Source organism: Panicum virgatum, chromosome 4K, assembly GCF_016808335.1.
Source record: "Panicum virgatum strain AP13 chromosome 4K, P.virgatum_v5, whole genome shotgun sequence".
In the NCBI taxonomy this organism is placed as follows: Eukaryota; Viridiplantae; Streptophyta; class Magnoliopsida; order Poales; family Poaceae; genus Panicum; species Panicum virgatum.
The window spans coordinates 31,659,007-31,731,095 of record NC_053139.1 but is presented as its reverse complement, the minus strand read 5'-3'; the positions used below and the strand labels follow the sequence as shown (position 1 = coordinate 31,731,095).

General features: G+C 46.1%; 2 protein-coding genes across 2 annotated transcripts; one reads left to right on the top strand and one right to left on the bottom strand.

Annotated features, from left to right (window-relative positions):
* Positions 1 to 8,510: 8,510 nt before the first annotated feature.
* Positions 8,511 to 11,591, bottom strand: LOC120703653 (calmodulin-binding receptor kinase CaMRLK-like). Its single transcript, XM_039987800.1, has 2 exons — positions 10,059 to 11,591; positions 8,511 to 9,748 (listed from the first exon to the last, which is right to left on the bottom strand). Exons 1-2 carry the CDS (start codon positions 11,446 to 11,448, stop codon positions 9,087 to 9,089), a joined length of 2,052 nt encoding a protein of 683 aa, XP_039843734.1. The 5' UTR covers positions 11,449 to 11,591; the 3' UTR covers positions 8,511 to 9,086.
* Positions 11,592 to 44,612: 33,021 nt separating this feature from the next.
* Positions 44,613 to 46,419, top strand: LOC120703651 (CBL-interacting protein kinase 25-like). The gene has a single exon (XM_039987799.1). The coding sequence runs from the start codon at positions 44,689 to 44,691 to the stop codon at positions 46,141 to 46,143; it is 1,455 nt and encodes a 484-aa protein (XP_039843733.1). The 5' UTR covers positions 44,613 to 44,688; the 3' UTR covers positions 46,144 to 46,419.
* The last annotated feature ends 25,670 nt before the right edge of the window (positions 46,420 to 72,089 follow it).

Sequence of the window (72,089 nt, the reverse complement as noted above, 5' to 3'; positions counted from 1 at the left end):
GAAATCTACAAAAGTAAATTTCAAAGACCCTAAGGCACCGGTTTTCGTTCCCCACTCCCACCCGGTACCTAAGGCTGCCTTAGGTACCGGGTGACTTTATCACCCGTTGCCAAAGGCTTCCACCATATAATTACCGACCCTATCCATCGTCTTCCTCCACTCGCTGCCACCCTCCGCCGCCTCGACCTCCGCCGCCGCCGCGCCGCCGCCCCACGTCGACGCTCCTCGCTCTGCAGCTCTGCGCCACCGAGCACCGCTCCCGTGCGCCGCCGCCGTCGACGCTCCTCGCTCTGCAGCTCTGCGCCGCTGCCACCGAGCACCGCTCCTGTGCGCCGCCGCCGTCGATCCGCCGCCCCGCCGTGCCTCTTCGCCGCCCGTTCGTCACCGGAGCTAGGTGAGGTGGTGAGGAAGCCCGGCCCATACCACATTTCCCCTCTCTCTTTGTCGCTCTATCTCGCCGGCGATTCCTCACCGAAGCCGCGGCTCCCCCCTCTCACCGCCGAGCGGCCACCTCCGGCCACCGCCGCACCTTCTGGACCCCCTACCCGCGTTCCCCGTCGCCCCCTCTCCCTCCCCGGCCTAACCCCGCCACGAAACGAGCCCCGGAGCATCGTTTTCGGTGTACTCCGGCGGTTCGCCGCCGCCTCTACTCGCCGCAGGCGCAATGCGCCGCCCGCCCGAGCCGCCAACTCCGCCTTGCGCCAAGCCGCGCCATCGCCCGAGCAGAGCCGAGCCGCAGCTGAGCCAAGCCTGTTTCAGCCATTAGATCGAGATCCAACGGATCAGATCTGTTAGATCCGAGCCGAACCAGAGCCGCTCCGGCGCTTTTGCTAAAGAGACCCTGAGTTTCTTCAAAATTAACCCGCAGTCCTTCCTAGTTAAAATAAATTCCAGAAAGGCCCTTTATAGATTTTTCTTGCAAATAAGTCCCTAGAATCTTGTTTTAGCCATATCTTTCACATTTTGACTCCGGTTTTAGCGATTCTTGCACTCTCGCGATCCTTGCATCGTGCATTTGTTAGATCCGAACCGAACCAGAGCCGAGCATGCGCTTTTGCTAAAGAGACCCTGAGTTTCTTCAAAATTAACCCGTAGTCCTTCCTAGTTCAAAAGAAATTCCAGAGAGGCCCTTTATAGATTTTTCTTGCAAATAAGTCCCTAGAATCTTGTTTTAGTCATATCTTTCACATTTTGACTCCGATTTTAGCGATTCTTGCGCTCACGCGATCCTTGCATCGTGCATCTGTTAGATCCGAGCCGAACCAGAGCCGCCCCTGTGCTTTTTCTAAAGAGACCCTGAGTTTCTTCAAAATTAACCCGCAGTCCTTCCTAGTTCAAAAGAAATTCCAGAGACGCCCTTTCTAGATTTTTCTTGCAAATAAGTCCCTACAATCTTGTTTTAGCCATATCTTTCACATTTTGACTCCGATTTTAGCGATTCTTGCGCTCACGCAATCCTTACATCGTGCATCGTGCATGTAACTCATGTATTTATCATGTAACTCGTGTATTTCTGTAACTCATGTGTTTATCATGTAACTCATGTATTTATCATGTAACTTGTGTATTTCTGTAACTCATGCATGTATTTATGTATTATGAATTCTTCATTCTTAATTATGAAATCAGACACGACACTCTCTCCTTCTTAACAACTTCTTAACGACGATCGGTCTCTCGCTAACTCTCGTTGTCTCCTTGTCCCCGACGCTCTCTCGCTGTCTCCCCACCGACGCTCTCTCGTTGTCTCCTCATCGATGCTCGGTCTCTCGCTCACACACACGCACACACACACACACTGACACACACACACACTCACTCACACACTCACTCACACACACTCACATTGACTCACACACACACACTAACTCTCTCTCTCTCTTTCTGTGTCCCACTAACACACAAACACACACACACACACTGACTCACACACACTCACTAACTCTCTCTCTCTTTCTCTGTCCCACTCACACACACACACACACACTATCTCTCTCTCTCTCCCTCTAACATACATACACTTTCTCTCTCTCACACACACACACTCTCTCTCTCTCTTTCAAACACGCATATTCATTCAAAGAATAGAATTCTCCTGCTTCATTTAAGGATGGGCACATAATCTAACACATTTTTACGGTTTCAGTTAAGGATGGACCCCTTCGGTGATGACGAGGTCGCCAAGCAATACATGTTGGACGCAATAAACGAATATATGAGGGCCAACACCACCCAGCCAATCGCTGAAGAAGATGCTCGGACAGCTGATTTGTTCCTAAATATGTCTGGAGATGCCGATGAAGAAGATGATGACTTTGCGCCGCCGCCCAATCAACAGCAGCATGTTCCAGTACAAATCTTAAAACTATATGCATGGTGACTTCAGTAGATTAGTTTTGCGATTAACATATCTTTTCTATAATTTAGTCGACCTCCGCATCGACTTCGTTGAGCCAGTCAAAAGGGAGACGCCGGCCAACCAAGAAAATGGAGGGAAGACATGTCGTCACAGAAGTGGACGCAGAGGGCTGTCCAAGTGCTCCAGAGGCTGCTAGCACAAAATTTGTCAACCAATGTGGGGTTATTGTTCGAGCAAGAATTCCGATCACCACAAGACTATGGAAAACGAGCAAACCCGAAGAACAGCAACACGCCGTGACTGCACATCAGAAGGAAATGCTATGGGAAGAACTCAAGGATATGTTCACTCTTCTTGAAGGAGTTGACCAACAACTTGTGAAGAAATGTGCCTTGAAAAAGATGGCCCTTGCCTTTGCAACTTTCAAGAAGAAGTTGTACATCAATTACATCAAGAAGGATAAGGAGCCGAACTGGGACGATCTTCCTCAGGTTAAACCATACTGGGAGGAGTTCAAACAATACAAACTATCAGAGGAAGCCCAAGAAAAATCCGAACAGATCAAGGTGAATGCAGCAAATAAGAAGTACATCCACCACCTTGGGGCTGCCGGGTACAAGAAGTCAATAAAAATGGCAGAAGATGGAGCAGGACCATATGGATAGAGGCATCAGGCCGACGACTTGGGATTGGCCGGATAGATCCAAGTGGTGGTTATTTGCTAATGGCGTGACACTAAAACAGTTGGATGGAAATTTGGTCGTGCCCGAGCATATGCAAGAAGTGTCCCGCGATCTAGTCGTTGCAATAGATGAGACCCAACAAGGAACATTCCATCCTCAAAGGGAGAATGATGAGCTGACAAGGGCATTAAAGAATTCGGAACACCCTGGACGAGCCCGCGGCATCGGCGTGGTCCCATGGAAAGTTGCTTGGGCCGGAGATTCCTCTTACAAGACTTACCGAAAGAGCAAAGCCGAACAGGAAGAGAAACTTCGTGCCATGCAAGAAGAGATGACAAGGAAGGTTGCGTCCTTGGAATCTCAGATGGACGCCAGGGTCAATAAGGCAGTGCAGCTAGCTCTGAGCCAAAGGGGCACTGCTGGGTCACACCCGGATGTTGTGATAAGCCCGGTCTCTCAGGGACGCAGCAGCTATGCATCCACAGCGGCACCCGACGTACAAGCGGAACAGCAACCCTAGATTGAGCCAATGGCGGTAGATGACCAGAGGTATCCAGTGGACGATGTCACCATGCCGACACTGTGCGAGCTTCATGTGCGAGAAAGAAATATATCCATTCATGTCGCATACGGGTCAGCCCTGCCCCTGAATCCTTCTACTACAATTCATGGAAGCCTGATACCCCCTGGCTACACCTCCGTCACAGTCGAGCAGATAGTTGGAAACAATGAGGATCTTGAGCTCGACTTCGTTGGAGGGGATGGAGAGAAGACATTGGGAGACGCACTGCATGGGGTCGTTCTATAGCGCAAGGCCGACATCAAACTTACTGCAAGCACAACGGCTCCCGTGCAGACCGATCGCCCGTCTCCACGGTCTCCCTCACTGCCATCCCCACAACCACCTCCTTCACCACCGTATCCGTCGGCGCAAAGGGCCACGAGTACTCCAACTCCTCCTGACCCAGAAAAAGGAAAGAAAAAGACAGCATCCGGCCTCCCAGCGGCTGGACCCTCAAAGAAGAAGAAGAAAACGATCGAAAGAAAATTAACCTACGAGAAAACTGCTGAGGAGTTGGAAGAGAAGACTACTCGATATATAAAAGAACAATTGAAGCCTAAAGTCCCCCCGCCGAGGGAAAAGGTACCTCTAGAACTAGGGAAAAAGCTTCTCGCAAACCTAGACAACCCACCAAAACCGAAAAGCTTACCCTCGGACTACGATCGTACTCTGACAAAAGCACACAAGGTGAGAAATCTGAAGAAAAAATGTGGCAAGACCATTCCTCAGCTTGGCACACAACAAAAAGGACTCGAGCCCCTCCGGGTGCCAGGGTTGCCACTCTTACACCCGACGGACGTACAACTCCAGGCGGACCTACAGGCCGCGATATTTCTTTCTGAAACTGAATTAACGCTAGAGGAGGCAACGGGGCAAGTGGAGGTGGAAATCCCTGTCACTCCCGTTCTTACTCCATTCTAGCATGGAAAACCTTTTGTCACTGAGGAAGAGGAGAAAAGTCTAGGCACGCAGATGTTCAATTTGCATAGATGATACCTGCGAATGTCGAAGGACCATGGGAAAATGTTTGGAGTCAAGTATCGTGACCATGATTTCTTCCGCAGGGAGGAGGACTTCTGGGTGTACTTCGAAAATTTATATCACATTGACCATCGACAAGCCCTCGACGCCTCTATCATCACCATTTGGGTTTTGTAAGTATCACTTACCTCTATATTAAATTAATACTTTTTGTTAATAACAACGTAATTATCTGTGTGCGTTATATAATTTCTATTGTATCGTTTAGACAGGAGATTCAAAGAAGCCGAAAAGAAGGATGGCACCATCAGATCGGCTTCATGTCTCCTTTGCTAGTCAACCACAAAGTGCTCAACGAAAATTACAAGAAAACGTGCCAAAACATGTATGATTCGTTGACTAGGCAAAATTACAAATCCTATATATTCATACCATACAACTTTAGGTAAGCCTTGGTCGACTCAATCCTCTGTTATATTACTAAATAAATACTAAGTCGTATAATGCATGTATGTATATATCCTATCTATATCCGCAGTTATCATTGAATTTTACTCATACTTTCCGTAGAGACCGGCAGTCTTATAGTCTTTGACTCAATGAGAAATCCAAAGTCTGCAATCCAACATATCATAGACCCCTTGAATAGGTAAGTTCAGTTTACACAATCAAATCTTTTTTCTGTTAATAACAATTTCTGAATATCAAACTTAACTTTGAGCGCAGGGTTTGGAAAAAATTTGTGAAAAATAACAAAGGACGTGGTCAATGGAGGCCCGAACTGAACATTAACATGGATTATCCGGTATGTTGATTCATAAAGATTTGTCTAGTTAAGTATATAATCCCAAATTGTTCTAAATTGAGTAATTTATTTGTTTCTCCTTAAGTGTGCGAGACAACAATAAAGAACTGATTGGTGCGGGTACTACGTATGCGATTACTTGCACATCATGACTCCATGCGGGAAGGTTACTGATGAAGACACGAGAGTACATCCAAACTGTTCACTAGTATATTTTCATAATTGTACTAACGCACATGATGTTAATCTTTTTTTTCTAAATGATAGATGTCTCAAATGGGGGATGAATGTTACTCTACTGATCGGATCAACGCCGTGTGCGAGCAGCTCGCCGGATTCATTTTGAACGAGATCTTGGATCCTAGAGGCGAGTTCTACCACGACGGTCACATCCATAGAGGACTTCAATCGACCTCCTAAGGGGACCAGTAGTTGGACTACAAACATGACTTGTACATTTGTAAATATTTTTAAACATTATGTCTTGATGTTTGTAAATTTGTAAATATATTAGTTCATCTAATTAGCTTAATTATATGCTCACATTTCACTTTTAGTTAGTTTCAAATATTCTTTGAAAACGAACACGAACGACCAATGAACGTATAGTACTGTAGAGCTTGACTGCGTTTAGCAATTATAAAAGAATAAATAGTAATAAATATAACAAACAAAACTGGATTCGGGGAAAAAAGGGAAAATGTCATTGGTACCGGTTGGAAAGACCAACCGGTACCAAAAGGGCTGCCACCTTGCGTCAGCGTGACAGCCTTTTTGGTACCGGTTGGTGTTTCCAACCGGTACAAATGGAAGTCTAAGGCACAGGTTGAAAAACCGGGTGTCTTAAGGTGAGGCCATTGGTCGCGGTTGCGGGGCACCAGTTGAAAACCGGTTCCTTTGGCCCTTCTCAGCCAGTGCTGAAAGCCTGTTTTCTAGTAGTGGGAGCTTGTTACTCTTGGTGTTTGACGGCACCTAGCCGGTCTCGGTGATCGGGAGGTTCTTGGTGAGCTCTTGGAGTTTTTGGGAGCCTCAATACAAAAAGCTTGTACATGGTGGGAAGCTCGCCGTTCCGGAGATGGAGAAGGAGTATTCTGAGTGATCACTTGCTCCTTGGTGGAGTGATACCCTTGTGTGGGTGCTCCAACGTGGATTAGGGGGGAGCGTCAACTCCTCGATACCACGGGAAAAAATCCAGTTGTCTCGTGTCCTTCGCATTTACATTCAAGCATTAAATTTCCTTTATTGTGATCTTACTCTTCTTTGCTTGTTTGTTTGACTAGGACAATGGCATGATAGTTTGATCTCTTGACTAGAACTTGTTCTTGCTAGTGTGGTTTTTCCTAGGAAAGATGATCATGTTAGTATGTTCTCCTACCTAATGACCCTTTGCTAGTGTGCTCTAGTCATTAGGGCAATACTAGTTTAGTTAAGGACTCTCTAGAAACTTAAAAAAGTCCCAATTCAACCCCCTTCTTGGGCCTCGATCCTTTCACATCCAACGGCTGTTATGTTTCTTTTTTTCTTCCTCAATGCATAACAAGTCAGCTCAGCTTTGTTTTCAGCCCAAATAAGATGCGGTTTAGAAGCAGAAAGAAGTGCACGCTGCTTGACACTCTGCACCGAACGTGTGGTAAGAAGGTGCATGCATGCCAGTTTTGGAAATGCGCGGATCGGAGTGCCAGGCATGTACACCGAACTGGGGTTTGTCCCGTGCGGCTCGTGACCTTCTTAACTTCTGAACAGTGACCCGCCAACAATGCATCAGATCAACACAAAGTTTTCACCAAGACTATTACGTATAGGATTTCATCACCAAGTGGAACATCGTGGTCCAATCAAGCTGGAGTCGTCTCATCTGGATCCTAGTATTCGAAATGCCTCCTAGGTTGACTCCATCTAACAAATGTAACCATGCAAATTTATCCGAGTAAGTTTCACAGATCCACCTCATTCGTCTTTGTCTAACAGCTTAGTACACTTGTTTTACCGGCTAGTAACACTCCTGATCTAGTGGCTTATGCAGGTGATTATCGTCAAGGAGTCCTGTTTCTATGCATAAAGCTAGCATCTGCCGGACAAAAGTGCCAACACACTGTATATTGACATTGACCCTCTCCATGAGAAGTATAAACGTTAGAACACTTTCTTCGTGCAGTAGTACACAACCTAGCCAGCTTCATCGATCAATCAGTAGTTGTTCGACTGAACAGAACAGCCGTCGCTGCTTGCCCCCATCGAGTGGGGAGAGGACGTACCGTGTGGGCTAGCTGCCACTCTGGCCGCCGGTACCAGCATGCCAGCAGCGTCGCATGCCGCTGCTAGCTACACACCAGGAAGCAGGGCAGCGGGCCTCGTTGGCTGACCCCCAACGCCTCCCCTTCCCTCGGCTGGCTGTCTCCCCTCTCTCCTTCCCCACAAGCACGACGCTTTGGCACAACGGGACAAGAGCCTTTTTTTGACTCTTGCTTGCGTGTGGCTTCCTAGTCCCAAAACCAACCCAAAAGACAGGCGCCAAAAGGTGCCCCCCGCCCACAGTCCACCAACTAACCCCAGCGTGTGACAAGAGGTCGATCGAGAGCGAGATGAGATGAGATCTCGGCTGACTCGCGCAGGCAGCCTTGCGCAACCACCTCACATTCCCCTCCACTAACCCCTGCTTCCTCGCTCTTTTCACTACTTTAGCAATATCCTCCTCACCTGCCTACTGCAGCTCCATGCTTGGAAAGCAAGTCTGGATCAACGCCACTCCGCAGTTGCTTCCACATTTCTTTCTGAAGCTCATGAGAACGCCACTAGCTCTCTTTGTGATGCAGCGGTTCAGCGACCCCGCACGCTCGCACGCCTCGTCGCGCCGAAGTCGTCGAGTTCACCAAGGCTTCAAGTTCACTGAAAGATGTGCAAGAACCAAGAAGGTTCTATGTCTGTTCAGTGTCAACTCAATATGAACAACTTGGCACATCTTTCAGTTTCTGACTGAAAGGTGTGCACCAAGGTTCTATGTCTTTTCATTGACAACAAGCTCACAGGCAGAGCTTGCGCAAGTAATGGTAGTTTTAGAGGACGGAAATTTTGGTAGGCTCCCGCAAAATTCACCGAGAAGGTCCCCAACCCAATAGACCGAAACAAAATTTGAAAACCTTGGATTCTCTGCTCATAGCTAACGCCCAAATCAGTTGTTTCCGCGTGCTTTGTCCACCACATTTCGGTGGCCAAAAGCCTGCGCTACTCATTACTGTGCACTCTGCCTGCCCAGGCAGCAGCCAGCAGCTAGCGAGCGGCGGTCATCCACTCATCAGCGCTTGCTCGTGCTGCTTGCGGCGACAGTGTCACCCATCGTCTGGCTATGGCCCCTTGCAAATTAACTAGGGGTGGTAAAGGGCAAACATTTTAAATTAGAAAATCTAAGAACCGGATCCTAAAAGATTCGGGCTCTAATTTTATATAATTTTGAGCTAAAAACTTTAAGGATTTTGTTGGACTGTGAAGAGACCATTAAGGCCATGACCCATTACCACCCCCTACCCACGACTGTTGCTGCCCGTCGCGATCTCCCAACATGCCAACACCAAAGGAAATGGTCGCCGTCGCCGAGGCCAACTGCCGCCGGCGAGGAAAACTGCTACATGCACATCGTACAGACTACGAGGTCTGGATCACCACCAGCAGAGGTACCAGAAAAAACTTGGCCGGCTTCCTTCACGCCGGCGGCTGGGCCTGGGCGCCGGGCGCGGCGCGGATGTCCTTGAGCACCCCCACGACCTGCTGCATCGTCGGCCGCTTGTCCGGCGAGTGCGCCGTGCAGAGGTACCCCACCCGCAGGCACTCCACCATCTCCCGCTCCGCCGACGCCTCCGCCGCGGCCTCGTCGCGGAGCCGCGGGTCCACGATGTCCAGCGCCTTGCCGTCGCGGATGATGCCGCGCGCCCAGCTCACGGACGCCTCGTCCCACCCGGCCTGCCCCGTCACCAGCTCCAGCGCCAGCGCCCCGAACGCGTACACGTCGCCCTCGGGCGTCGCCGGGTAGTGCTCGCCGCCGGCGGCGGGCGGGTGCCCGAAGTCCGAGATCCGGGGCTCCAGGTCGTCGCCGAGCAGGACGTTGGTGGGGACGAGGTGGCCGTGCACCACCGGCCCCGACCCGGCCCACCCCTGGTGCAGGAACGCGAGGCCCCGGGCGACACCGAGCGCGATGCGGTGCCGGGTCGGCCAGTCGGAGACGGACCGCCTGTCCTCCGCCGCCTCCCAGGCGTCGCCGCCGCCGCCCGCGTCGTCCATTTCGGGGCGCCCCGCTGGCAGCTCGTGCAGCCACCGGTGCAGGTCGCCCTTCTCCATGTACTCGTACAGCAGCAGCTTCTCCTTGCCTGCACCAATTAATAAATGAGGCGGCCACTCCAAATTCAAACTTGTATGCTTGGGCTCTGCCTGCAGTGCATGCAGTAGTGTGTCTTCGCCCCCGGCAAGTTCATCGTCAGTGCACCTAACCTAACTGCTCCAACTATGCGAGTCTCAGCTCAACAACGCCAAGTCAATGGCTCCTTTGTTGGCGGCTACACTTTTCCACACTTACTTTGGCAGTGTCTACATTGGCACTAGCAACTCGAAGAAGAGTAGTTGGTTTTATCAACTTCAATTAGATTAGTAAAAGTAGTATCAGAATCGAATTGTGCTCACCTGCGATGCAGTAGCCAAGGAGTGGAAGAATGTTGGGGTGGCGGAGGCGCGCGAGCTCCCGGAACGCGGCGGCCGCGGCCGCCGGGCTGTCGTCCTCGCCGAGCCCCGCCACGGCGCCCTCCACGACGCGCACGACGACGTGCAGGTCGCCGGGGAGCACTGCGCGGTACGCGGCGCCGCTGCGGCCGCCGCGCTCCGCGAGCTGCGACTCGCGGCCGAACCCGGACGTGGCAGCGGCCAGGTCGGCCAGCGTGAGCTGCATCAGCGGCCGCTCGAACAGCACCACCGGCGCCGCCGACGCGCCCCTGGCCGCCGCCACCACCGCGTCCTCCTCCTCGTCGTCGTCCTCGTCGCCGCCCTTCTTGTCGCTCCACTGTGGCTTCTTCTTCCTCTCCTCGTCGCCTTCTCCCCCCTTGTTTCTGCTCCTCAGCACGCCGCACGCCACGCACCCGACCAGGCAGAGCAGCAAGGCCAGGGACACCACCCCGCACATCACCGCCACCGCCACCACGCTCAGATGCTTCTTCCTCTTGCTCCTCCTCGCCGTCTTCCTTTCCGTCGTCCCGCCCTTTTTGCTTTTTCCATGAGAAGGCGACGGCGACGGCGACGGACGCCGCGGCGGCGGTGCCGTCGAGTTCTCCGAGAACACCAGCGACGCGTTCCCGGCGTGCACGAACGCCGAGTGGCCGAACTTGCCGACGGTGCCGGAATCGACCACGCCGGAGAAGTTATTGTACGAGAGGTTCAACGAACGTATCCCACCGAGCGGCGGCAGGTCGCCGGGGAACCTCCCCTGCATCGCGTTTCCGGACAGGTCGAGCCGCTCCACCCGCGGCAGGCGGCGCAGCCCCCGCGGCACGGCCCGGATCCTGTTCGCCGACACGTCGAGCGCGACGAGCCCCGAGAGCGCTTCCACGCCCTCGACGCCGGTGAAGCGGTTGCGGGACACGTTGAGCGACAGCAGCCGCGGGCTGCGCCCCACCCGGAGCGCGCCGCCGAGCTGGTTCCGGGAGACGTCGACTGCGCGGAGCGACGGCGCGCGCCAGAACGCGCCCGGGATGGCGCCCTGGAGCGCGTTCCCGGAGAGGTCGAGTGCGGCGAGCGCGGAGAGGTTGGCCAGCGCCGCCCACGACACGGCGCCCGTGAGGTTCCGCGACGGCAGGCGCAGCTCCCGGACCGGCTGGCACGCCGTCGCGCGGGGCGGGCGGAAGTTGCGCACGTGCCGGAACGCGGCGGCGATGGCGGCCGCGTCGTCGCGGCCGGCGCAGGAGGAGGCGGCGGCAGCGGAGGAGGCGGCGGCCAAGAGGAGGATCGGGAGCAGGTGGAGGAGGGCGGGGCGAACGTGGAGTGGCATCGGAGGAGCGCGACGTGTGGAGGAGCTGCGCGTCATGGAGGGGATCCGAGCTGGGGTAGCATTGAAGGGAGGGAACAGGGGAAGCTGGTCGGAGTACGGACGGAGGAGGGGATGGAAATCAAATGGAATAGTGCGGCGGCAGTGCAGAGTGAGCAAGGGTGAGGTGGTTTTAAGAACCTGTAGCTGCTGCTCGATCTTGAATGGTGGTTAAAACGGACGGAAATATTTCCGTTTCGATCCGTTCCGTTTTTTATTTTTGTCCGTTCGTTTCCGTATTTGTGGGATTCCGTTTTTGTATTTATAAAAGTAGAAATTAGGTTTCTCCGTCCGTTTTCGAGAAATCCCATCTTTACATAGAATTGACCCGTATTTATTCCGTTTTTCATCCTATTTTTAATCTATATAAGATATGTCTAAAAATTGATATGTTCAAAAACATACCAATCACTAAGTATGTATGTTAACATATTAATACATGGCATACTAGTGAATATTGGACTAATAACTTCGTACGTGTATATTATTTTGTGACTTTGTTAATGTATACTCGAGAATATTTGATCGCGTTATTCTTTCCGGCTCAACGTCCGTATTGGTTCGTTTCCGTACTTCCGCGTAACCCGATATCGTTTCCGTACCCGTATTTTCCGAACCCGATCCCGTTTCCGCCAAAAAAATATAGAAACGGAAGTAGAAATGAGATTTTTCGGTCCGTTTTCATCGCTAATCTTGAAACATGCAAGTGAGGAGTTGTTGGTTTCCCATTGTAGCCTTCTTGTAAGGGAGTAGTCAGGGTACGGATGGTTCTGGTGTTCCTACTTGTCTGGGCTTGTTCTTTTCGTTTAGGTTTACTAGCATCACTGAAATCTCTAAAGTTCAGACAATAATAGACATGTTTGTGTGCTTTCTAACCGGGGGTTGAGCAGGTGAACAAAAAAAAATACCGTTTAACTGTACAGTAAAACAGGTTGAAGTTCTTGCTCCCAGCAGATGGTGACTTCCACAATCACCCTCACTAAACTCGGGCTCCTTTTGGATTAGTAAAAAGATCTTATTGCCCTATTGCTTGACAAATTAGTTTTCGATGAAATATAGAATATTTTTAGTTCGCAGCTTGATCGTGCCATCGTTGAGCTTCTTGGAATTTGCTTCAGTTGCATACATCGTGGAAGAATCGGTATATATAAACCCGAACCTCTAGCATCACACGATATGAGTCAAGGAGGCAGAAGGAAAGCGCTCAGAAATATTAGGGGGGTGTGTGTGTTTTTCTGCGAAATACACCAGATGAACTATTTTTTCTATTTTTCGATGAAACAGGAGAGGCAGCGCCCCTACTACACCAAAGGTGTTTGTTCTAATAAAATACAAAAAAAATGCATCATATTCTACGCACGCACCCTTAGCAATATCCTAATTTTTATCTTGTCTTAGAGATTGGGGAGGGAATAAATTTGAACGCAAGCAGCTCATACATGCTCTCATCTCCCATGCCTTATTCTCCTCTTTTACGATCTAAAGTGAGTAATGATGTTTCTCTTTACACAAACGGCTATCTTTGCCACTTATGACAAATGGCTGAATCGGCCCCTGCCTTTTTTCTACTCGTTAAGTAACTGGAACGTGCTTTTGTAGTTGATTAAGTAGCGTGCACTATACTGGGCCTAGCTTAATTATTACTTTGTGCTGTATATTAGTTCCTACTATTAACTCATAGCCTTCATAGTAAACTCTCTCTCTCTCTCTGCGCACGCGCATTTTAAGTTATATATAGATTGTTTTAGTTTGTTATGCACCGCCACGCTAATCAAACTTGTCAAACTTGAATCAACACATCTATAATATCAAATAAATGTACTATCAACATATATTTTATGGTTTGCATAAAAACATATGTTTTATTATCTAGGTAGTGAAACTAGTTTGGTTCTATAGATATTTTTATATTCTTTTATAAACTTATTTAAAACTAAAGAAGTTTCACTCGAGATAAAAAAAATTAAAACGGAGGGAGTAGTAAATAAAAAACTACTGTGAAAATTCTAGTGGTAGTCCAAATAAAAGGGATATCGATGGATCTTTGGTGAATGTCCTTTCATTTGTGGATCAAAATAATTATTGAAGCATGTACCCTGTGATCGTGAAAGAATATATAAATTGAAGAATAACACTTAGCAAATGGTGACCCTGATGATTAGTTTCGCTTTGGAAGTTATTATGTAATACCTCGGTTCTCAAATATATGTCGTTTAGAGCAACATAATTTCGTTAAAAATGAACTACTTGCTTGGCGTAAACGTTATAAATTTAAAGCAGAGCGCGCGCACCCACCCACACACTTGGGCATTTCAAGAGATACTCAAGGCACCTGAGTAGCATGAAACTAGTCCTATCTGCAAGTAGAATATGCTTATATATATATGCAGATGAAACTGTTGCAAAATTTACCTGAATATTGAGTGCTACAAGACACTAGGCAGACTTAAAAACAAGAACCCTGGACACACCAAACCGTTGAGGCTAATCGATTACCTGACAGTGGTACTACATATATATACTGGTGCCGTGCTAGTTGCTACATAGTGTAGATGATGGCGTCAGCTCTACTGGAAAGTTAACCTGCTTACCGCGCAAGTAAATTACGATGCCATTAGAGGTGACAAGGATCCTCTTTTGAGACCCGTGTCCACTGGGCGCACTCATTGGTCTTCACCTGGTGAATGGTGAATGGAATTATTGTTTCTTAGCCCTGACGCTAAGCATTGTACCATTATTAAGCCTTTGTCCGTCGTGTTTTCTTCTCTCCCCCGCCCCCTGTTTGAGACAGAGCTCAGGGTCTCGCTCGCTGCCACGCAGGTCAGTGTGTGCTCCGATCTCCGTCAGAGAGAGAGATGGAAGTGGGCCTGGGGCTCCTTCGAAACTGGACCCGGATCGCTTGGACACACGCGGCATATGGGCTAAAAGAGCAAAGCTGCTTGGGCCGCATAGATAGACCTGCACGGCGAGCGACATCGGACAACGGCGGGGCAAGCGGCACACACGATCGAGCAACAGCGTCTGGTGCCTTTGCCCTTTTGCAGTGTGCATCCGCCCGGTCGCTTGGGGTTGTCTGCCCAGCCTCGCGCCGGCCGGGGTGTGACTGTGTGGGTGATTACCGCAGAAAGTAAATTGGACCTGACCTGTTTTCCAGTATTCTTCTCCACAAGCTACTATTTTTTTTTGCGAAAAAGAAATAGCTTTATTTATTACTCAGAAGTAGGGTTACAGTCCTGAGTAACTAAATGCTCGACACACACTGGGCAACGGTTGCGCCATACTGCACTATGAAACAACCGGCTAGCAAGCTGTGCCAACTCATGAGCTACGGAATTCTGCTCTCTCTTAATATGCTTAACCTGAAACGAAGGTAAGCTTCTGGCCGCCTCCCCTATTTCTTGCACGATGAAGGTCGACGGGGACCGTTGGTGAGATGGCCGGTGTAGAAGGTTTGCTGCCGCAATGCAGTCCGTTTCCAGGATGGCCGGCCGCGGAGTCCACTCAACCGCGAGGGAAATCCCTTCCCGCCCGGCATGCCAACAGTTCCACCTCCTCAGCACTGGCGGCATGGAAGATTACTCGCCAGGCCGACAGTAGCACCACACCCTTTGAGTCTCTGATTACCACACCAATGCTAGCTTCTCCATTCCCCTTAAATGCACCATCAACATTAATCTTGATTGAACCAGGATCTGGTGCCTGCCAGCGGGGAACTATACGAGTGTCAGCACATTGCCTTGTAGCAGTAGCCCCAACTATCTTCTTCCCCTTCTTATCAGCAGCTGGCTCTTGTCGGATGGTGAATAGTGTGTCCCAGTAATGCAGCAGGAATCCGACGGACGCCTCAACGGATAACTTCCTATCCGAGTGCGTTAGCTCATTGCGGATGAACCAACACCTCCACAGGATCAACAGCAGTTTCCCCATCACCTCAGGCTCGTTATTATCGGCTAGTCGCAGGAGCCACTCATACTCTGAATGGCCCAAATCTTCCTCCTCTGGGAGGTCCCAGTACTCCCTCATGGCATTGCGCAGCATTCTTGCATGTGGGCACATCAAGACTGCATGATGTTCAGTCTCCTCTCCTCCACATAACAGGCACGACCCTGACCGTTCCAATTTCCTCCCAACTTTATTTGCTTGCGTGGCTAGACTATTGTGAGCTAGCTTCCAGGCAAACACCTTAACCTTTGGTGGAACTGGCAGGGACCATAACTTCTTCCATGCCGGCCTATCACCAGAGGTGCAGGAGCTCGAACTTGTTTGTTTCTCAGCTTCCAGGATATCCATCCCCAATCTATATGCACTTCTGACGGAGAAGCATCCCGTTTTTTTCATAATGCCAAGCTATAATGTCTTCCTCCCCCCTCCTGGTTAGTTTGATCTTGAGTATTTCTGCCACATCATTGCTGTAGAAATTTTTTGTCAGCACCTCCTCATTCCACTCACGGGCATTTTCTTGGATCAGTTGGGAGACCCATTTCAACCTGCATGGCCTCTTACTTCCAATTGGTCTGAGCGACCATATTCTCGGTATCCATTGGTGTCTCCATTTCTTGACTTTTGTACCACTTGCAACACGCCAGATGGTGCCCTTTTTTAGCCGGTCTAGGCCATGCATGATTGCCATCTATGTTGGGGACGTTTGCGATGGGAAAGATGTGTCTAGGAGGTCCCCATTAGGGAAATACTTAGCTTTCATCAGTTTGGCACATAAGCTGTCCGGATACTCTATCAGGCTCCATGCTTGCTTTGCTAATAGAGCTTGATTAAACATCTGAAAGTCTCGAAAGCCGAGGCCTCCTCTGGCTTTGCATCGGGTGAACTTGTCCCAAGCAATCCAGTGTGTTTTCCTGCTATCCCCATCTTCACTCCACCAATATCTGCGGACACCACGGGCTAACTCTTCACAGAAAGAAGCAGAGAGATGGAAGATACTCATAGTATACGTTGGGATCGCCTGCGCAACTGATTTTATAAGGACTTCCTTTGCAGCCGCAGAGAGATGTCGTTCCGACCACATCGCCATCCTCTTTCCCATGCGTTCTCTCAATGGCTGAAATCTTTTTTCTGTCGACCATCCGGGGTTGGCAAGCCCAAGTACTTTGCTTCAAAGTCAATCTTTTCTACTTCTAACACAGCACGTATCTCCCCTTGTCGCTGTAAATCCAGGGATTCTCGACTAAGCAGGGAGCATTTTGCCGGGCTTAGCAGTTGTCCAGTTCCTTTTTCAAACCTTGCAATCAGCTCTCTCACACGGCCAGCTTGCTCCGTGCTTGCTCTAAAGAATTACAAGGCATCATCTGCAAACAGGAGATGTGAGATTGAGGGACCGAAAAGGCGATTAGAGGGGGGGTGAATGGGAGCCGATCAAAATTTCTTGCAAACGAAAGCTCGGCTTATGATCCCAAGAACACACCCAACCCTTGAGTCCTAAGTGAAATGTAGAGTAGCTATATGAGAGCTACACTAATACAAAACAATCCTAAGACAAATGAGAACTGGCGCGAAAACAAACTGCGAGAAGAAGCAGATGAAACAATGCACGGTATACCTCACCGGTTGATCCGACGCTTGAGTTTGAATGGCGTCGGTTCAACCGACGAGTAGAGCCGGCAGCACGAGAGAAGCAATCACCAGTTGATCCGACGCAATGGTTTGAACTGCGTCGGTTCAACCGACATCACACACCGGATGATCCGGCAAATTCCAATTTAAACGCCGGTGTAGTTGTCCAGATGATCTGCAAAATGTCTTAGCGAGCACCGGTTAAACCGACGCTAGCAAAACCAAAGCACCGGTGTAGTTGTCAAGAGGAACAGCAAATTGAAAAGACTTGAGCACCGGTTTAACCGACGTCTAGAAAATACTATACGTCGGTTGAACAGGCAAAACGACAAATTCAGTAGTAACACCGGTTGATCCGATGCATGTAGAGTCTGATGCACCGGTGCAACCACAGCAAACCCCGAAAACCCTAACACGTGACAAAACCACTCACCGGTTGATCCGACGTGGGTATTTTCAAAACGTCGGTTCAACCGGTGCTGGGAAAAATAGAACCCAGAGAGGTTTTTCCAGCCCGCGTTTCTTGACAAACTCAACAATCAAAGGACCAAATCATGTCCAAACCTTGCCAAACTTTGTAGACACGATCACAAAGGACTTGTGAACCTATCCACGGAAGGAATCGTCGAATCACTCCATGGTTTGGGAGGAATCGAGGAATTCCCGAGCAAGAACGGGGTTTTCCCTAGAACGCAAAAACTTCGATTCGAGAAGACTCGTGATTCCGGGGGGTTTAGCACTAGGCTAGATGGATTGAAATCATCACAAAGAGTCACGAAGTCATCAAGAACCCGCAAATCATCTTGTGTTCAAGAATCGACGAAGGAAAATCGAATTCAACCAAAACTAGGGACAAAACGTACGAGATTGATTTGAATTCAAAACCCCGGAGGGCACAAGGAGGATTGGGCCTCCTTTCCCACACAATCTCAGTACAAAAACCTCAAGAATCCATACCTCTAATCCTAATCCTAGAGAGGGAGGAAGAGGGAGGAGGAGAGGGGCGCCTGGGAGGTTGCTGCCGTCCAAGCGCAGAGAGAAAAAGAGAAATGGAGGGGGTATTTAACCCACTAACTCTAGACAAAACTACCCCTAGACTTAATTAGACACTAGAAAGCCCTTAGGGGCAAAACCGGAAAAGATACATTGGACTCATCCGACGGCCGTGGTTCTTTCTTCGAGTCGAAGTCTTCTCCGCGATGCTGCCATGTAGATGAAGATCCGATTCGAGGTTTTGGGGGGTCCGCGAAACTCGGGTAGATGGCCGGTTTTGAGAAAACCGCCAAAACTCCACGCGCGGGAAGATTCCCGCCTCCACGCCGTGGCCCTAGAAGCCGTTCCCGCCTCGGTCTTCTGACGGCCCTAGACGCCGCCCGACGCCCATCACCTCCTCGCCCGCAGCGAGGCCCTAGACGCCATCGACGCCCGTCGCCTCCGTCAGTCCTGAGACCGACGCCCATGCCTCCACGACTTGGCGTCTTCAACCGCCGTCCGCCTCCTTGGTTTTGTGGCACAAACCAAGAAACCCGCCTTCCGTCGCCACTTGCGCCCTCGATCCAGGAGTGGACGCCAGAGCTGCCGCCCGGCCCGAGCTCCTCCACGGCAACTCTCCGTCGACACTCGACGCTCATGTACCTGCAATCCAAAGACCAATCGCACGATCACACCGCACGGTTGACAATTCACTCATCACAAGCAGGATAGAGTACTCTCATTCCTCAATCTCCCCCTTGATGAGTGCATTGTCAACACACCACAAAGCGAACCAAGATAGAAACAAAAACGGTGAAGAACAAAGAAGCAAGAGAGAACTTGAACAAGTGACAAAAGCTCGAAAGAAGCAAGAACAAGTCACTTGACCAAGCAAAGATCGATTCCCTCAGACAAGGGCAACAGCTCGACGCAATTGATCAAATACAAGCATGACTCCTCAAAGACAGAGACAGGGCTCGACACAGTCATGCCAGAAGCGGAGGGAAAACCAGGAGCTAAACAAAGCAAAAACTCCCACTAAATGCATTTCCCCCTTACCAGTGCAACTCTCACCAAATGTATGCACTCTCAAGTCCCTGTGCACAATAAGTTTTTGTTCGATCACTAACCTTCTCCCCCTTGTTGGCACATGCACACATCAAGGCTAATCAGACCTAAAGCTCCCCCTGAAACTGAGACCCCCCATGAACATATGCTATGCAATGAATGCAATGCAGGAGGTGTAAGTGAAAGAATTCAGGGATACAAGGATATGAGCAACAACTAGTCACAAGCACGTGTGCATCAATAAACAAGACCTGCACCTAGCTCAACAGGGTATATCAAATCAGTCTAGAGCTAGGCAAGTTCAGTTTAGGAGAAATAAAAGCATCACCCATGATCTAGCACTAACAAGTAAGAAATGGAGAACAGTGCTAATCCACTCATACAGGTGAGCCAAAACAGCCAAAGCATGTTGCAAACATTCATTTTTCAATCAATTCATTAATGCCAGGGGTTGAAAGTTTGTCATGCTTTACTTAGCAACGAGGCCAAGCCTATGCCACAGGCAATCAGAAGCTTAAGGCACTCGTTTCAGTCATGCACAGCCTTGCCCGGGTTCCCACAAGTGCAAAGTGAGCCGTCCCGAAAGCTCGATCAGTGCGACAAGCAATCCCACCTGGATCTTTTCAATCCATTTCAAGAACAGTTCAAGCAATTTTATCAAATTTAGATCATTTCAAGTATGAATTGCTGAACGAAAGGCTACACTAGCTTGAATAAGATCGCAAAGCATATCAACACGCCATAACATGCTAGTAGCCAACACAGGGTGATCATGTTTTCAGATTTTCAAATCAAAATAGCTTAACTCAGATGATGTCATATACACAGTGGAGCAATACATGATCAAATTTATCAACTCACACTAGCAAGCACTAGAAGATCATAGCAATGTATACAAGAATGCTGGTGCAAGTGAGGCAATGCAAAATGCAAGCATGTACAATGCATATGCACAATGCAACTACCAAACCTAGAAAACAAAGAGAAGAGCAAATAAACCCTACAAAACTAACCAAAGAAAAGTCAGCTATCAAAAGGGGTAACAAACCCCAAGCTCCCCTCGCAAGCGAGCAAAGGTGTCCTGCTCAAGAGGTTTGGTGAGGATATCTGTGGTTTGCCTCTCTGAAGGGACATGGAGCAAGTCTATCTAGCCTCTCTCATGGTTGTCTCGCAGGAAGTGGAACCGGATATCTATATGTTTGGTTCTGGAGTGTAGGACAGGGTTCTTTGCAATGCTAATGGCGGACATGTTGTCTACAAAGATGGGAACCCTATCGTAACTCAATCCAAAATCCTGCAAGGTTTGTTTCATCCAAAGGATCTGGGAGCAACAGCTAGCGGCGGCAACATACTCAGCTTCTGTGGAAGAAAGCGCTACACTAGCCTGCTTGCGAGAGGACCAAGACACCAAAGATGTACCGAGAAACTGACAAGTGCCGGAAGTCAACTTGCGATCCAAACGACACCCACCAAAGTCGGCATCAGAAAAGCCCACTAAAACCAGAGAAGAATCCGCAGAGTACCAAATACCAAATTCAGGGGTGAATTTCAGATACTTGAAGATGCGTTTTACCACCTGCCTATGGGAGGTGTGCGGCGAAGCCTGGTATCGCGCACAGAGGCCGACACCGAACTGAATGTCCGGCCGCGTCGCCGTTATGTGCAGGAGGGAGCCGATCATGCTCCTATACTCTGTCTGGTCCACCGCCTCGCCGTCCAAGTCCTCATCAAGCGCCGTCGAAGTGCTGATCGAAGTCGGCTGAGGAGACAAGTCACTCATGTCGAACTTCCGTAGCAAGTCCCTGGTGTACTTGGCTTGATGGACGAACGTGCCCTGGGAAGTTTGCTTGATCTACAGCCCGAGGAAGAACTGCAGCTCACGCATCATGCTCATCTCGAACTCCCTGGACATTTGCTCAGAAAACTTGGAGACAAGAGCATGAGAAGAGCCACCAAAGATGATATCATCCACATAAAACTGAACCAACAGAAAGTCAGAGCCAGAGCGCATGAGGAACAAGGTTTTGTCAACAGATCCAATTTTAAAACCATGAGCAAGCAAGAAGGTTTTAAGCCTATCGTACCAAGCTCTAGGCGCCTGTTTCAAACCATAAAGAGCTTTCTGAAGTTTGTAAACATGGTTTGGAAACTTGGTATTTTCAAAACCAGGGGGTTGCTTCACATAAACCTCTTCTTCAATAAAACCATTCAAGAAGGCAGATTTCACATCCATTTGAAAAACTTTAAAACCCTTGGAAGCAGCAAATGCAAGAAAGATCCGAATAGCTTCCAAACGAGCAGCTGGGGCAAAAGTTTCCTCATAATCAATACCTTCTTTTTGGCAAAACCCCTGGGCAACAAGACGAGCTTTGTTCCGAACAACCAACCCATCCTCACCCTGCTTGCTTTTGAAAACCCACTTCGTTCCGATGGGATTACAAGCAGGTGGAGGCTCGACTAAAACCCAAACTTGATTTCTTTCAAAATTTTCAAGTTCCTCATGCATGGCATTGACCAAATTAGAGTCAGAAAGTGTGTGTCCACCATCTTTGGGCTCGAAAGAGGCAACAAACGCTGAATGAGCAAAGGCAGCGATACTTGTTACCTTGGACCGTGTGACTCGCTCGTTGAGGTCACCTAGCATTTGTTGAGGTGGGTGATGACGCTGAATGTGTCGCGGTGCTTCCCTTGTCGAAGTCGCCTCCTCCTCAACCAAAGCTGGTGCCTCCTCAGGTGCAGCTGGGGAAGGCTGAGTCACCTGCTCGATCGGTCCCCGTGAAGTAGATGTAGTCGGATCGGGGCCGTTGTCATCGTCCGAGCTCGTGGCGGAGGCTGCTTGGTCCACAGCACGCGTGGTAGCCTCAGCATCACCCTCCGCAGCTTCTTCCTCCTCATCTCCAAAGATGGAGGTGCCGAGCTCATCATCTCCTGCAACTTCAAAGATAGAAGCATTACACGGTGCAGTCTCGTCGAATGTGACTTCACAAGTCTCTCTGACGATGTTAGAATCAATAAGCAACACACGGTATGCTCTGGAATGAGATGCATAACCAAGAAAAATGCCGTCAGACGAGCGAGACTCAAACTTATCAAGATTTCCTCCTTTCAGCACAAAACACCGGCAACCGAAAACTCTGAGATGGTCAACATGGGGCTGGCGTCCAAATCGCAACTCATAAGAAGTCTTGTGCATGAAAGCACGCAAGAAAATGCGATTGGACACATAACAAGCTGTATTGACTGCTTCAGCCCAGTACTTTCGAGGAGTCATATGCTCGTCGAGCATCGTCCTCGCCATCTTAACCAGCGTCCGATTCTTCCGTTCTACAACTCCATTCTGCTGTGGAGTGTAGGGGGAAGAATACTGGTGTTCGAGCCCTTGATCACTGCAAAAAGGTGTCAAAACGAGTATTTTTGAATTCTGTGCCATTGTCACTGCGAATCGCTCTCATGGCCTGGGGTAGCTCGTTTTTCAACCTCCAGATCAAGTCTCGAACAAACTCAAAAGCCTCATCCTTGGTTCTCATGAAAAAGACCCAAGAATAGCGAGAAAAATCGTCCACGATCACAAGAACGTACCACTTCCCACCAACAGACATCACCCGAGAAGGACCAACAGTGTCCATGTGTAGCAACTCTCCAGGGTGAGCGGTCATCACCTGATTAACAGGAGGATGAGAAGTAGCAATCATCTTCCCGTGGCGACACGGATGGCAAACAAGGTCCTTTTCAAACTTCAATTTGGGCAATCCTCAGATTAAGCCAAGTGAGCTGAGTCTAGACAACAAATCAAAGCTCAAATGTCCAAGCCTCCTATGCCACTTCCAAAGATCAGAAGAAGGACCAGCCAACAAGCAATGAGAAGGGCCAAAAGGAGTTCCAGAGAAATCAACCAAGAAAACTCTGTCACGAGGAACGATCCGGTAAACCAGGTCTCCTCTGGAATCCAAAACTCGAGAACAACCCTCCTTGAAGCGAACTTCAAACCCCTCATCAAGGAGTTGCGAAACAGAGAGCAAATTAAAGACAAGATTCGAAACCAAAGCAACCTCTCTCAGGGTGAAGCGATCAGAAACTCTAACAGCGCCAACACCACGTACCTTGCCCTTACCATTATCCCCAAATATGATGTATTCTTTGTGGCGCGTTGGGGTGAGGCTGGAGAACCATTTGTCATTCCCGGTCATATGGCGCGAACAACCGGAGTCCATGATCCACCTGTTCTCCAAGCCTCCGACCTACACATCAGTAGTGAGACAAAGGGTGAGCAAATGTCTCCACACTGGGGTTAGCAAAGTGAGAAGCAAACCAGTGTCGAGCCATTTGCTCTACAGAGGGGTTAGCAAGATCAAAAGCGTGTCCCCTGTCCCGTCTACCGTGAGGCTGATGACCACCACCGCGAGGAAAGCGTGGTGCATCGTAACCTCCTCCAAAGCCTCGGTCCCGTGGTCCATAGCCGTACTGAAAACGACCAGGAGCACGACCGGCGAAACGACCACCCGCTGGAGCACGGTAACCACCACCGTCTCCCTGTCCTCCATCTACACGGCGCGCCCTAGCATCTTGCCTACCACCACGCCAAGGAGGACCATGCACCTGAGCAGAGTACATGTCCGGGTTGCGTCTCTCCTGCTCACGCCTCACAGCCTGCTTCCTCCTGAAGCAAAACTCCTCCAGGTGACCCTCTCTGTCACAGTACTCGCAGTGGTACCTCACCTCTCTCTTGGGAGGTGGAGGCCTCGCCTGCGGACGGGGAGGAGCAGCCCCCTTCTTCTGGGCAACCTGGGCTGTGGTAGCAGGGAGCGTATCGAGGGGATTCCTCAGCTCATTGGGCTTTGGAACCCAAACTTGCTTCTGTGGAGGTGCTTTTGATGGTTCTTTAAGCACACCATCCACGGGGTCAACAAGCGAAGGCTGTCTGCTCGTGCTAGCAGTGTTCAGAGCACTTGGAGCTCCAGCAGCCTTGCCGATCTTACCATACAACTTGTCAAAGTCTGACTTCGTGTATGTGTAACCGACCCCAAATCCATCACCACGCTTGAATTGCTTGATCATCATGCCCAACTGCGGCTCACTAGCAGAAACCCAACTAAGAATCGCCCTAAGATAGGTATTCTCATTCTCCAAGTTGGCTTTCTCTACCGTAAGATTATCCAAATTAGAGATCAAACCAGGGCAAACATGACAATCAATAGGTGGGCTAGACTCCCCGACCTTAGTCTTCCCCCAAAGACTTAATCAAGACGTTCTTCTCATCTAGCTCCGACCTAAGCATGGGACAAAGCTTACAGGCACCAAGCAGAACAGGCCTAGATCTAAGCTCCTCTAGTTCACAAACAACAGTGGCAAACTTAGACTGTAAAGAAGTTAGATCAGACTTAAAGATAGGACACTCATTGCATTCAAGCACATCACTAACAATGGGAGCGTCCTTAACCAGTTCAAGCTCATACTTGGCTAGCTCGTGAGACACGTCAGAAAGCGAGGTCTTGGCAACATCCAAGTTCTCGACGTTCACATCATGCTTGGCACGGAGAGCAACAAGGTCATTCATGTGAGATATGCAGCCAGCGCACTCATCCTCACTAGATTTCTCCCTAGCACAAGCCAGCTCAGTCCTAAGCTTTCTATGCTCTCTGTCTGCTTCCTTAAGCAGCCTTTTCCGGTTGTCGAGAGTGGCGTACAACTCCCTAACCTCAGTATCAAGGAGGTCGATGGTGGAGTTTACCTCTGAATTACTCTCGGATCCAGGAGAAGAGTCGACGTGCGTCGGTGTAGCATGTTCACCCGAAGACGCACGAGCACCATTAGCTTCACCCGTCATGGTGCAGAAGCCCTTGCGCCGACCGGCCGCCAAGCAAAGGTCGATGAAGCCGGTGGCATCCTTGTCCCGCTTCTTCTTCTTCTTCTTGTCGTCGTCGTCAGAGGTCGGTGAAGAAGAGCGGTCGGTGTCGGAGCTCTTGTCGAGGTCACTGAGCTGCGCCAGGAAGGCCTTCTCCCACTTCTTGGCCTTGTACTGGAAGCGCTTCTTTCTCTCGAGATTTTAAGTTCCTCAATGACTCCGTCCTGTACGTCTCTATGAATGGCAGAAGAAAGGGCATCAGCCACAAAAAGGAACAAGTACAGCGATAGGGGATCACCTAGGCGTAAACCACGGGAAGGATGGAGAGGTTCCAACAGAACCCCATTGAGACACACTGAGTAGCGCACAGTAGTTACACATGACATCACCCACTGTACTTAGGTACTCTGAAAGCCTAGTCTCAACATGACCTTTTCAAGAAAGTCCCAATCCACCCGATCGTAAGCTTTGGATATATAGATCCAACTTATACGCACAGAAGTTGTTTCTTTCAGTCAACCCATGCTGAATTGCATACAGGCATTCAAAAGCTATGATGGCATTGTCAGTTATCATGCGCCCAGGGACAAAGGCGCTTTGCTGCGGGGAGATCAAATCATTCAAGAGAGGCCTCAATCTGTTTACCAAGCATTTAGAAACAATCATGTAAACCACATTACATAAACTTATTTGTCTGAATTCTGACAAACTTTCTGGGTGAGGCACTTTAGGGATAAGACCAATGGCAGTGTCATTGACTCCCACTGGCATCACTCATGATCGGAAGAATTGCCGAACCGCCTGCGTGACCTCCTCCTTCATCGTGCCCCAGTTCCTCTAGAAGAAGCGTGCTGGGAATCCGTCCGGTCTAGGCGCCTTCAACGGGCCGATCTGGAAGAGGGCATCCCCAATCTCCTCTGTGAAATCCTTGCACAACATATCGTTCATATCCTGCATGACACGCTTTTCAAACAAGGGCATAAGTGGCTTAGGATCAACAGTTTCATCTTTAGTATAGAGATTCTGAAAAAAGTCTCTTGTCATGTCACTCATACCTTCCCAGTCGTCGCACCATTGCCCGCAATCCTTCTTAAGCTTCTTTATTTTATTTTTCCTTGTTCTCCACTGAGCTTTTTGGTGGAAAAACTTGGTGTTCCTATCACCCTCTTTCAGCCAAGAGATTCTCGATCTCTGTAGCCACATCATCTCTTCTCGATATAAGATTTACTTCATTCTATCCATAGTCACTTTGATCTCAGCCAAGTCTGATTGGCCTCCCGAATTCTGCAGTTCCTCCAATTTTTGCCGCAGCTGTTCCAATTCCTTTTGTACCAAACCAAATTTCTCCCGGCTCCACTGCTACAAGGAGGACATGACTGATTTCAATGCTTTTGACACTGTCCCCAGGCATGGTTTTAGTCCCGCGGCCACCCATGCTGCATCAATTTCTTCTTCCAAGATTCCTCCCGTTCCCACATGATCTCATACCGCTGAATTCTTTGCCTTTTTACCTCTCGCTGATCCTGATACATGCGCAGAAGGATTGGGCAGTGGTCTGAACAAGGGGAAACAAGGTGTCGTACCTCAGCAGCTTCGAAGATATTCATCCACGATGGGGACGCTACCACTCTATCGAGTCGCACCTTAACATTTCTTTGCTGCCCTCTTCTGTTGTCATAAGTCCATGGGAGACCTGTAAAGCCTAGATCATGCAGGTCACAGAATTCCAGTACACTCCGAAAGTCTTCCATCTGTTTTTCCCCACATTTAGTCTCCGAGAAGTGTTCAAACTGCCAAAGCGCTTCATTAAAATCTCCCAACATAAGCCATGGATCCTGTGATTTCGCCTTGATCCGCTGTAATAATTCACACATCTTCTTCCTATCTTCCACCCTCGGTTCACCATAAACAAAGCTGACTCTGAAAGGTGGCGATAGCGGGTTCTCTTGTACTTTAACATCGATAAGGCGCCTACACATACCAATCAGAGTAACTGAGATAGACTCATCCCAAAATAAAGCAATGCCACCACTGTTTCCCTCACTACCTACTGCCAGGCAGCCTTTCAAGCCTAATCTCCATCTCAAGTTTTTCATTCTTTCCTCACTTTGTCGTGTTTCCGAAAGAAACACCAGCTTGGGGTTATGGGACTGCATAAGAGCAGTCAGATCGCGAACTGTTCGGGAGTTCCCCACCCCCCGGCAGTTCCAGGCTATAGCATTCATTGCTCCTGGTGTGGCTCGTCTTGAGCTCCCACCAGGTTACCAGTCTCAGCTTGTTGTGAAACACCTTGGTTTTCCAACAGCAACTCACTATCCTCGACCTCCTTCTCCACGACTCCCGAGTCAATTTGCATCCCCAGGGAATCTGCCATAATCTTATCCACTCCCAGACCTTTCTTTGCAAGCCCTTTAAAGGATTCCTCTACCTCATTCTTTTCACTTCTCTTTAATTTTTAACCACTGCAAACCCCTGGGATTTTCATCATTGCTTTCTTGTCACCTGCTTCTTCCGATCGTCTACCAGAGCCTTTGCCAGTCATTTTTTCTGTTCTCTCCGTGGGAGGCTGTATCAGCACCTCTCCAATAGATGTGCCAATGCTAGAACATGACAGAGACACAAGTTCCCTGCTAGATGGACCTTTCTTTCTGTTAGTCTGAAGTGCAGCCCGCATTTGTTCATCCATGGACATATTCTTTACACCTACAGCCAACTCACCCGTCACATCTCCACGTTGGTCCACCCTTTTCTTCAGGTCATGGGCACCAAAATCCTCTTTCCTAGCATGCCAGGGTGAACGCTTCTCATTACTATATGTCACACTAGCTGACGAAAACACCTTGTCCTTCGGTGATCCCGAGAAATTCAGCGCCCGAGACACTTTAGGCACGTTTCCATGAAAGGAGATTTTCCGTATCTCACCTTTTTTCGCCGGGGAGGCACGCATGGCTTTACCAAAGCGCTGTTTGGTTAGTCCCTGCTCCTCTTCCGGGCACTCCCTCTCATCATGACCATTCCTTCCACAGCAAAAACAGAAGAAAGGTACATTTTCATACTTTGTCATGAACTGCATCATACCTTCATCCTTCACCTTCACTTCCACTGTGTGTTTCAGTGGTTCTGCCAACGGAAGCGATACCTTAACACGCATGTAATCCTTCACAGGTCCCCCAATTTCCAGCACTGTTCCAACCTTTCTTCCCAGAACTCTACCAAAAGCATTAGTGAGCAAGTAGAGTGGGATATCATAGAAACATACCCATAAAGTCAGTGAATCAATAATAATCTCTGATGGCCTGCTTCTCCCATCATATGGTACAACTATGAATGCATCTCCCTTGTGCCGCCATGGTCCGCCATTTGTCACACGATTGAAGTGATGCTCAGTAGCAAAATCAATGAGAAATCTATTATCACCCAGATCAAGGACATGGATGTGAGGGACCGAAAAAGCGACCAGAGGGGGTGGATGAGAGCCAAATAAAAATTTCACGACCGGGAGCGATTTGGTCAAGCCCCAAGTGTACACCCAAACCCTCGAGTCCTAGGTGACGTGTGGAGTAGCTATGTAGGAGTTACACTAACACTAAACACCCCTAGGAACAAAGCGTGAACAAGTGTGGAAGCATACGCGAAGAGACAGAGCAAGAAACAACACGGTATAACTCACCGGTTGATCCGACGCATAGATTTGAACAGCGTCGGTTCAACCGATGAGCAGAGCCGGCAGCAGAGAAAAAGTGAGCACCGGTTGATCCGACGGATGGATTTGAATAGCGTCGGTTCAACCGGTGTTACACACCGGATGATCCGGCAAAATCAGACACCAACGCCGGTGCAGTTATCCAGAGGAACAACAAACCTGAGATTCCAAGCACTGGTTAAACCGACGTAACGAAAATTTGAACACCGGTGCAGTTGTCCAGAGACACTGCAAAATGAACCACACTGAATACCGGTTAAACCGATGCCAAGAAATTTCTATACGTCGTTGTAACGAGTCAAACACCAAAACTCTAACGCAGAACAGCCTACTCACCGGTTGAACCGACGCGTCCAACTTCAAAGCGTCGGTTCATCAGGTGCTAGGAAGAACTGAGTCTAGAAACGCTTTTCAGCCCGTGACCTTTGGAATCTTTGAGGATTGGAGGATCAAATCAAGTCCAAAGGAGCTCAAATTTTGCAGGCATGATCACAAAGGACTTGTGAACATGTCCACGGAAGGAATCGACGAATCACTCCATGGTTTGGGAGGAATCGAAGAATTCCGAGCAAAAATGGGGGTTTTCTCTTGGGCGCCAAGAACTTCGATTCGAATGAACTCGTGATTCCAGGGGGATTAGCACTAGGTTAGATGTATTAGAATCACTACAAAGAGTCACTCGATTATCAGAAAACCACTCGTCATCTTGTGCTCAAGATTCGTCGAAGGAAAATCGAATTCATCCAAAACAAAGCACAAAACTTACGAGATTGAATTGAATTCAAAACCCCGGAGGGCACAAGGAGGATTGGGCCTCCTTTCCCGATCAATCTCAGTACAGAAACTCAAAACTCCATGGTTCCAAAACCTACTCTAGAGAAGAGAGGGAGGAGGAACAGAGAGGAGAAGGGGGCGCCAGGGAGAGGAAGCGTACTGCGTCTGGGCTGCTTCTGGCGCGAAAGAGAGAGGAGAGGGCGAGGGAGTATTTAACCCACTAACTCTAGACTAAAGGACTAAACTACCCCTCGACTCAAATAAACACTAGAAAGCCCGTAGGGGCAAAACCGGAAAAAGATACAAGAACTCATCCGACGGTCGAGGTTCTTTCTTCGAGTTGAAGTCTTCTCCGCGATGCCGCCGTGTGGATGAAGATCCGGTCCGCGGTTTTGGAGAGTCCGCGAAACCCGGGTAGGTGGCCAATTTTGAGAAAACCGCCAAAACTCCACGCACGGGAAGATTCCCGCCTCCACGTCGTGGCCCTGGACGCCGTTCCCGCCTCGGCCTCCTGACGGCCCTAGACGCCGCCCGACGCCCGTCACCTCCTCTCCCGCAGCGAGGCCCTAGACGCCGTCGACGCCCGTCGCCTCCGTCAGTCCCGAGACCGACGCCCGTGCCTCCACGACTTGGCGTCTTCAACCGCCGTCCGCCTCCTTGGTTTTGTGGTGCAAACCAAGAAACCCACCTTCCATCGCCGCTTGCGCCCTCGATCCAGGAGTGGATGCCACAGCTGCCGCCTGGCCCGAGCTCCGGTCCCGGCTGCCCTTCACCGCCGTCCACCGCACGGTCCATCGGCCACAGCACCTCCACGGCAGCTCACCGTCGACACTCGACGCCCGTGTACCTGCAACCAAAGACCAAGCGCACGATCACACCGCACGGTTGACAATTCACTCATCACAGCTAGGAGAAGGTACTCAACATTCCTCAAGATGTTACCAGTTATCCCCCATGCCAAACTCATCTCATTGAACAAACCTTGCGGGGACAAATTCTGCCCCGAGTAGAACCTTCCAATTGCTAGCCAGCGCTGGCCCCTCTGATCATCACCATCTTCTCCCGGATCAAATTCAAACTCGTCCTCTTCGTCCCCCACATGCGGGACTAGGTCTGAAGGTTTTCCAGATTCCAACGGTTGCTTCCCCAATACTTTTCCACGGAGCGCCGCCTCCCGCTGCTCCTTCGCCGCAGCTTCCCGCTCATCAGTTGCCATGGACACCAGGATCAGGAGCCCTAGATCGCTTTCTTTGGATACGGCTTCGGGTGGGCAGATTTCTCACCGAAATCCCCTTGTCACCCCCACTACAAGACAAAGATCAGTTTCGCAGGGATACCCAAACCCTAGGAGCAGATGGCAGATGGAGCCGAAGAAACCGAAAGACGTCGATCTTCCAGCCTAGGTCAACGAGAAGTCCTATCTGGCGTCACCGGGCCGTAACCCAGGGTAGAGCAGTAGATAGACTAGGTTCCACGCGGAATCAATCCTTCCACCGGAAGATCGTCGAGACTTCGCCCCCGTTTTGCCCTGAAGTCGCCTGGCGGCGCTAGGGTTTTACGTGGCTTGGCGTAGGTGCTCTAGGAGGCTCTCAACCTACAGTTTGGCCCTCCACAAGCTATTAAGCGCACACACAGCCGAATAATTGAATGCCACCGTCAGCTAGCGGCCTATCCTTGGTCTTGTTTTCTTTATCGATACGCAATGCACCGTCTGGCCGCGTGTCAGCCTAAATCCTAATGTGCTTGAAGCGATGCATGACTATCAATCGAATATATTGCCCTATTTGGTTTGTGCTATGTTAGAAACTGTAGCAACTTTGATAATTAATTAGAGATATTAAATAAAGTCAGTTTGCAAAACTAACTTCACAACCCCCGCGCCAGAAACTCTGAAGAATCTAATGAGGTCTTTGACCACGCGATTAGAGGATAATTATTATAGCATCACTGTAGCCAATCATTGATTAATTACCGTCATTAGATTCGTCGCGAAAAATTATATCTATTCCTACAAAGGTTTTGCAAATTAATTTTATTTTGTACTTCATGCATGCAAAAAAAAATTCGTGCTAAAATTCGTGCTACAAAGGCCAATGCTGGGCAGCCGAATGAATCGGCCTGGTTCCGAGACAAAACCAGCACCGATCTGCCCGTCTCGCGCGCGTCCCCCGGCTGCCGCCGCACCGCACGCCTCTGACCTGACCACCAAAGCCACGCACGCTCAGCCAGCTCCGTTCCACCGGCGCCGTGATCAGACGCGCGCGCGCGGTCTCCACGAACTCCACCGCACCGTCGTCTTGCGCGCGGGCGTGGCAAGCTTGCCCTGTTTCCCGGCCGCGCGTTGTGGTTTTACTCGAAGCAGGCAGGCAAGGCAAAGGCAGCCGCTGCCTCCCAACATGCCGTGTGTACTCCTCGTCTAAAAAAAAACATGCCGGTGATCTGAGCTGGTCAACAGTCAACGACCCACCCCGTCCGGCTACGTTCCCGGGTTCAGGAGGAGAAAACGACGTGGAAGGACACCTGGTTCCCAGAGAAGAACGAAGATATTCCGCCGTCTCCTTCCTCTCACTCGAGCAATCAGCACGCACACTAGCTCCCAGCAGCTGGTGCCTATAGCTCCTAAGTCCAGTCCACTGGCCACAGTACGTGCCGTGTCCGTCAGCTGCAGGGTGGCCGGGTGGCATAGGTTCTACGTGCGCTGCCCCCCTACGCCGTGATGATAGCCTATGTCCCTTGCTACTTGTTGGTTGGTTCTTCCTATTCCTGTCACTACTGGATTCTATTTTGCTTGAATGAAACCCAATCATGAATCATGGTGATCTGGAATCTCAATAATTCTCTTATTTTGAGTCGGGAATCACAATAATTCGTTCTAGACAAGATGATCAAATCAAACTAATAGTAGTAGGGGAAAGAAAGAAGAAGAATAGAGAGAAAACAAGCCAACCTTTGAGCAACTTCTATACAGCTCATGACGAGTCATACAAGCTCAATAATCCGGCAAAGCATCCATACCATTGGTGCACATATTTCCCAAGTGATGCTAAAAAATTTGGTATTTCCTAATCAACTAGCAATATTCCAATGCTTGGCTCTTCAAACATGTTGGACCTTCCCATATTCAAACTAATAAGTTTTGGATTTCTTTCCTTTTTTTGGTCTCCTGCTATATTTTTTCGAAGACAACTTGTTTAAGGTATGTTAGATGCATCCCCTGTTAGTATTGATCTCCACCAGTTGGCCCAACGGCGAACTGGGCCCTTGACTCGCGTCCTGATCGGGGACGCCCAGCCCAATAGATGGCTGGTGGGCCCCCGTCGCGCAGTGCCATATATAGAGGAGATGGGGAGTGCGGCAGAGGACACGAGGTTCGTCGCCGCCACAGTGTTCCCACCGTCCTAAACCCTAACCCGATCTGAGAGGGGGCTGCTGCTGCGGCGGGAAGCCCATCTACGCCAACGTTCTCGTCACAGCGAGGATGTCCCCGTCACCGGACACCACCACCCCGTACTACGCGTCGCCGTCCCTGCACCAGGTCGATCTCGACTACTCCAGTGCGTCCGACGGCTTCACAGAGGTAACTGAGGCTATAGAGAAGGTTTTCTTCTACCGAAAGTAGGTTTTTCCTCTCGATCTATCTCCTAGTCGATCCAAAGAAATTAACAGTGGTACCAAAGCAGATCTAGTGAGTAGATCGAGAAGGGGAAAGATGTTTTTGTTACGAATCGAATGAATTCAGACAAATCGATCTCGGATCGAAAAAGTAAACGAACTCCAAACCCTAGTTGGTGTGGAGGATTCAACAGACAGCATCATTTCGATGCAAATCGGAAGATGCGAAAACAAATTGAACTCAGAAAGCAATGAAAGCCCTAACCCTACGGGAACAAGGTGGCGGGGTTTACCCGCACGCACTACTGCCGCAAGGAAAGGATAACTCGGGCACGCGCGAGCTCAAGGCGCCGTCGCAAGGGCCGCTCGACGGCAGCGCACTCCCGAACGGGCGAGCGCGCGACCGGCGAGTGGGCCTGCGGCGGCGCCAGCATCTTCTCCGGGTGCCAGTGGCCACCGCCGCTCCGTGGGGAAAAGAAAGCGGAGGAGGAGGAAGACAGAAGAGCTCGGGGTTGCCGCGCATGGCCAGGCGGCGGCACCGGCCGTCTCCTCCGGCGAGCCACCGTGCGGGCCGCCGCCTCCGTTTCGGGAGAAAGAAAGGGGAGGTGAAAAATGAGATAGGGTCTCAAGTGGAGGCCGGCCGCCGGCGGTTTTTTGTTTCACCGGGATCGCCGGAGGGCCGTCGGATTTGATCCGACGGCAGATAGCACTCGGCGGCTGGCGGGCTGCTTTCAGCCCAGGAGCAGCGGCGTGCTGGGCCGATTCGGCGGCCCGGTCTTCGGTTTTTGGGCTGTAGGCCCAGGCCGCCGCGCATAGAAGGGCCGCGGGCCGTTTTTCTCGCTGGGCCAAAGCACAGTATGGAGAAGTTTTTAAGTTTTTTTTTCTATTTTCAGAAGCATTTCTCAGTGACATTTTGATGTCTTGATTAGTGTTAATCTCTATTCAAATTTACATCAATGTATATTTTGTTTAGAGATCAGAATAAGTGAAGAAATGATTCTGAATATAGATTTAAAAGCTTCCGCTGCGAAGTAAAAGGTTTATCCTCTATTTAAATTGGAACCAAAGGGAAAATTTAAATAGAAGAGTCGAAAGTTATTTGTTTGAAGTTGAATTATAGTATTGTTATTTTCTGACCAACGTTGATAATAACAATATTATGATTCTATTATGAGTTTAAAGTTCAAGGTTAAATCTCTGACAAATTTTGCATCAATATGATCAATTTTTCAGAGAAAAGAGAAAGACAAAGAATTGCTTCTGAAAAGAAAGAAAAGTAAAGAAAAGCTCAAATGAGTTTTTTCCCTATGGGAAAAAGGCGTTTTTTTTAGTTTAAGGTTAAGAAAAGCTTCCGCTGTTGTAAGTCAAAGAATGATTGTTTTGGCACCATTTTGCCATTGTAAGAGTCAAGTTGAGCATTAGTTTGCTCTTAAAAGAAACGAAATTTAAAGTTTATTATGATGTTGTCATTTTCTGACCAAAGTTGATGATGGCAATATTATAATTTTTATTCTAGTCATGTATTCTATTTCTACCCAACGGTGATATAGAATTGAAAGTAAAGGAAAATTGTATATTTTAATTTTGACCAACGTTAAATTAAGATATACAATTCTTCCCAAGTAGAGAGAAATTAACAAACAAAACTTGATTCCGATTACCGCTACAGATAAAGCTTTGAGGTTACTCAGTTTGAGGTTAAGAAAGAAAAGTGCTTGTTCCATTATGACTTTTAGTTGCTATGGAAAAGAGATGCAACTGTTTTCGAAAAGTTTTTTGTTTCTCTCACTAAAGTTTTGCGAATATTGTAATTCGTTAAATTTTCTGATTAAATTGGAACCAATGAGAAGATTTAATCAGAAAATAAAGTAGATATGCATGTTTTAGTCATTGTGATCAAAGTTTCTTCGTCCTTCAACAACAGTAAAGATAATGGTTGAAATGAGTTTGACGCACGTTCAATTTGACCAACGTTGAATTAAACATGCGTTGCAAATGCCTTTCAAGTTTTATACCGCATGTCGGAAAAGTTTTTGGCACTTGTGTCACTTATATCCTGCATGACAGGAAAAGTTGTGATGGATCATGTGCTACTTGAGTATCACATGAAAGTAAAGAAGTCTGGGGGAGCTTTAAAGTTATTCCAATAATTCCCATGCACTACTATAGTGGCATGTTGGATAGTGACTTGAAAAGAATCGAAGGACAAAAGAAAGTTGTATGCTAACCAATATTGCAAGAACGACTTGCAAAAGTATAGCAAAATGATGAACTTGATGAGTTCTTGAAAGTGCAACAAATCATGAACTCTGAGGAGTTCTTGAAAAGAAACGAGGAAATAGTACTCCCATTACTTTGTATAACTTGGTCATATGAATAAAGTTCTAGTAATGAAATGCTCCTCGTTCACAAGTGTTAAAAATAGTTTCGAAATTATGGCAGCAAAGTTTGTGCCATATTTCGAGGAGGAGAAAGATTAGAAAGACAAGAAAGATTAAAATTTAGAGTGAATTTCCCCAAAATTTAGAGTGAATTTCCCCGCAAAGTTAAATGCGATGCATTTTAAAAAGCAAAGATGATCTATTAAAGTGAATATGACCGATCGAAAAAAAAAGAAAAAAAAAGGAATACAACGGTCATAATATTAATACCCCAACAATAAAGTAAGTGAAATTTCTGGAGTTTTCAGCTCCAAATAGGGAGAAAATATAGTTAAGCCTCAAATCAACCGAAAAAGAAAAGGTGGTGCTTGAAGCACCTTACGAGGCTTGTAAAAACTGAACCGAGGCTTGTAAAGAACAAACCCAAACAAAAGTTTGAAGATATTCCATTTTTGTAATAGATGGGATAATCTGGGGGAGTAAAGTATGTCAAGAACTAAGACTTGAAGAGAAGTGGGACTGTATGTTCACTCCTATGATTCAAGCACTGAAATTGACTCAACATATGTTTTCACGTTGTATGAATGTCATAAATTGAGTTGTCTCATTCATCGACGTGGCGAAAAGCAATGGAAGATATAATGAGACCTAAAAGTTCCAAATTTATTTTGGAACATGGAATAAGTTTCTAATGGAGCCAAGACAGTAGGCTATAATGGGTCTACAAGATTGAAACGTGACTCCGGAAGGAACATGAAAAGTTGCTAAGCACGACTTATGGCAAAAAGTTTTGTGCAAAGAAAAGAATAAGTTATAATGAGACATTTTATTCAGTCTCATAAAAGGATTCTTTTAGAATCATAATGCAATTAATGGCATACTGCTTTTAAATTGCACCAGATGGATGTTAGAGCAATATCTCTCGACGGAGATTTGTACAAAAAAGTATATACATGACATAACCAAATGTTTTTGTTGTGAAAAGAAAAGAATATTGCGATACCACTTGATGATATTAGATCATAGAATAGTAGTATCTAAAGTTTTATGAGAACAAAGAAAAGTTGGGTTTTAAGTAAAGGTCAATGCAAAATGACAATTTGCAAATATGCAAAATTCAAAAGATGGGAAATCCTTTTCCTGAAAAGATTCAAAGAATGTTATTTTGACCTCTAGTTTTGATAAGAATAATCTCGGTAAAGAGTCATTCGCTCTAGGAAAGGAAATTCACCGGAATAAAAGAAAAAGGGGGTATCAGGACTATCGCATAAAGCATATTAAGAAAAGAATTCTAAAGATATATAGTATGCATGCGAGTAAGCCTACGCCTGTCCTATTGTCAAGGGTAATAGTATTGGAATTTTCAGAATTCCAGGAACCGTTATATGATCGATCAAAAGAAAAAGGTTCCATGTGCTTCAGCTGTTGGAAGCAAAATTAGTGCTCAAAAGAATTTACCCTGACATAGTGCAAGTATTCGGGACATTTTGGCAGAAGTCCAGTCCAGCAATAGATCACTGGAATGGAGTTATAGAATGTTTTGCAATTTTGCAAAATATTGTCAGCCTCATGCTAAGTAAGAAAGAAACATGTACTCTCAAAAGGTTGTGAGTAAAAAGAATTAAGTTTTGGCGAGATGTTTAGTGAAGCCCACAGTAGTAGCTAACACTCGCGCTTGGAGTTTTATTGTGGAAAAGCTCCAAAGCAAAATTGTTGTGATTCATGGGTTGTGTACCCAAAGTTGGGTTGTGTACCCAAAGTTTAGCATTATATGAGGCTACAGGACAGGCAAAATTGTTAAGGAAACCATTACCCGGAATTGATAATGGTAGACAACAGCAATATACCATTCGAATGTTTTCACTCCTATGGCAACATGTCAAGTGTGCTGCCAAACACATTGACAATGGGTTATATGTTGCAAAGGAGAAAATCCAGAATCATATGAAATCATGGAGCACCAAAGTATCAAGCAAGTGTTTGCGGATCCGCTTACCAAAAGGCCTACCGCCCAAGTCGACATGGGTTTTACGGGAAGCCTACGATTTCTGGATTACTAAAGGGCCCAAAGAAAGGTTAAGGTCTTGTTTCAATACAGAAAGGTACATTGTGGCTATTAAGTCTGACGGTAACTAATAACTGTCATGATGAGACACGCTCTACGTACTGATCTGCAATGAGATGAGGCCAATAGCAAAGTAACTAAAGAAAAGTAAAGAGTTAAGTTCAAGTTGAGAAGTTTAAAAGTGTAAGGTGAGATCAAGGGGGAGAATGTTAGTATTGATCTCCACCAGTTGGCCCAACGGCGAACTGGGCCCTTGACTCGCGTCCTGATCGGGGACGTCCAGCCCAATAGATGGCTGGTGGGCCCCCGTCGCGCAGTGCCATATATAGAGGAGATGGGGAGTGCGGCAGAGGACACGAGGTTCGTCGCCGCCACAGTGTTCCACCGTCATAAACCCTAACCCGATCTGAGAGGGGGCTGCTGCTGCGGCGGGAAGCCCATCTACGCCAACGTTCTCGTCACAGCGAGGATGTCCCCGTCGCCGGACGCCACCACCCCGTACTACGCGTCGCCGTCCCTGCACCAGGTTGATCTCGACTACTCCAGTGCGTCCGACGGCTTCACAGAGGTAACTGAGGCTATAGAGAAGGTTTTCTTCTACCGAAAGTAAGTTTTTCCTCTCGATCTATCTCCTAGTCGATCCAAAGAAATTAACATCCCCTACATGGGAGGCTTGCCCAACTGGACCATTCTACATGTTTAGGAGTATTTGACTAATAAACTACAGTAGGAAAGAGTTCTATTCAGCTTATGGAATAGATAGAGTATAATCATGGGAAAAAAATTCCATGATACGTACTCCAATGAATAGTGAAGGTGTGCAGCTTAGAGATCAATCGAATCACCCATAATAGATCTATCAATTTACCTTCTTTTTTATCTTTTTCCTCTACACAACTTTTCCAACCCCAGTTTTTGTTTGTCTATCCTCTTTACGTCGTTTTGATTTGTCCATGTTCTTTCTAGCAGGGGCTTTCAATTCTTGGTTATAATCTCTAGTAGGAGACTACACATGAGTTGTATAAGTGCATGGATTGTGCGCAAGGTACAGAGTGTTATTTTGCATCAAAACACTTTTTAATCTCTGACTGGAGACTACACCTAAGGTGTTTAAGTGTGTGGACTATGTCTAAGCCATGGAACGTGATCTTGTCAACACTACATAATCATAGACCTATGATTATCACAATTGAAATTCTCTATGAAATTAAACCACCACTCTAGGATTTCAATCCCTCATCTCGATGATTTCACGCTCCACAATCAATATGAGTGCCCCTTGATCACATGTGTTTGCTGTGGAGAGAGAGAGAGAGAAGATGAGCTGATCCATCTGTTTTTGTTTGTGAGGAGATCGAGGAAGTAAGGTTGTGAAGTAGTTAAGTTCTACTTGTTTGAGACCAGGGTGTAGCTTGGCTTAGCCCTAGCCCATTTCCATGTCACTTGGCTGACTTGGCAATAGAGGTGGGTATGACATGGTTGTTGACGCTCGATGCACACCATTTTTAGGCGTTAATTTGATTAGAAAATTAAGAGAGTTTTTATTTCTTACATGCATACTTATGCAAAATAATGCCAAAATCGAATGAGCCCTAGAAAAATTTGCAATGCTAGAAATTGAGTAGAAATGGAGGCTACAAGCACCCCCCGTGATCCAAGGCAAAATACGTCGACCAATCAGAGCACGTCATTCAGGCTCACACAGATCAAAGGGCACACAAACAGGTGCAACCGACTCAGGACAAGGCCGGCACACCTACAACCTAACATAAGGGCCCACTAGTCAACCACTCAGCAAAGGCTGAGGTTGGTTGGAGCAAGGGCCAGTTCGGTCGAACCATGGTTGGCTCCACTGTCCTTCTTCTTTCACGTGGAACTTCCCCATTGGCCCTCAATGGCGGTTCAAGGTGCAAGAGCTCCATGTCCTAGCCGTGTACACCATTTACACTACCTATAAATATGAGGGGGGGGGGGCTCAAATACAGACACACACCAAGTTGCTCATTCTCTCAAATCTCTCTTGCTTAATTAGTCCAAAGGCTAGTGGAGTTTAATTAGGCCGAAGTAGCTAATCTTCAGGTCCTCGAGGTTGCTTAGGAGTTTTGGTATGAATTTAGCTCTTACTTTCGTTTGTAATTCTCGGATATCTGTAATAGACATATCTTTTAGGTATTTATATTTGCATGATTTATACTCTGCCGTGTCAGACATGTATTTCATGATTAGTTTATATTCATACTATATAAATTGCATGATTAGAAGAGTAAATCTAGTTTCACGGCACCAGTTCCAGTATTTGACTGTTTTATCTAGTATGATGTATGTCCATCCAGAGAGTGGGGCTATGCGAGGGAGACTAGGGTATCACTTATTAATGTAGACATGTTGTCTGCATTAATAAAGTGTTGCTGGATGTCGCCCTTTCCTATGGTTTGTAGAGGTAGTCGGTAGGTGGTGATAGTCCTGTCTGGTGATTATAACCCTCCACGTTTGGTTAGAGGTGTAGGAGGTAGTTGACGCTCGATAAAGACCCATTTTGAGCATTATTTTGAGCCAAAAATCATGAGAATTAAAATATCCATATTTATTTAAAATAATACCAATTCCATGTATCCCCTAGAAAATATTAGTATATCAGAATTTAGGCAGAAATGCGTTCTAGGGTCCAAGCTACAAAACCCGACCAATCAAAGCACGCCGTGTAGCTGTAGCCTCCCATGGATCAGTGTGACCACATTAGGGACACTGTCGATAGCTCTTATGTGCCGAATCCTGGCCATGAGCTCCTGCATGAAAGCATAAAAGACGAGCATAAACATTATTAGGAAGAGTTATTACTAACAATTTTCACAAAATAGTGGTGAATATTTATATGTAGATCGCTTATCCTTAGGAATGAGAAGGAAGTACAACCCATGAGCAAGGTGACACTCTCAATTCGAGGCAAAACTTTCTCAACCAATCAGATGCAAGCACAAAGATCTATGGGGCCACTAGAGCAAGTAAACCGATTTAGGACAGGCCGGTGCACCCATAACTGCTAAGAGGGTTCACATGGCAGCCGCTCAGCAAAGGCTGAGTTCGGTTGGCCACCAGACCAGGCTGACCGATCCCCCAGGTCGGCCGAGCTAAGGTCGGTGCCACTAACCTTCATCTTGCACATGGCAGCTCCCCATTGGCCTCCAATGGTGGCTCGAGGTGCAAGAGCTTCAGGTGCCAGCCGTGCAACCCCATAGCTCCCTTCTATAAATAGTAGAGGGGGCTCCAAATGGGACACACCATCTCACACTCTTATTAGCACTTTTGAGCTTGAGGGCTCTTTTTAGGGGCTTGGTGCTGCCTAGTAGTGTTTAGAAAATAGGGAGAGAGTAAGGGGAAGTCAGGGAGGTGCCCAGTTTGTCGGCACCGGCACTCTGCGTCTGCTTGTACCCTGACAGATGCTTATCAATCGTAGCAAGTGTTTGTGATCTTCTTTGTGCTTTAGTTTCTTAGTTAAGTAGTGCTAGTTCCCTAGTTGTTTATAGGAATATCGTTCACTAGTTTAGTGAATGCCTCTAGAGGAACACTACTGATAGAGATGGATATTCTTTTACACCTCTAGAGTTAGTAAAAGGCGGTGTAGACGTAGTGTCTAGATTAGACTTTACCTTTGGTTGTTGTATAGCCCATGGTTTGTAAAGATAGGTGGCAGGTGGTGACAACCCTGTTTACTCAGTGTAACGTTCAGGTAATATCGAAGTAGCCATATTACCAGAGTTGTCTGGTCTTATCCAAAGAATCTGGTAGCCTGAAGTAAACAACTAGTTAGTGTGTGGTGTCTTTGGATGAACTTAAACATTAGATAATATACTCACGTTACATCAGTGGATATGATACCCTGAAATACTTCTAGGTGAAAGCTACAGCTATATCTGTGCGCTTGCAGATTATTTCATGACGCTAAAAAATACCAACAGAGGTCCAAAAAGTAGCCGAGATGGCTGGTGGCTCCTCTGCCAGCCGTGTGCAGTTCTCCCGGTAGTGCTTGGGAGCCTAGAGCTGGGGATAATCATGTTTGTGGTGTAAATATATGATATGAGCTATATAATTAACTAGAAGTGCATCAAAACCCGGCTAGCTATCTTCTTCCTTTCTCCTTGCCTTAACCTTTTAATGAGTTTGAGCTTGATTGACTTGTGTGTCACACTAATTCTTTATCAGTTATTTATCTTACTCCTATTTATTCAATTGAATATTCAATCAAGAATTATTCGTTAACTTACCTGTTTATTAAATGCCACCTCCTAGTGGAAATATAAATCGACAACCTTAGAATACTCCTGGGTAAAATACTACAATACTATTCCGTGCGCTTGCGAATTCATTCGTACCGTAAGAAATACCTCAAACATTTTTTGGCACCATTGTTTGGGAACGTGAAACGAACATGGCACCATTTATGCCATTTCGAGTGATTTTGGTGATCGAATGACAACACAACACTTGGACTAATATGATTGTTAAGATGACCATTCTCAGGCTTTTAGGTTCAAGTGATGACAAAGACAAAGAGAAGATAGGCGTAGCAAGGCCCGAAGGGCCGCCCCTATGGGGGTTCCGCTACCATCGGTTGAACCGGTGAAGCATCGGTGCATACCATCGGTGTAATGACGTCAGCTGTCAGGAGAAGATCCTTAAGCACCGGATGAACCGGTGATGCATCGGAACAAAGCATCGGTTCAACCAATGATCAATGTGTCAGCTGTCAGGAGTTCAACGGCTACTTTGGTTTATGAGTGACCGGATGAACCGACGCTACCCCTGCCAGAGGCATCAGTTCATCCAATGGTACGCAGAATTTTGCTGACCGTTGGAGCAACGGCTACAAGACTTGGTGGCCTATATATACGCATCACCCCGGCCATTTGAAGATTGCTGGAGTCCCAAGACACCTCATACACATCCAAGAACACCTCCAAGCCATACAAGAGCTCATTGATCATATCCTTAGCTTTTAGCACTAGCTTTGTAAAGTGTGAGTATTAGATTAGCTCTTAGTGAGTGTGATTGCAAGGCCTTGAGCCTTTGTGTTGTGGTTCTTTAGCGAACCAAAACAAGAGCTTGGTGCGCCGGCACCTTGGAGCGTGAAGCTCGCCGGCAACGTCATCGACCCTCCAACTTGGTGTGGAGCGGCAACGACATCTTTGTGCGGGGGACGTGGAGACCCCCATCCTTTGTGGAGAAGCTCCTTAGTGGAACCCGGAGCCAAGGTGATCGTGATTGTGTTCACGGAAGAGACTTGGTGGCCGAGTAGCAATACTCTTAGTGAGTGCTACAACAACGTGGATGTAGGTGTGCCTTTGTGGCTAACCGAACCACGGGATAAACACCCGCGTCAAGAGTTTGCTATCTCCTATCCCGCTCTTTAAGCTTCCGCATTTCTTACTAGCAATTTGTATGCCTTTACTTTCATAGAGTAGTTTCTTGATAGGAAAGACTATATGTTGCTAAACTCTTTTGGGATAGGGGTTTCACACTAGAACAACCTAGTTGCACATCTAGATAGCATGTTTTAGTTTAAGTTTTGTGCAAACTAGTTGGAGCCATATGTCTAAGTTTTCATTAGTGCCTAATTCACCCCCTCACCCTCTTATGCTAGAGCACCCGATCTCTTTCAGAACGAAAAATTAGTAGTGTCTCTAGTAAATGTTAACAATGGTCCAAACTAGTGGTAAGAAACCCATCATAAATCACCATTCCCATCGGACCCTTAGATCTTGAGTGTCCTCTTATCTCTAGTTTTTATTGCTTTGGGAACCTTTGATCTTTGGAAGCCACGCATCTAACAAAGGCTGTTTTATGATTTACCCACAAGTTTTTATGATTTTATCGGCAGTAATATAGTTTGTTTAAGCGAGTAGCTGCCCTTCCTATAAATAGGGACAGTGTAAAGCTGTCTTGGGAATGAAAACACCGTTGTATTGTTGTTAGGGCAGTCCCAATGCAGACTCAACTCATAGAGTCTAAGCCTCAAAGACTCCATCATAAGAAACTATACTTCCCAATGCAAAGTGTGTTACTTTGGTTTATATGGCCCACTTGTCTCTCTCACATTCTTTCTTGATTTGCGTGAAGACTTGGAGTCTAAATAAGACTTGGAGTCTTAATTTCTCTCCCTCTCTCTTTCATAAATATACTGCCACATCAGCAAAACACAATAAATAGGAGGCTTAGACTCCATGGTAGAGTCTGGATTGGGACTGCCCTTACTACTACATTATATTCTAGATAGGCTCTCTCTAACATCCTGATTTCCAGGATAGGTATCCATTTTAAACCCCTGTTAGCTTAAGGTTCCACTAATCATTTGAGTATCTAGATGGTGTCAAATGGAAAAGTTCCCTACTATATTGTTGATTGTTTATGAGCATACTATAATTAAGTACTATTTCAAAAATTATAAGACATATTTTGTTTCGTTAGGACAAGTCCTTGACCAAGATTACTCTATTAGCATATCTTTTTCATCGAATTATTAAGATTTATATTTAAATAGTTTCATGTAGTTGTATTTAATACATAAAATTGAGGCTCACTTCTGTTTAAAATATGTATTACTATAATTATATACGTTCATCCTCGATTATTACTTACTTTATTTTTATTACTTACTTTATTTTATTTATTACTTACTTTATTTGACCTAGCAAAAGTATGTACATCCTGTAATCTAAACAGAACTATTATTCCAATAGGTTCACAGCGCTACAACCTGCTGTAGAATTATTATATTAGATTTTCGGTTCTTGGGTTATTTTTGACAGCCGAGGTATAACCAGATTGTACAACATTTATATACATTTATTAATTTTCGAGGCCTGACTGTAAACACATGTTGGCTCATGTGTAGATAGATTGGTTTAATTGTGATTACGCGTTAATAGAGCCCAATTCTAATTTAGATTGTGTGCAAACACGATTAAAAATTTAGAAGAATAGGTCTAAACAACACCGGAATCCAACCCTCCAATTACCCAACTGCCCCCCGCCCGCCGTGGAAAGGGTGAACTCTACGCGAGGGGCGGCGCACCTGACCCAACCCGACCCCGTGACGGCGTGCCGTTCGCCCTAGCGGTCACGGCCCGCCTCCTCCCCTCCACCTATTTTAACGCCTTTCCTTCCCGATGCCATCTCAGGCCGCCCGCAACAGAACAAAACAGGTCCTGATACGCGCACAGCGCTCGCGCCGCCGCCGGCGGCCAGGGCGACGGCGGGCATGGCGGGGACGAAGGCCCCGCCCCTGCTCATGGGGCGGTACGAGCTGGGCAAACTGCTCGGCAGGGGCAGCTTCGCCAAGGTGCACCACGCGCGGAACGTGGAGACCGGCGAGGAGGTGGCCATCAAGATCATGGACAAGGACCACCTCGCCCGCTCTGGCGGCGCCGCGCAGCGGCAGGTCATGCGCGAGATCGACATCATGCGCCGCGTGCGCCACCCCCACGTCGTGCGCATCCACGAGGTGATGGCCACCCGGCGGAGCATCTTCGTCGTCATGGAGTTCGTCGGCGGCGGCTCCCTCCACGCCTACCTCGCCCACCGCGCGGGCCGCGGCGTCGGCGAGGGCCCCGCGCGCCGCGTGTTCCAGCAGCTGGTGTCCGCGCTCGACTACTGCCACTCCCTCGGCGTGTACCACCGCGACATCAAGCCCGACAACATCCTCGTCGACGCCGCGGGCAACATCAAGGTCGCCGACTTCGGGCTCTCCGCGCTCGCCGACACGGCGCGGCGGGAGGCGCCGCTCCACACCATCTGCGGGACGCCCATGTTCATCGCGCCCGAGGTGTTCCTGCGCCGCGGCTACGACGGCGCCGGGGCCGACGTCTGGGCCTGCGGCGTCGTCCTCTTCGCCCTCGCCGCCGGCCGCTTCCCCTTCAACCACAAGGACACCAGCCTCTACCACATGATCCGCCGCTGCGACTACCACTGCCCGCCGTGGTTCAGCCCCGGCCTCGTCCGCCTCGTCCGCCGCCTCCTGTGCCCTGACCCGGCGCGACGGATCGCCATCCCGCAGATCAAGGAGAACACGTGGTTCAAGAAGGGATTCAAGGAGATCCCGCGGAGCCTCGGCGAGCCCGAGCTGCGCGACTCCGACTCCGACTCAGACGACGACTCCACCGTATCAATGGCATCGTCGGAGGATTTGTCCTCCCCGGTGGCGCGCGCGCAGCAGTGTGGATACGGCAGCGGCATGCACACCTCGGTCTCGGCGCCATCGCTGACCACGCTTGAGAGCACCGGCAGCGCCGCCGTCCAGGGCTCCCCGCGCATAGGCCGGCCGAGGAGCCTGAACGCGTTCGACATCATCACGTCCTCGCCGAGCCTCAACCTGGCCGGGCTTTTCGACGAGCCGGGCGAGCAGATGCGCTTCGTCTCCGCCGCGCCCGTGTCCAAGATCATCTCCAAGCTGGAGGAGATCGCCGGACCGGTCAGCTTCACGGCGCGCACCAAGGAGTACCAGGTGAGCATTGAGGGGGACGGCAACAGGGGCACGCTGCTCGTCTCCGCCAAGATCTTCGAGCTCACGCCGGAGCTCGTCATGGTCAAGGTGTGCAAGAAAGCCGGCGACACCGCCAGGTACCGGCAGTTCTGCAACAATGAGCTCAAGCCCGGCCTGCGTGGCCTCGTGGACGGGTTGCCGGAGGAGGGAGGCGAGCCCATCGCCTCCAACTGATCCGGATGATCGGTGGAATCCAGCAACAGGCGTGGCTCATGTATCTTTAATTTTATTTCAACAGTTTGATAGTATGTCGTTCTAGGAGTTTTGACAGTGTTAATGCCTTATTGGTGTATCATGCAACTGTTGTTGTGTTAGGTAGCTAAATTCTAGGTATATCCCTTCTCATCTAGGGTGTATACACTTCTCGTCATTGTGAGTTGCTTTTAAATGTAATCATCTATTGTTAGTGCACTACTTGTTCTTTTACTAAAGATTGATTTGGTGTCCCTATTCAGTTCTCGCTTGATGTAGTACCGACAAACATCTTGCCTTAGTTTACAGCATTTATGATGTTCTCACAAAAGATTCGTTGTGCTGTTAATTTCCTAGATACTGGACTACAAGAACATAGATGTTAAGCACATGAGAACTTTTTATGAGTTTTTTTAGATTATAGAAAAGTTCCGGCCTTGATCATTCACATGTGAATGTCTACAGCCAAATAAGTTACAAAAGTTCTTAGACCCTAGACATCAAAAGAGAGGCTTAACAAATACAAATACAAATACAAGAAAGAAAACTAGAGGACTAAGTTTCAATCCTCTTCTTCGTTCCTGCTTCAGTCTTGCAACGTCTTCATGTAGCCTCAATCCATCACATCTTGCCTGCTTCGGAACTTGATGTCCGGATCGTTTGTTGCTTGCCCTTTACATTTTCACATAAATCTCCATCAGGTGCATGGGTGTGAGGAGACATGAATGTGGCCTCTAGGGAGGGAGTGGCATGTAGAAGTGTCACCAACGCTGACACTAGCGTATGTCGGACAAGAACTTCCTCAAACGTTTTCTGTATCACCCGACATCCACAGATCTACGGATAGAATAGCATGTCAACAAAGCGTAGAAGGAGAAAAGCAGCGCAACAAGCGACACCATTGCCGGCTGGCAACAAGTCAGGAGGGGATTTCTCCCTGTGCTCTCCGGAGCCACATCTGCATAACAACGCAGGAAAGCCGTTGCCCTGCACGCTGCTGGATAGAACCCAAGCTGTGTGCCAACAGGAGCCTAGCGACTCAATGGCGAGCATCCCCGCCCCCCCCCCACCAAGCGAGGCTAGATCCGGCAGCCCTGTATCCAGGGATGCCTCCACCGAGGTGGGGTCGCTTCGAATCGCATGTGCAAGCACGCCGCGGTTGCAGCCGCCTAGCAGCCGCGCGGCCGCCCCAACGCCACACTCAGATCCAGCCTCACCGGCTCAGGATCTGGCACCGACCCCCGCCCCTCGCCCCAGGTACTTGTAGGCATGCCGTGAGCTGCCTAGCAGTCGCGTGGCTGCCTGCTAGGAGGGGGCGGCGATGGGGGTACCATGACAAACCGATCCGCCCAAGCCGCATGGGGGCGCCGGAACTGGGCCCTGCTAGGCCGGGGGAACACTGCCACCGGCCGTCCAGCATCCTAGTAAATGTGAGAACAGATGGGAAGAGCAACTCGAGGAAGATGATCCCGCCACCACCTTGGTCATGACCACGCGGGCTTCCGGTGGCGAGCTTCGGCAGTGGTGCGGCAAGGAGAGGAGGGGGAGGGGAACGCCATGAGAACTGTTTATGAGTTATGGCAACAATATGGTATGAAACTTTTCAGTTCACCAGGAATCTATGCGAATTAGTTATGTGACATTTGCAGTTTTTAAAAGTTTTCTCGCTATCTACTTTCCTTTTCCTGTTTACCATCAAAATATATATTGCAATTCCACAAGAGAATCTTTACTTGATAGCTCTATCTATCATCGGACTCTTGGATAAATTGAGAGGGAAGGCAGAGTTTTTTTTTGTTGATTTTTTTCATCTTTTCATCAGAGAGTTGAACAATGAAGATAGACTGGCTTGTTTTCAAATATGCTACCAAAAGTGATGTCGTTTTCCATTATGCAACCTAAAGTGCAAAGCAGTATGTTATAGTTTCTCACAAAAACTAAATCTTTTAGTTGAAAGATTAATTTTTTTCTGGTAGTCTTCTTTTCCTACATTACCAGGTCTGTTGCCATTTAACCTGAACCACAATCTCTCTAAAACTTTCTGAACTTGGTAGGTTCTTCCTTGAAGATGAGTCAAAACAACGATGTTCTAGTTCCTAAGAAGGAACGTAAGTTTCTTCACTGCTGTCACACCCGGTTTTAAGGACAAAACCGAATGCATAACTATATGTATGCCAGGATCAAGTTTCATACATATAGAGACATTATAAATGAATAATCAGTAACATTATCACGAAAAAGAAAATTAAAACAACTATAAGACTATCAGAGTTACACAACTTATCCTGGAAACGAAGGATTCAAACTTCACAGGCAATCGACTGGGGGTTGCGTACGCCTAGAACTCAGCAACATCTTCAAAAGACTTCACAGCAACTTTATCTTCTGAGCAGCAGTAAGTAAGGGTGAGTACAATTATGGTTGGTACTCAGCAAGGCCACAAGAAATAACCAGAAAATGATTTAATCCATCTTTATGTTTATTAATCATGTGAGGGTCCAAGCCGCTCATGACCGTGAGCACGACTGATATATCAGTTTTACACTCTGCAGAGATTGTACACTTTCACCACAATTCACATAAAAGTTCCGAAGAACTTTGAACCCAACCACGCATATGTGCTGATCAGGCACAATACCACACTTCTGAGGTGTGATTGCATAGGGACGCTACGAGGCCTTTACAAAGATTCCTTAACATGTGACAATCCGCTAAGGTTTCAAGTCAAAGTGGTCATAACACTGTCCTAATAAGGTGGTACCTTGCCAAAGGATCATTAAACAATACCAATTGTCCCAAGAGGACCGAGCTATACCCCATCGATGCATCCCCTCTTGCCTTTCGATAAGACTGTCACGAGCTAGAGTCTCTAATTAATCAGCCAAGACCAGAGCCATATAGTATTGTGGTTGTACTGTTTTCTTGCGTGGTTCTCCATATTCCAATTAATTCATAATACTCTTGTAAATAAGAATTGATAGAAGGATGGTTAGGGTCACTTGTCTTTCTCCAATGAAAAAGCTACTCTTACTGCTCTTCAGCTCTTGCTCATATGGAAAACTTGATCTTCAATCTTCGAACAACGATTCTTCTACTCGAAGCAATCATCGGGCAACCATACAAAGTAAACAACAAGTACATCTAAGAATAATACACTAAAACCAAAGAAAGGCTTTAAAAGAGCATACTAAAAGATAGGGCTCGCTGCTACGGTTACGAGAGCACAAGAAACGCGAAAAATGGAGTTAAAACGGCGATTCTATGGGAGAAACAAGGTTGTAGGGACCTAGTCGCGATTAACCAAAGAGTTAAGGACTAACAGAAAAGATTTGTAAGACACAACAAAGTGTACTCACAGAGGATAACAAAGTGATAAGGCTACTGCACACGTTGCAAGGATCACGTGAGCGCAAGAATTGATGAAAACGGGGCTAAAACAGAGAAGTTATAGCCAAAACAGGGTTTTAGGGGCTTATTTGTAAGAGTTTTGGAGGAACGGGGGCTCTGAGTGAAGAAACTAGGGACTAAAACATAATTAAACCTTAACCGCAAGGGCTAGTAGGCTAAACTACGACTCAGGGATGGTGGGTTCTAAATTACAAAAGCGCAGGGGGTAAAACAGAAAAGAAAAGGGCCGGTTTATAAATACTTTTGAACTGGCATGGACCGCAGCTTGATTTCTAGAAAAGCGAGGGGCTCTTTTGCAAAAGGACCATGGTTGACCGGTATATGGCTGGTTTGACTCGGGCTAGATTAGATCTGGTTCACCGAATCTCGATCGAACGGTGGGGAGGCTCTACGGCAGCGTTGGCGTCGGCAGGCGGCGGGCGGCAGTGGCTCGCCGGCGTTGGCCGGAATCGGTCGTCCGGGCACGGTTCGGTTCGGGTTTTGAGACGGGAAGCGAGAGCTTGCGACGGTGAACCCATCTGGGAGCCATAGGGCACGGTTGGGAGGCCGGAACAGGGCTTACGGTGGCGAGGGGCGGAGCGGCGGCGACGGCGAGCTATCCCCGTCGAAGGAGAGCTAGCGAGAGAGAGAGGAAACAGTCCTGCGGCGTGCCTCACCTCGATGCGAAGCTCCGGAGGGGGTTGCACTCGACGAGGAAGCGTCGGAGCGGTAGATTGGCGGTGGCACCGAGCTCCACGGGCTCTAATGGCGGCGTGGTCTAGGGTTTGGGGTGAAGCGAGGCGGCTGCGCGAGCTTGGGGGTTTGGGGCCGCGGGCGCTGCCCTTTATAGGGGTGAGGAGGAGGGCGGCCTCGGCGTGCGGGCCACGCAAGGAGGGCGCGAGGCGTGCGACGCCGGGACTCCTTGAGTTGGGAATCCCGCTCGGTCGGGAAGAAGGGGAAGCCCACGACGGGTGGGCCCCGCGCGCAGAGAGAGGAAGGGAGAGGCGGAGCGGGCCGCATGGGGAATGGGCCGGCAGAGCGAGTTGGGCCGGTGTGGAGAAGAAAAGGAAAGGAGGGGGAGGGAGAGAGAGGTTTTGGGCCGGGCTGGAAAGAGAAATGAGAGGGTGAAGGGTTTTGCATTTTCTTTTGGAAATTAGATCAAACAAGTTCAATTCAAATTTAAATTCAAGAGAATTTAAACTCGAGTTGAACAACAAGCAATAAAAATAATGCATTGCGGCTTGAATGCAAAACAAACCAAACAACCTCATTTAATTTTAAAAAACAAACAATCTATTTTCTTTTATACTAAATTCTCTGTGAAGAAAACAAATATTGGGAAAATTTTAAAACTATGAGAAAATTGTTTATTTATTTTTAATTTTAATCACATCTTGAAATCCAAAAATTTCAAGGTGTGACAACTACTTGTTTGAAGTGTAAGTGCAAAGTTTAGACATATGTTGGCTAAACTACTACTCATTCTCTTGTTACAAATTGGTAGCTGATTGCCATATTTTAATGACTTACACGGATATTGCTAGAAACGCTAGCACTTCTTCCACATATTATTAAGCAGGTCTACCAACCAATGGTTCTTCATTTCAGCTGAGCCACATGTCCAAACGACTATTTAAACTATATAGGCCCATCCACGCCCCACTAAGGCTTAAGAAAAAGCAGCAAAAGCTGCTCACAACTCACAAGTCACGAGATATCTTTGATATGCCTCGGTAAATTTCGCAACAATAATGGTTTTTGAGAAGGCCATGTGTCTCTCTGTTACAGCTATAGCAGAAATTTGCATCGCATTTCCTTGAACTATTGTGAATCATGCTTCAGTGAGTCGGTGCAGATTTTCTTTTGTAGCTGAAATTGTCGATGATCATGCTGCATAATTAAATGATCATATGCATTCATTATAAGGTTCCTAGTTAAAAGGACTAAGCTCATTTTTTATGGCCTTTTAGTATTGTGAAGCACGTGCTGATATATCAACTCTTTTCATTTGTTTTTCACCTCCCTTTAATCAGTTGAGCGCTTACAAAATATGATGATAGAGAAAAAGGAAATCCGTGAGATCAACAACGACAGACGCCCAAGGGAAGTGTAATCTCCGAAAATGTGGTTGAATGAAAACATGACGCCCACTAAAACAGTGAAAGAGACATTTTGTGAATACAGATAAACTTCCCCTCTTATTTCATTCATGTAAAATGTTTGCTCTTTTTTTGATGGCCACGGTTTACCTAAATCAAGCTAGAAATAGCTTAATACAATTTGTAGGATTCTATTTGTATAAATGAACCATCAGCAAAAAAAAATTAGGAGGGAAAATGAAGGGTACTGCAATCATTTTTGGAACATTTTATTATTTTTTTAAAAGTGAAAAGACACTGTAATCATTGTCCTACCCGTGAAATGGACTAGATGGCGCACTAATGGTTCAGTGTCTCAGCATATATCAGTAGGACTGGTATATGGTGGTATAAGGAACTAGGAAGAACATAACAAATTAATTGTAACGTTCTCCCTTTTTCTGGCCAGGCCCGCTTACATCTGATAGTTTTTTTAAAGATATAGAATGCTCTCACAGACCAACACAAGTCTTTTCTGTATATTTTGTCCTCACTCGTGCACCCTCAGGAAGAATTTTTCGGTCAGTCACCCATCTCAAAATTGCTTCAGACCAGGTACGCTTAACCTCAGACTTCTTTGGAGATCAGCTTCCAAAAAAGAAGTTGCAACTTATTTGTATGACTATTTTATTAATCCTATTAAGTCCTTGGTCAGACCGACGTCGGTCGACTCCAAGTTAGAAATATCCCCTCTTGGCCACGTCTATGTGTCCATTGCCAGTGCATGTGCAATGCTGTGTGATCACTCTGGGTCCACACCAGCCATGCGCCCCATGCCTGCGTAACTACGACACACGTGCTCATGAGCTCGTAAGGGTCAGCTCTGATACCATTTTGTAACGTCCAGCCTCTCCTAGGCTGGGCCTGCTCACATCTGACAGATTTTCTATGATATAGACTACTCTCACAGACCAACATAAATTTTTTCTGCAAACTTTGTTCTCACTCGTGCGCACTCAGAAAAAAATTCTAATCGGTCGTTTAATAGACTCGACAACAAGATAACCACCAAACCACCAACTCTCCGCCTCACAAGTGCACCGTGCACAGCAAAGCAATAAGAATAAGGAGGGTGGGGTTTCATAGCGATGCCTCCAAGGAGGGAAAACAGATCCACAGATGCTATCATCGTCGTCGCCGCCGATTGAAGATCGGGCATAAGGTTTTTCATCCGAACAACACAAGAGGTAGGAGCACTTCACAGCAATACCTCCTGGATGAATATGGCGCCAAAAGCGTCATCGTTGCCATCTCGGTAGGAGCCGAGCCGAGCTTTCCGAAACTCCCACCCCTACACCCAGCCCCAACATGGGCCAGAAATGCCCAACCTAATTTTTCTAAAAGTTACAATCTTGATATGTTGTATTGGGTGACTGGATGTCTCATGTCTGGATGCAGCATCGAGCATGCTGACGTTACTTGCATCAATCCGTGGATGTCTCAAGGTGTCACTGGCTCACTAGTCACTAGCACGCCACACAGTAGAAATGCACGGATGAACAATTTATCAGGTTGGCAATGATGTCGTGGGGATTAAGCCTTTAAGGTCCTCGTACGCGCTGATGTTTTCTCCGTTCCAATGCGAATCTAAGGACAAGTTACGAATGACTGAACTGTTAAACAAGCCAACAATGCCTTCACTGAGCTTTAAACATTATATCGCGGATCTTTGCTAGTACTCAATTCTAAGCCGAAAGAGAGGACATTTTATATGTTCCTGTCCCTACAAAATTGATCCTATAACTTTCTAAGCAAATATATTTTTTTGAGGAATCTCTTAAATATTTTTTGCAGCTAAATGGTTCAGCTTAGCTGCTTATGTCAGAATGAATAGTGATTGTTCAGACTTCAGAAAAAAGAACTTCAGAAACCTTCAGTTGGCCTCCGTCCTTGTTCATCATATTCCTCCTGATTGATAAACATAAACGAGTTCATTCTCATTTCTTAATGTAATACTGCTGGAATGTACAATTATAAGAGCTTTGTTCGCCTGCTCCTGCATGATTTGGTAGTTGAAGCTAGCAAGCGCGCATGTTGATGACAGTGGAGGAATTGCATCGCTATCTGGAGCCAAATCAACTTGTTAATCATTCCTATTTGGCTGAGGACAATGATGTTGCTATTGGTACAGCGGATGCAATCGGCGGCTCGCATTAAGTGGTGAATCTTCGGTGCATTATTAGAAGAATAACCAATTTATGATTTGGTCAGGCAGGGTAACCAATTTAGCATTTGGTCAGGCAGGGTACTACACGTCATGTGTACTACATCTCCGCATTCATTTTGTTTGTAGCAAGAAAACAACGCCTGCTGACTATAGTTTTCAGGCATTAAGGATATTCGTCCATCTCGAACGGAACTTTACAAAAGTTTATTGTTTCAATCACTTGGCCTATAATTCCCTGATTGAGTATGAAAACATGTTGACCCTACATTTCTTATTTTACCATACGATTCTTGCACTAAAAGAAGGCCGGCCAGCGTGGCCACATCGCCGGCTTTTCTCAACCATCTATCGGATCGGTCGGGTGGACAACCCGAATCACGCGTCCCGGTTATTTTATAAAAAACTCCTGAACTTTTAGAGAAATCAACCCACAATCCAACTCTCTTTGAGATTTTTTTGCCAAAGAAAACTATTTTCCTTTAGCGAAATCAACCCGCAGCCTGGCCTTTTCTCTCAGGTATCTTTTGCAAAAAAAAATCCACAATTTTTATCAAAATAATCCTGTAGTCCAATGTTTCCGGTTCAAGGAGTTTTGCAAAGACAACCTTCAGTTTTCAAAATCAACTTGCCGTCCTGGTCCTCTCTCAGAAATTTTATCAGAAAAAACCCTCGGATTTTCATTAAATCAAATCACAAACCGTTCCATTCGTCACTTCTTCACTAGCAATACTGTACGTACAATTTGAACACCAAAATACGTTAAAATCAAAAGTTGTTCAAATTTAAAATTTGAGCAAAAATCCAAAAAACTACAACTTTATTATATAACAAATTTTAAAACTCAAAATGCTTTCACAATTAGTTTGCACAGATGCTTACCTGCGATCCGTTGTACATACAATTTGGACACCAAGATATCTTCAAATTTAAAAATGTCCAATGCAAAAGTTGCTCAGAATTTCAAGACCTAAAGCTTGGTAGCCATCAAAATTGTAAATTCAAAGTGTTTTCATAATTTGTTCAACTTAAGATGCTATTTTGCTAAAATATAATATTGTACTGCCGTTCTTCTATGGCTTCTCATAAGATCCTATTTTGCTAAAAATAATATCATATCACCATTCTTCTATGGCTTCTCATGCTATCTCCACAACAACGGCATATTTTAATATAACCACTACTCTTCTAAAGAAATATCATCACATCTATTAATTGCCACATGATTAAAAGTTCAAATCTCCTCATTTCACAAATACACTAAGCTTCCGGCTAATTTTGCTCCTCCCTCCCTATTAAATAGTTTTACCTCTCTTTTTTTTTTGCGAAACACATTATAGACGCAGACGCTCACAAATGCATGCACACTCACCCCACAATAAATGTAGCAAAAAAGTGATAGACCCATTTTGACACCAAAAATAATATATTACTTAAATGCAGCATCAAGATAATAAAAAAGCACACAAATATACAATAATTATTATACGCATGAACTACAAACCTAGGATGCGAAATACAGGCCCCACGCGGCAAAGCCATGAACCTTTCTGGTTTGTATTGTAGAGAAAATGATGAGCACAACTGCACAAGTTTCACTCTGATGGACCGCAGTTTATTAGGTTATCCATGTACCATTTTCATAGGTTTTTGGGGAAGATACTTTTACAGTTCCCCAATAATCTCATCCCAATACAATTAATATATTGAAAGAACCAAAATTCTTCTTTTATTTGAGGGGAGTTGGAGTGAAATATTGGGACAACCTAATAATTATTTCCTTTTCGCAATATTGCTAGTTTATTGGAGGAAACAGAGACAGTTGGAGATTGCTCAAATCCATAAAAAATCCCCTTTCCCTTTTTTGCAGGTAAAATGAAGCCTTCCTGAGGAACAAGTGCGACACCAAAAAGATCATAAAGGGACACATGCTAAGTCCGAAATGTTGGAATTGATCTCCACCAGTTGCCCCAACGGACAACTGGTCCCTTGACCTTGCGCCCTGATCGGGGGCCCAGCCCAAAACGAGCCTGGTGGGCCCCCGTCGCGTAGCCTATAAAGAGGAGGTGGGGACTGACAGCTCAAGACACGAGGTTCGTCTGCCACCACAATTCCCCACCTCAAAACCCTAACCCGATCAGAGAGGGGGGCTGCAGCGGCGGGAAGCGCCACCACGCCATCACCGGAGCGCCGTCACCACCACGTCGTCTCTGCACGTCACTGCCCTAGCGCAGATCCTCACCGACGTACCCGCGGTGGCTCCTGGAGAAAGAAAGTAACCTTCCGATCTACACCTAGTCGATCCTAATTCTATCAATGGTATCAGAGCCAATCTAGAGTGTAGATTGAGATTGGGAAAGATCCGGACTCGAATCGAAAGAACAGACACGAAAGAACCAGAGAAAAGGAAATCGATTTCGAATCGACAAAGTAAAGGTAGACCCTAACCCTAGCTAAGGAACAGAGGTGGCGGAGACTTACCAGGGTCTCGCCGTGTGGGCTACCGTCGGCCGTTGCCATACGGGACAGCCACCAGAGGCACCGGCTTGCCGGTGCATTACCGCCGCCGCGCGGAAAATTGGACCGAGCCACTGCCCGGTGTTGCCTTGTCGGCGCGAGGGCTCGGACTCGAGCACCACCGCAAGGCCACTCGATGGTGGCACGCCCGCTCTCAGGCGAACGCGCGCACCGGCGAGAGGCCCCGCGGCAGCGCCGTCCATCACTGCACGCCGAGAAGAATTGAAAGAGGGAAAGAGAAAGGGGGCCTGCGACGGCGCCGAGCCTCTTCTGATGAGCTGCAGTGCCGGCCACCGCCGCCGCTCACAGCAAGAGGAAGAAGAGAGGAACTCCTGGCCCTGTGTCGCGGACAGCTTGCCATGGCGTGGCGGCGAGAGGCCGCCGTCGGCCACCGCCACTCCCAGAGCCGAGAAAAACGGAATGGCAACTAGGGTTTTGGGGCAGCCGGCCGATTCGCCGGTTTTGATCTGGCCGAAGATGCCGGACAGCCGTCGGATGCAGATCGACGGTCAGGAGTGCCCCGCAGCTGCCGTCCGAGCCAAGGAGCACTAGGCCGCGCGCATGCTGTGAAGCGAGCTGGGCTGCCGGCCCAGGCGGGCGCGCAGCGAGCTGGGCCGCCAGGCCGAGCAAACCGAGCTGAGCAAACAAAAGTGGGCCGAACTGATGGGTCGGCCAAGCACAGTAAACATATTTGACGTGTCTAGTCCTATGATGGTTTTATATCTAGTCTTTTGGAACTGACGGGAAACTGATTAGAGAAAAATAAAGCCAAAAGAATACTTCTGAAGGAGTATTAATTCTAAGGCAGAGTTTTGGCAATTTTGTCGATATTTAGATCTCTACTCAATTTTGAACCAACGAGATAAATTGTTTAGAGGGGAACTAGTGTACAGAAATGTTTAGAAGTTTAATTACTTCTAAAAGGAAAAGAAAAGTTTTCTACTAGATTAAAGAAAGAAAAGTTTTCCGCTGCAAAGAAAAAGATTAATCTTTCAATTAAGTCGGAACCAACGAGAAGATTTAATTGGAAGAATAGTCTAAAAGTGTTAAAATAGTTTTTTTTCCTGTGGGTAAAAGATAGAAAAGTTTCCGCTGTTTAAAGTCAAAGTTAAGTTTTGGTATTGTTGTGCCAATTGAAATCTAAAAGTTGAGCCTTACTAGAATTGTAAAGATAATTCTCAAATGAGAGAAATTTAAAGTTAATTATGGTATTGTTATTTTCTGACCAACGTTGATGATAACAATATTATAATTTTTTATGAGTCATAGCTTAAAGTTTCTGGTAGATGTTGCATCAAAGTGACCATTTTTCAGAGATTAGATAAGAACTGCTCTTAAACTAGAGAAATGTATTTTTCTAGTTTTCGCTGCAATAAAGTTGATTATCCTCTAATTAAATTCGAACCAACGGGAGAATTTAATTTTGAGGAGCAGATATATTGTTTTAAAGTTAATTCATTTTTCCATGTGTTCATTCCATTTCTGTCCAACGGTGATATGGAATTAATGTAAAAGATTATTCTATTTCTGCCCAACGGTGATATAGAATAGAACTTAAAGTTTTAATTATTGTTTTTTCAGACAAAGTTTTGCATGTAGTCCTTCTTGAAGGGACAAAAGAAAATGAACTGAGTACCTGTGACTCAGAAAGAAAGAAGACCATCGCATGAGAAAGTGTATTCTCTTTAAAGAATGGTTTGAAAGGAAAAGTACTCATGGATATTGATCCAAGAAGAGTAGATAAAGCAATAAGAGTTCATTATGAGAAATGCCTCTTATGTACTCTCTATCAAGAAAAATTGATTTTGAGTTCATTCAAAGTTGTGATATGTCATGCATGGCTATTTTGACCAACGTCGTATTAAGCATGTGTCTCATGGAATATTTGGATTAATTCTGAAGTTGATGTTTGAATGCGAGCCAATCCTAGCATTTGTATTCGGGAAAAGTATGAGCTATTAGCCGCATGGCGGGATAAAGTTCACATAGTGTCTATCCTGCATGGCAGGAGAAAGTTGTGATGACTCATGTGCTGGTTTATCCCACATTGGGAGAAAAGTTTGGAGTAGCTTTGCTATTCTAGAATTGATCGGGCACTTCTATTGTGTCATAGTGATTTTGCACTCAATGAGTTTTAAGAAGAATGAAAAGTTACATATGAACCTCAAGATAAGAATGATATGCGAGCATGGCTTGCAAAAGGTCTGAAATAAAGGACTATGTTGAGTCCTTAAAGTGAAATGAGGAAAAAGAACTGTCATATGAAATAAAGGATTATGTTGAGTTCTTAAAGTGAAATGAGTAAAAGGTACTCCCATACAAATTAAGAAATTACTTTGTATAGCATGATGTAATCATGTGGATGAAGTAATAAAAGTTTCCTCATTCACAAAAGTTGTGAATAGTTTTCGAAATTGTAGCAGAAAAGTTCAAGCCACATTTCGAGGGGGAGAAATTTGAGATAGCTAAGAGAGATACTATCCTGTAATGTGCATTGAAAGCAAGATATGATCTATTAAAGAATGAATGTGACCGTCAGAGGGAGTACAACGGTCACTATACTGATACCCCTATGTAAATATATAGCTAAATTCCAGCATTCATGCTGGACGACCCTCAAAGATAGTAAGATGGTGCTTACAGAGCACATATAAAGTTTTTAACAGATAGAACCCAAACAAAGAGATTTACTGATACGCCATCTTTACAAAAGATGGCAAAATCTGGGGGAGCATGGTATGTAGAGACCTAAGACTTGAAGAGAAGTAGGAATGCGTGTCCACTTCGATGATTCAAGAACAATAAGTTTCTCATACATGTTGATGTTGTATACAACACATGTTGTTAGCTCTTAAAGAAAATGAATAAAGTAAAGAAGGATCTTGTTATGCAGGATCTCATTAGTCTATTGCCATTTGGCAAAAAGGAACAACAACAACAACCCTATATAAAGTAAAGAAAAGAAATGGAGGTTGATTCCACCTCATTTGAAGAAGTAACGAGAATTCTATGGGCTAAGTCCATGGAAAAGAAAAATAATTCCTAAAAGAGTCATCACAGTAGGTTGTAATGAACCTACAAAGAGAAATGTGACTCTAGAGGGAATGGTGAAAGATATAACGCAAGACTTGTGACAAAAGTTTCACACAAAGAGAAGAAATGTTTACATGACACTACTTGACGTTTTGTCATGGAAAGAAAGAATACATGAGATACCACAAGAAGAAACCCATTTAAAGCTTTGAGATGGTGGTATCTAAAGTTCATAAAAATAGTAAGAAAATTTGGGTTTAAAGAGATTGAGGAGGACAATAGTTTTTAAGGAAAGTTTTAAAGAAAGTTAAAGAATGGAAAATTTTATAACACCCTACCCACTAGTGGTGGTGTTAATATGCTATTTCAGATAAAGAATTCTTGTCCTCAAGTTTTTGATCTCGGTGGTTGGTTTTCGTTCTAAGAATTGAAACTCATCGAGATAAAAGGAAAGGGGTATTATAGTTGCAACAAAAGCATACTTAGAAAAGATTCTAAAGAGATAAAGTATGCATATGAGTAAACCTACGCATGTTCCTATCGTCAGGGTAAGTTCTTTACAAGCGCGCAAGTAAAGAACTTACCCTGACATAGTTTGTGTATCCGGGTTATTTTGGCAAAAGTACAATCCAGAGATAGATCACTGGAATTGAAATTGATAATATCGGCCTCATGCTAAGAAAGAAATAACTAGAGCTCTCAAAGGGTTGTGAGTACAAAAGTAGAGCTTGTGAAATATATAGCGAAATCCACAATTGTCGCTAACTTTCACACTTGGAGTTTTTGTGTGGAAAATCTCCAAAATCAAACAATTAACATCAATGTGATGCAAAGACATGGTATAGCATGATACGAGGCCGAGGGACAGGCAAAATGGTTAAGGGAACCTGAACCCGGAGTTTGATAATGGTTGACAACAGCGATAACCATTTAAGTAGTTTGCTCCTATGACAACGAGTCAAGTGTGGTGCCAAACACATTGACACAAAGTTATACATTGTAAAGGAGAAAGTCTGGAATTATGTTGAAATGCATTGAGTAAAAGAATGACAGACATGTGTTTGTGGATCCACTTATTAAAGGCTTGCCGCCCAGTGTGTACAGAGAACACACAGTCGACATGGGTTTATGGTATAGCCTATATTTTCCGGACAATAAAGGGCCCCAAAGTTAAAGTATCTATTTCAGAACAGAGACATGTATTGTAGTTGTTGAATCTATCGACAACCGACCGTGACGATAAAACTGCTCTATACATTAATTTGTGATGAAATATGAAAAGAAGTAAAAGATATGAAGATGAAAGTATAAGAGGAGATCAAGGGGGAGAATGTTGGAATTGATCTCCACCAGTTGCCCCAACGGACAACTGGTCCCTTGACCTTGCGCCCTGATCGGGGGCCCAGCCCAAGACGAGGCTGGTGGACCCCTGTCGCGCAGCCTATAAAGAGGAGGTGGGGACTGACTGCTCAAGACACGAGGTTCGTCTGCCGCCACAATTCCCCACCTCAAAACCCTAACCCGATCAGAGAGGGGGGCTGCAGCGGCGGGAAGCGCCACCACGCCATCACCGGAGCGCCGTCACCACCACGTCGTCTCTGCACGTCGCTGCCCTAGCGCAGATCCTCACCGACGTACCCGCGGTGGCTCCTGGAGAAAGAATGTAACCTTCCGATCTACACCTAGTCGATCCTAATTCTATCACGAAATATTCTAGATGCCATGGGTATGGGATGCACCGTTCAATTGTTCATGTCTACATCACTTCAAGCACATGAACTGAGCGTCCGTGGAGCCTCAAAAATCTTAGAACGTGGCTGTCATGCAGTAACATTATACGAAAAGAACAATTTGTGGGCTCAATCTCTCGACAATGATTTCATCATCAGGATTGCCCCCTAGAAAAAAAATCTATTGTGCACTATTGTTACTTTGTTTTCAAATATATAGTGTTTAGTGTTGCAGAAAATATATAACATTTATGATAATCTAATTAGTACAAAAATATAAAATTACTTTGCACAAATGTACGGGAACATTATGAATAATGGCTTAACGACCTATCTAATGTGAATAAAAACTAGAGAATCATCCTATCTATGTTACAAATTTTATGTTCACGTAATTATACATCCTGCTGTCTACTGACTACTGTTGGGTGTTTTGACTTTTGAACCGGGTGCAGGGGGGGCCTAAAGGGAGTTTACATGCACCTTTTCTTATTACATTCCATTTTGGGCTTTAGGCTTCGGGGCGCAGTTTTACATTTTTCTTCAAAAAATCCATGCCTCTACCTACCAATGGGCCCCTGCTTGGTTCTTCCCTGAGAGATGTCCCAATGAAATTGGGCTTTGTTTCTGGCTCAAAGAGCGTTAGCTTAGCTGGGCTAGTTCGTTCCTCTCAAAGAAAGAGGCTCGAAGTATAGTAGCCTGGAAGCAAAGGCCTTCTTACGCCAGCAAACCCAAAGCAAGTTCTTTAGGTTGTGTTAAGATTAATTAGAAATAAATACTAGTGATCAATTAGTATTAATCATGTCATTAGTAACTGCTAATGACAGTTGTACAAGTAGGCATAGACAGACACCTTTTGGTGTCAACGGACACCTTTTGGCATTTGGCCTTTTCGGTCATAGGCAACTGCCTAATGGCCTTGTATATATATTTTACAATTGTTCATCGGAATACATTGATAAGTCACTTTCATTCACTTTTCTAAAACAGGTTGCACATGTTCAATGACTTATTTTCACATGCTATTAAACCACCTTCTATTAACATTACTTAGATTTTGTACTTTATTATGCATTCAACATATATTTTATTCTCACTTTTTAGTTTTAATTTTAGTTTTAATTCCACACGTTCATTAGTGTTTTATATCCATTTCCTTTTTTCCCTTCATTATTTGCTAGAGAAGTAAATAATCATTTTGATGTCATAGTATCCTAATCAAAAGAAATTTACTACATGTTTAATTTTTCTTGTTCTTATTTATTTCCTTATTTAAATAAGTTTTTGAACCTTACGTAATCTAAGTTGCATTCAAGAGTCATCCTGAACATCTGCTAGAATGCAAGACATAGCGGATACTACGTATCACCTGTAGCATAACAATATGTGAAAAGAAAAGTATTGCAGAGATACGAGTCTGCTAGCCGATTGTTATGATCATTGGTTTACATGGCTGATACCATATGTATCACCCTTAGTGCAAAATAAAAAAACATCTACAAACAAGGTCTTGTCCTGTTCGAGTCATCTTGATGATGTCTTGTTTGTCTGTCAAGAAATCTGCTGCCTATCTTTTGAAGACTAGAGATTATTGATGTCTTTTGGTTATCTGATACCAATTCATTGGCATTGAGGACTACATGAGTTCAGTTATTCACCGCGCCATTGTCAGGTTTGGATATTTTTCTGCCGATTGATCTTGATGCATTCAGTTTCCTCTCGAGAATTCTCTCTGATCCTGGCAACAAATATTGTGATCACATGGTTGATCGGTAGAGCTAGAAGTTGTGCGCCTTTTGATCATAGGTGTTAGCCAGTACCACGATTCCAGGATTTGAGAATCTCTTGAGATTTTGTTCCAGAAGGATTTCAGATTCAGTTTCCTATTCTTTCTCGGCCAATTGGTGATTGTGATGGAAAATAAAGTCTGACACGAGAAGTTCTTGCTTCAAGGCAGTTTCTATCCAATTGGCTGAAATCTTTTTGAAGACCTGATGAACGGTTCTTGTTAATGAAGCTAATGATTTGATTCAGAGGCTGTGAGTATCTTGATTTGATCAGAAATTGTTTATGGTGTATCAAGTTGATAGGTTAGAGTCCTCATCCTTTCCCCTCCCCTTGCTACAGTACTGCACAGAGGCAGAAAGGCGATCTTGGCCCCTGCTCCGATCCCGTCGCTTCCCCCTCCTCTCTGGTAGCCTCGTCGGCGCCGGAGGGGGAGGGGAAGCCGGATCTACGGCAGGGTGCTGTACAGCTGTAGGCCTAGGGTAGTTTAGCTAAGCTAGGTTCTAAATAACTACTCACTTGGCGCTGGCTATGGCGACGGTGACAGCGTCGGCGCCTTCTGCGGCGAAGCCTGGTGAGTTCGGTTTCTTCTCCAGCGACGGCGTCTGCTACGTCGTTGGCTCGGTGAAGCATTTGTTCCTCTGCTTCGTCTCCGGCCTTCGTGTGGATGGATGCGCCGTGGGTGGCTGCTCTGCCGCCAACGCTTCCTTCTTCAGCAAATCGGACGGCGACAATGGGAGGTATCTCCGACAATGGGAGGTATCTCCTCTTTTGTGAAAGGGTGGGGATTCTTTGCATCCTTGTTGATGCACTGTTGTTCCGGTCGTCGGTCTCTTGGCCGTCGGCGGCGGATTTCGTGTTCCCTCCCGTTCTTGCCGTGTTGACGGCTGATGCTCTTTCAACGACATCGATTCGTCATGGCGGGTGGTCCTGGCGATGGCTGTTGCGGCTCATCCAAAGTTTGGCGTCCTGCGGTGAGAAGGAAGGTGGACCTGGCCTGTCTCCAATGCTCGGCTGCGGCGGAAGGATGCAAGGTCGCCGGCATCGGCATCTTGGACGATGGAGTTACCTAGTTGTAATTCTCTTTTGTTTCAGATTGTTCTTTGCAAAGTGTTGGGGATGTACTGTGCTCCATTTTTTAATATAACCCCCCCCTTTCGCAAAAAAAAAGAAATTGTTTATGGTGTTTCTGATGATCATAGAGTGGAAGCTTTGATAGAATACTGCTTCATTAGTTTAATTGGTCATGATTAACAGATCGATGAAACAAGGTTCACACATATTGGAGAATCAGAACACGAGCAAGTGAGAGGAAGACGGTTCATTTATTAAAAGGTATATTACAAAAGTCCGATCTAAGGTGTCTGTGTTCCGTAGTAAATTTGTGTGCGCGTCACAGGAACGGATGGTAATACAAGTATAGACACGAGATTTTATACTGGTTCGGGTTGAATGTCCCTACGTCCAGTTCGAGCTTTCGTGCTCTTGTACTCAAAAGTTTGCAGTAGGGGGCACAAACGGGCGAGAGAGGGAGCGAGGGTCCCAAATCTCTGGGGTTGTGTATGTGTGTGTACGAGTGCGGGTGTGAATGTTCGGATCTCCTGCAAGGGGTACGCCTCCCCCTTTTACAGCCCAAGGGGTGAGGATTTACACACACACAGAGGGAAGATGCGTGGGGGTCGGGCAACTCCCGACCCCCGCGCGCTAACTCAATGGTGGTTCCTGTTGACCTATCATGACTCGAGTCATTGGGGGTGTCTTGTCCGTACGTTCTGACACAGTATCCACAATAGCGTCGTGGGAGACGGGATTCCCGCCCAGCAGCCGCATCCTCCATTACGGGACATGGCATTCCATCTTATCCTGACATGGCGCACGTCCCTTCGTTATTGTTGATGGCGTCAGGTGGAGCGGCAAGACCGTGTTTCCGCCCGAACGGTGGGGGCTAACCCGTCGCCCACTCCGTCTCCGTACAAGGGCGGAGGGCGGTCACGGCCTTGACTTCCCGGGGCCACTCCGGCCTTGACCGAGGATATTCCCGGTTTCCCGGAGACCCACGACCATGGGTCGTGTGGGCCCTTTCGCGGGGGTCGGCCGAGGCGGAGCTCCCTCGCAGAGGTCGGGCGAGGCGGAATTCTTCCGTGGAGGTTGGTCATGATGGCCCCCTCCCGTAGGGGTCGGGCGAGATGGTGCCCTTTGAAGGGGAGTGGGCCATTTCTCCCATGCTGGGCCTCCCAGCCCGTCGAATGTTGTCTTGGGCCTTGGTTGTTTTGTATCACCTTATTATTATTCGGTCTGATTATTCTAATGGACTATGTTTGGGGTACATCCTTATCCCCCAACATGAGGATCAGAAAATTACATCGGCTAAATGCTATCGACTACTGTTATTACCAGGGTTATTAAAATGATAAAACGACGAAACGAATAGAAGGTAGATTTTAACGAAATGATGGACGTTTTATCGTTTAAACGGACGTTTTAACGTTTAAACATCGATTTCACAAGAATGTTTTCTCGACGTTTTAAACGTCGTTTTAATAACCAGGGTTATTACTACACCTAATCTACTCATCGGCGAAGACGTTGTTGATCACATTGTCAATGTTCACTTCGTCACCGATGGCGGTTGCAACTATGCTGAGAACATTGACGAGCTCCTCAAAAACTTCCCGTGCCTCGCCTTCAAGGAAGATTGGATGCAGGGTACGGATGTCATTCCTGAACAAAGTCTGCGCCACGGCAAGGGAGACGGCAGCACCTTGGTGGGCCCTATGAAACCTTCTGGACATGGTTGGGGTTGTCCTGCAAGCGAGCGGCAATGGTGTCGCCATGAGCATTCACCGCTCGGCTGTGGCTGCTGCATCCAGGTGGGCCTGGACATGTGACTCCAAAGCTGATGTAGGGAAAGGGGTCAGTCAGAAATCAATACTGTATCAAAAGAGAGTTTTTCAGTCAGCCATGAAGAACTCACCTGCTATCCTAGCATCGGCTGCGACAAGTTGGGTGCGGATGGCCTCTGTTGCGTTCTCAGCAGCTAATTGCCCTGCCTGGGATGATTCCAGACTGATTTCAAGAGCCTCAGTCCTGAGGGGTTTCAAGAGCCTCAGTCCTGAGGGTTTCCGCTGCATAGTTCTGACAGGCTTCGTCTTTCTCCCAGAGAAGCGTCTGAATGAGCTCTCTGGTCTCCTCATCAACACCGTGAAAGGGGCTTGGTGGTTCAAAAGAAGAAGAATAGGGCGGCACGCTGGAAGCTTCGTCATCGCTGCAAGAGGAAAGGGTAACCTCAAATAAAAATCCGGCAAGTAGAGTTGGGCTTACTGAAAGCTGATCGAATTTTGACATGTTGATTGGGCCAAGTGTATTACACCATTCAATCAAGTTTATTAGCCTTCCAGTAAATTCAGCCCAATAGTGGGTTGGACCATGGTCAACATTCATGAAGCCGACAGATACAGTACCAGTGTACCACTGTGAGTTGTCCAATCTTGTCTGTTATCACTAGCAATCAACGGAAATCTACAATTTTGTCAAAACAATAGAAAATTTTGGGCAACACACACTGACACACACACACACAAGAAGGGGATATATACCTGAATCTAGACTTGTAATAATAGTTTGAAATGGAAACTATGATAAGTAGTACTATTTAACAAGCAAGGCAAATGAAACAAAGCCAATGAAGCAAAAAATTGCGTGTCCCTGTGTTTTCTTCTGTGACTGAAATTGGATTGCATAGGGATGGGTGCTGTACGACGAAGATGGTAATTTTTTTTTGAGGATGGTAATTAAGCAGAAACAGCTTCTCCAGTCCAGTTTATTAACAAGGTGATTATCCATTGCCTTTTATTTTTATTTAATAGTTCACCTCCATTTTTTTAAATGTATGTGTACATGTACATATATATTAGTAATGGCCTAATGGGAAGCTAAAAGTTTTGTTTTGAAATGCTCAACTAACAAAACAAAGTAGTATAAAGTCTTGGACTTTAGGACAATAACATAATTAAACCTCTCTCGTTTTGGTAGTGCTACAACAATGTAAGTACGCAACACAATAGGACCCTCCATTCAGCCCTACAGAAGATCTGCATCTAGTGGAATATATCGCCTTTCTTCGCGGCGGGTCTTCAGCTTAACAGAGACCAAGCATAGATTAAAATTTCAAAAAAGAATCAGAGGAAAGTACCACACATGAGGGCACACTGAAGTCTACAAGGAAACTACTAGAGCTGACAACTCCTGCTGACAGATGCTACAAGCACTGAGCTGGGCTTATGGTAGTATATTAAGATGGGGACAAGGGTCCCTGAGCTAGATCACTAAGTCCACCTGCTAGTTTACTTATTCAAATGTTCGCGAAAACCTCATTGGATAGTTTATAAATGGCTGTCCTCTCTATACTCTATGATAGGTATGTTTGTCCCTGTTACATTAATTTAGCCTACTGTTATTTATTATTTTCTCGCTAAAAAATAAAGGGTATATTTTATTGAGAACATCTATAACCATGCATGGACCATCAAGTAACAGAGATAGCTGATTCTACACTAAACACAATGGGCCACACATGTATATGAACTCGGTGGAAGATTGAGTTCTAAGTTTTGCACATTTGCCAATGTTGACATGCCAACTAATACGAATATTAACCATTTTTAAAAACAATTGTTGACCACAAGAAAATCACAACATCGTTGTAAGGCATGAAAAATGTCAACCTATACATGTTTGTTAGATTGATCTCCTCCGACTCGGCCCAACGGCCGAATCGAGCCCTGATCTGCACCCTGATTATTAGGGGCACCCAACCCGACACATGGTTCCTATCTGCTTCTCAACCAAATGGGGCATACTTGCTTGAGCTATAGGTTGCACTTCATCAGTTCAGCACGGGGGCCATGTAAACCCGAGTCGAGTGCACTTTATTAACATGAAATTCATATGTAAATATGTATAATGACATGTGAAAGTTACCAATTATTAGAAGTTATTACTAGGTTGTACTAGTACTACTAGGCTGATGTATGCATGTTTTGCAACTCTTGGATCCTTCAGCTTCTCCACAGTGTGGAATCTAAGCCGGTCGTCCTTGTTGAGGTTTCGAGCACATGATTAACCACACGGTTACTTTCGGGCAACAGGGTTAAGTTACAAGAAAAACTTCCCTTCTAGTGATAGTTATTACATAACTGATTGTATTAGTAACTATAGTAAATAGACGGGATGTTTGTCATCTACTACATTTGGAATCCCTATATATACCCATGTCGCGCGGGGGCATGCTCTTGTTGGCAGTGGTATGGTGTCCACATGTATATATACCTGATCCCATAACTGACTGCTTCAATTTTGAAGTTTATTATTATCCGTATCAGGGCCTTATCTATATGTGCCATTCAATTTATTCAATATCATGAAAGCACTATTCTTATAAATATCATCCCACTGTTACTGTTACATGGATCTTAGCACAGTCACACGTGAGTGGGAGTGAGTCCTCTCTGGTACTGCAGAGAACTCTCTCCCGTGCTAGTTGGGCTGTGAATCTTTGGCTGAGCATCATGCCGACAAGGTTGAAGTTTTGCTGGACGTAAAAAACATCCAGCATCATCAGCCTAAAGATCCCAAACCTACACCACTGTAGCCTGTCACCTAATCCTGACATCCCTGTGACATGATTCCACATCGCACGGTTGACCTTCTCTATCCCCAAGGCTATCCAACTCAACATTTATATTTCTAATCTAGAAATGTGAATCCAGATCAGTTTACACACAACTCGGTGCGCCCTATGCACACTATGTCCTTAAACAACTTGCATCAGTGAGGCCCTCCAACACATGCAATAAGTTGTCGTTTTGTCTCGTGCCACGAGCACGACATACTGTCCAAAATTCCCTTTTGCCAATGAGCAAATATAGCTCAGAGCTAGAGGTTCCGGAAAGTAATGCCTTGGACTGTGGGAAAGGGGTGGGAAGATATGGACACCTGATCCTTTCTGGGCTTGGGTAACGGTGGCTAGTAGCTAGAGGCCATTACGCATTGCATTGTCCTATATTGAAGCATGATCGAATTGTCTGGTCCATTATGTGGTTCTCCAATTTGTAGTGGGTAGGTGCTAGGTGTTGTGAACATATTCTTCTTTTGAGTCTTTAGAACTTTAAGAACATGTTGAGGAAATATTATGAAGGGAGGCCCAGCTGATATAAATTAAAAACAACTTAATAAATAAGAATCACAATTGAGTTCCGTGCATAGTGACAATGGATTCTGATGACTTACTCCCTTGGCCCCATAATATAAGACTTTTCTTGACAGAGAATTCCATTATAAATCTAAAATGTCCTTCATTAACTGTCCTATAATTGAAGATGGGGTGCATATATATGTGCGATCTGCGATGATTTGGTGGAAGAGGGGAGCCTGACGTGGGGGAGAAAAATTGGGGATTTCGAAGATGAGCAGACATGGGGATGTCGAGCGCGGAGTGCAGAGATATGTAGAGATATGTGGAAGGCTAGAGAATAGGTGAGCAGAATGAGGGATATTTTAACAATACACCACCAAAATACCTATGGAAACTCAGAAATAGCTAATATTCTGAGACAAAATTTGAATGCTAAAAATAGGTTTATTCTAGGACAAATGGTACCTATGGAATCTCATAAAAATTCTCACCCTTTTACTCAAATAATAGAAGTTCTTATTAATTAATTAATTTGAATCATTGATCCTACCAGTACCTCAGCTGATCTGTACCTGATCTCGGGAGGCATGTGCAAGACACATTATATATGCAGCTAATATATATACATCTTAATTGGTCGCAAGGGTGGAGATGCACGCTCAACTTGGAATGAGTTGGGGATCACTAGGATTCTTTTGGAATTGTTCCAGCTTTGCATCTCAGCTTAACGGTACGTTTTCCTGAGTAAAGTAGTCGTCTGCTCTCAACTAACACCTGCTGCTGTCCCTTGCCGATCCATTTGAAAGATTAGAGACTGCAACATGCTCAGTTGATTAATGTGAAATTAACTACTTGAGATGTTTGGCGAATGATGATCGACTATTAATTAACAGTCCAGGTGCAGTACACACCATATAATGAATGATGCAAGCATTTCTGTGGAAGTGAGAATTAGTTATTTGGTTAGGTTTCCTTTACATATATTTAACTAATACGTTGAGAGTCCTTAAATTTAATTTGTACCCTCTTGTCTTTTGCTTAAGCTGTTCATCTGTATGTATATGTAGGTTCAACGATAGCTAGTAGCAAATGCCAGATAACTATATATTCAATGGACCAACTACTACATGCATATCAAACTCTGGGCAATCTAGCTAGTTCCTGATAAAAAAAAGGTAAAAAGCTTATACGATCTCAGTGCACTGCAAAAGCAAGCAACAGCATATGTTCCTCGATTCATTATTTTTAGACCAATCAACAATTATACATATGTTGTAGAAAAAAATGCTAGCAAGTGGTTTATTTGTGTTGGCATATGGAAGCATCACTACTGCAAAACACATTTTTATATATTCTTAGTTAATTATAATTATTATTAGTTAATTTAAATATGTGTATTGACCCCACAAGTTGATTATTCTTAGTTAAATTTAATATATATTTTTGACCAGTGCTTATAGTCTGTATATATCTAATAGATGATTAATTATACATATAATGTACATTAAGTTGAATTTGCTCAATTCACTGGTCTTAACAATAATAGAATCATCGCACTCACTTGAATACATAGTTCCCTAGCTATCTTTGTCATGTAATCCAAGTTTAGTTTCAATAGTAAAGATTGTTTGCCATGCTGAATAGGTACTAATATATGTAGCCATTTCTCGGGAATATAATGTGTCCTTGTACACTTTTTAAAAACTTAAACAAAAAATCATATTTCATATATATATGATGATATATATATATTGGGTATGTGACCATACATAGAGTATATGGACATACTTATTTTTACATACTAATACTAAGATATAACATTATATATTTAAAAAATAGGGATGCTTTTAAAAATTTTCATATATATATACCTTTGAAGTACCTTAGAATAAGTATATGAATATACTCAAAGTGATAAATGAGTATGCGGACATACACACGATGATATCACCCTGTTAAGATACAAATACAATCACACGTTCAATTCAATCAAGCAGCAAACATTTTTGGGTGAACATATATGCCTCTAACTTTTAAATGCACAATTGCATTATTTTTTAATGGGTGCACATATAATCTTTAGTAGATATATAGACACCGACAATGGATGAAGCTCTTTGCGTCGTATGGAACCTCTTAATAACCATACTAGGTCCAACAGTTTTTCCAGGATCACGAAAAGAACAAAACGAAACAAAAAACTCAATGACTAACAATATACGTGCCAACCTCTTGCAACTAAGGCAACTTTAGCTGGTTAAGCTCACAGGATAGGGGCGCATACGAAGCTAACTTGCTCATCGTTGTCACGCTCATGCGCACACACGGGCGGCTGGCCACCGGTTTATTCCTTTATTTCTTTCCAGCGATCGTGTAGTTGAGAGGGAGCATGGAAGCCGTGAGGACGCAAGCCAGGCATGACACAGTGTTCGTGTGTGAGCGTCCCCTTTTTCGGAAGCACGCAGCGTAGATCATGAGACCTGAAACCTACATTTCTCTTCCCTTTAGTGGCATGCCCAATCAGTTAATGTACCTCCTATGTGTCGTACGTATTGCAGATGACAGCCAAACTTCTCAGTGTTTTATAACAAGTTTGCCAATGAAGCAATTTCAGTTTCCTTTTTTAGAAAAGGATAAGTTCCTACCTTTTGCATCAGTGCATATACAGCCAATGTTGATTTGGATAAATCAAAGAAATGAAAACCATACTTTCATCACTGTGCTTGAAGCATACTTTCATGGCAAGTTCTAGTGCATAATAGTCCATTCCACAACTGCAATCGATCAAAAAAGTCTAGGCAGAGCGAACCCGGTGCGAATCTGAAACATCAGAAGAATTTTATTTTAGTACTGGCCTCATCATCTGCCGAAACGTTCCAAGCACATTGAGACTTCATCTTGTGGCTGGGTCCCTCTAGTTGAAATCCTCAGAATGTCCAAGCTAAGGGGACTAATTCTCAAGTGACGTAGACAGGAAGAAT

Excerpts from the sequence above, each read along its gene's own strand:
- LOC120703653 (XM_039987800.1), bottom strand. The coding sequence starts at position 11,448 with ATGACGCGCAGCTCCTCCACACGTCGCGCTCCTCCGATGCCACTCCAC. Across the intron at positions 9,749-10,058 it reads CCTTGGCTACTGCATCGCAG|GCAAGGAGAAGCTGCTGCTG; the intron begins GTGAGCACAATT and ends TAATTGGTGCAG.
- LOC120703651 (XM_039987799.1), top strand. The coding sequence starts at position 44,689 with ATGGCGGGGACGAAGGCCCCGCCCCTGCTCATGGGGCGGTACGAGCTG.